We start from the raw sequence: 60,948 nt of genomic DNA on the forward strand, positions 1-60,948 counted from the left end.
CAGTGAACAAATCCAAGTAACACATATGCACCCAACACATTTTGTTATACACTGGAGGATGTACTACATATCCCCAATTACAGCACAACCTTCCACGTGTCTGCTGTGTGTATTCATGTATTAGCAACTGCATATTTGCTATATTATAGGGAAAGACACACTACATACAGAGCGTAGCAAATGTATTAAGGTTTAAGTATTGATAACCACCAAAGTAATTTTTCATGTTAATGTAATGGTTAATACAGTATATAGAAGCTCTTTTATAGAAATATTTGTATTCCTGAAATATTATTATTATTGTTTTCCAACCATTTTTAAAATGATTGTTGAACAAAAAACTAAAAAATAATGTAAATCCCATATTTCTTGATGAAGATCTCAAATTACGATTATTCACTTGCATTCCTGAAAAGACCATTTAGTTTGATGCAAGTACCGATTTTAAACATCTTATACGATTTTTGAATGTGAAAGATCTCACCAGGCAAAAAAAAAGCAAACAAAAAAAACACACTAGACCTGGGGATAATCACTCAGGATGATCTTGTAGAGAAATCCAATTATTGGGCCTTTGCTGAGATTTATTGGAAAGGCAAAACTGCTCAAATTGTTTGTACCCTGCTTAAAGGTCCCATATTTTGGCATCCCAAATTTTGGGAGTATTTGGGATGTGATATTGTCTCTATGGTGCCTCAGTAAACGTGAAATATGAATTAAAATCATCCATGCATTCTGAGAATCAGGTCATTCGAATTTCTCGAGCTTATTTACGTCACTAGCGAAGCTCTACGCCTTCCCTTTCTGCTTCCGAGCCAGTGCCGTCAACAAAACAAACACGTGTGCTCTCGCAAGTGGGCCTTCTACACGGAGGCAACCAATCAGAGGAAAGGGGGCAGTCTTAGCCAAATATGGACAAAGCCGATACAAAACTGAGCCAAACAGAAGTACAGTCGCTGTCAGAGGGGCCTTTTCCGGACACACGTATGACAAGACACACGTATGACAAGACCAAAGTGTTTTTTGAAATGAAATTGACACTTTTATACTAAGTCCATGAGAGTCACTCCATGAAGGTCTAAATTGCCAAAATACGGGACCTTTACAATGTTGAATGTTATGCTTGATTCATTGCTAACTTCTCAGAGAAGCCCAATAAGCCGTCTTAAACTTGGGTATCGAAAGATACATTCAATTAGAAATTCCTCCTTCCTCTTCAAAATGGTCAAATGTCGAGAGCTCACTGAAATTGAAAGAGTCCACATTAAAGCCTCTCATTCTCAATGGTCTCTTCTAATTTTTGCTCAAATAAATTTGCAAAGCCCTGTATGTCATGCAGCCAGAAGGGATGACGTCAGTGGCCTCAGAAAGGAATGTTATTGACACGACAGCTGCTCTAAGTAAGTACTCTATATGACTTGGTCACCAGGGTTGGGAAAAGTTCGTTTTCTATGCGAACTAGTTCAAAGTTCAGTGCACCGTTCCAAAAATGAACTGGTTCATAATTCACAATTTTGAACTAAGTTCATCATTCCAAACATGAACTAGTTCATAGTTTTTTCTTCTCAGTGTTGCAGATGGGCGATTCCCCTCATAATACTGGCATTTCGTTTGCTCTTCGTTGCCACCTATTCAGTCCACACGAGTAACCAGCTGCAGCTTTCACCCAGCAATCTCAAAAACATGAAGAAGAACCTGTTGCTTGAATGGTCTTTTTTAAAATGAGGAATTAAAACAAAAACAGAACTTTTGTCTTTAATGTGCAAACAAAAACATGCAACACTGTATGACAGGAACGATGGTGAAAGAACATTGATAACTTATTAGTAGCTCTGGGTGACTATATCACCAAAATATTTTATTTTATCTATACTTAAATTACAAAACAAAATAAACTCTGTATCATGACATTGTGATCATACATTGTTTGAACTAAAGCATTCCGATACAAATAATAATTTTCCTAGAAATCTATTTTTACAGTTATGTACTGTATTATACTGAATAGGCTGATCCAAACGTAGGCACTCAAGTTCTTATACAGTGAGAGAGGGGCAACTCATACCGGACTCCAAAGTGCGTCACATGGGGCCGTTTTAGCCATGGTCAAAAATCTGAAAAATCTCAAACGGTGAAAAACTGTTCTCAGTCTTTGCAGATCTTTTCAGCAATTATCTTCAAAATTTTACAATGCATTTTTAAACAAATCTCAGTAAATATTTATGTAAACAGTGTTGGGAAAGTTTATTTTCTACATGAACTAGTTCAAAGTTCAGGTCACCATTCCATTTCTGTTACAAAACAAAATAAATTCCTTATGATGGCCATGGCCGCACTGAATCGGTTGCCAAATACAGCGTTTATCCGCCGACATATGAAGGCTCGTGTATATAGTGTGCTTCGACAGGTTTGTCCGGGAGGTCCCGAACAAAACCTGGCACTATTGAATGAAATTGAACTTTCGTTCAATAACTGTTCTTTGGCACCTGAATGAGCACATTCTCAATTACGTTCGTCAAGCAGAAATGAACTAAGTTCAGTTCACGTTCGCACAAAATATCAAGTAATTCATGGAGATTCGTTCATTGAACTCGTTCAGGTACAACACTGCTAGTCACGAAATATTGTGTCATCATCATGTTAATTTGCTAATGAGTAGGGTCTGTGTGCGTCACCTGATGTTATGCAATCATGGACACGATGGAAACACTACGCGTATGAGAAAAACAACAGTTAGTGGATTGTGGATTCTCACACGTACAGTACTCAAAATAATGCCAAAATGTTTACGTTTTCCCCTTATTATATGTGCAAAAGTAATTTTTCTTCACCACTGTCATTGTTTGCCAATGAACATGCAGTAGCTCACACACGCTTAGTGATGCTGATATTGCCAAAAAAAGTCTTGACTGAATTTAGCATATGGTTAAGTTGAAACATTTTCAAATTTTCATGAGAATGTTGAACTGGTGGATTCAGCTCAGTCAGTCGGAAACTTTTTAATATATTTTTTTTAACTTATTTAATATAGTTTTTTTTATTTTGTCAAATTATACGTTTGTATTTGTTAGGTTAATCATGTTATTTTATCAACATATTTCTATACTCACACGCCCCCTTGCAGATTTTACTAAAATGTCCCTGACCTCCCAAGAATAAAGTAGTACAATATAAAGCAAATTGTAATCTCCTAAATGAAAAAAAAATTATATATATATATATATATATATATATATATATATATATATATATATATATATATATATATATATATATATATATATATATATATATCAGAATCAGAATCAGAATCATCTTTATTTGCCAAGAATGTCCAAAACACACAAGGAATTTGTCTCCGGTAGTTGGAGCCGCTCTAGTACAACAGACAGTCAATTTACAGAACACTTTGGAGACATAAAGACATTAACAAAAAACAACAAAAAACAACAACAAACAACAATTGTGCAAAAAGATGCAGTAGTGGGTTGAAACGCGCTCTCTATATATATATATATTGGTCTGCATTCAAAATGAAATGTGAAAATAACATGCATTTAGCATGGGACATGTTTAAACATATTGGCAACAGTGACACTCCTAACGAACAAGTTTAAATCTGTCCTCATCGCTGATGCGCCACATCATTACCATGCTCAAAAAGATAGGAGCAAAAAAGAAGAAAAGAAAAAAAAAGTATGCCCCCCTTCTCCAATTCGTATTTTTTGCATACTTTTTTCCACTTTAATGTTTCATGTTTTTGTTGACATTCCTCATACTCTTCTCCATAGTTAAACAAATGGAATGTATTGGACGATAGATACAGTAAGTACTTGTGTTTGTGTTTTCTTTCACAGGTGCTGATAGCACATAATAGTGTTTTCAATATTATTTGTGCCCAGATGGTGTTCTGAAAAAGTTATGGAAATATTTGTGACGATGAATCATCCTAAATCAGTCTCTCCGTTGCTATCTGAATAGAAACAACTGAATCATCCTTGTTGGTGACTGAACAAATCACAGTTGTGTTTTCACTATGCCGTTGGTTGCACAATTGGAGTATGGAATGGGACTGAACACAAAGTCCTGTGGCCTGCCTTTTCACGATGTGATGGGTCCATTGGGAAAGCTAAGGGGTCAGGCCAAGCTGCTGGAGTTTGGTGGCGAGTTTACAGGGGACGACAGTTTTGAAGGTACAACAATACCTTACCAATTGGGGATCTCTTTGGAGACACCTGACATGGAAATCACGTTGCACCCTGAGTAACCCACGATCTTGATCGTTTACACACTCTCCTCGTTACGTACAGTAATTCTGCAATATGGCGAGGGATGACTGTAATTTTGGTTCATCTTAAAAATTATTACAACATCTACCATAATGTATGTACACAAGTAGTGGGTTGAAACAATACAATTTTGTGCTTCAAATAAATACATTTATTTAATATGGAGCACGAGGTCAGCATGTTGGCGTGGCCCTCGACAAGCCTTCCAGTTTCTCACATGGCCCCTTTATAAAATTAATTGCACACCCTGCCGTAGACGCCGTTGCCCGGCGGGCTCGCGGGGCACAGGAGAGGAGGAAAGGAGCGAAGTATGTCAGGAATGAAGAGTAAGCTCAGGCTGGCAGGTCTGTGCAGAGACAGCAGAAGCGAAGAACTCAAGGTGAGGTAGCAGATATGGCCTCGGGACACCTCTACACTATGTCTCTGCCTCTGCACAAAGAAGTTGCTACTGATTAAATTATAGCTAATCGCCTCACTCACACACCCAATATGGTTCATCTCACATTTGGTCCTCTCAGCAAATCTCCTCTCAGAACATCTGAAATTGCTGGTTTCCTTCACTTTAGAAGTTTACGCTGAACAAAGCTGCAACATAAAATCCATAATGTTGCAATGGGGGTAAATATGATAATTTCGCGCTTCATGACTTGGCAAATTCGATGATCAGAGCTGCGCAAGTAAACTTAGACAGCGAAATAAATGTACCTCTACAAAAGGCTCTCAAACGGCCTACGGGATAGAAAACACATTCACGTTTTTTTTGTGTGCAATAAAAGCACCGGTAACTGTTCTTGTTAATTGTGTCCACTTGCGAGCACACTGACGACCACTTACTACTTAAATGACATCCCGAAAACGGCAGATACTCAGGATTTGACGCCTGATATTAATGCACTTGAAGGCTCAAAGATGCCGAATTTCAGGAGCTAAGTAAACTTATTTCATATCAAATGCTGTGTCACCTTTGCACTACAGTTCCGTGAAAATGAATACCGGCTGTAAGGAATATTTCAAGAAATTGAATATTACAAAATATCAGACTAAAGCTTCAGTTCAAAAGAGGTTTGTTTGGTGGAACTCTTTTGTTTATATTTCATGCAGTGCCACAATTTTGTAAGTTTTTTTTGGTATACATTTATGCGTGTAAATTTAAAAAGATTTGCAGATCTTAACAGTTATTTCATAAACAGTACATATATACCTCCCTTTGGATCTGTAAATTGCACATTGCAAAGGAAAAACAAATATTTATAATGCTGTTGAAATTGCAGTTTCTTTTGTTACTAAATTTCAGATTGCTCATGATTCGCAACATTTGCAACAAGTGAATAATTAATAAATGTGAATATTTTCCAAATGTACTTGCAATGATTTGCATCAAAACAATGGGGAAAAGTTGGAATAGTTGTTATTCATAGCTCATTAACTTAAACCATGAAGAACTGCTCCAGCCCACTTCAGCTCAAATTGGGGTGAATATAGTCTGCGAACGCAAATGAATTTGAAGACCCGGTGGCATGAACGTCTCCTGATAAATGAATACATAATCCTTCAATCTTGCAGTTATTTGGAAAGATTCCTGCTCTATAGTCAAGTTAAATCAAGTCAATGGATTGTCCCAAATCATAAAAAGTTCTTTCAGGGGATGCAGCATATACAGCAAGTCTAGGCCATACCCTCATTTAACAATTCCCCCATGAGCAACTCTGGCAAAAAAAAAGAAAAAGACCCTTTTTTTAATGAGTGAAAATATTTGCTGGAATGCAATGTGGTCGGTCATTTGCCTCCACCCGTCGGAACTGACAAAGAGGAGCAAGGAGAAAATTGCAATAGTATGGCGTTAATTATAATTATTACAACAATGACAGCAATTGAAGGTGTCATGTGGGTGTTTCAATTGGTGAGCCAAACTGCGCTCCTCTTAAGGCAGAAATACTTGAGAAGAGTAGCTAGTGAGAGAAAGATAACTACACATAATGGCCATGGAATTAACTTTATGATGTATGATGGAAACATAATGAACTGTCAAATATCATCTGACTATTATTGATTTATGCGTGGTTGACTGTACTAAGTGCACCCTCACCATTGCTGCTGACAAGTGTACTGTATCTGTGTATGTGTGCGTGAATGTGTGTGTTTGTGTGTCAGTGTGTGTAAACAAAGTCACATAGACACATACCAAGGAAGTTTGCATGCATGTACACCCTGAGGATAAATGTTTCCGGAATTGTGTCACAAACATAAATGCTTCGGAAATGAACAGACAAAATGGAATGGCAGTGATGTTTGATACCACAGATTTTCTTTCCAATCCCATAATGAGTACAATTCAAGCTGGTATCGATCCGATACCGATCTGATTCATTGTACTAGGCATGGGTGATTACCGATACCAGGTATTGGTATTGAGCTGATATCGGCCTTATTTTAATGTATCAGGTACTTGTGAAAGTTGATGATATCAGCCACCGATTTAAAGGTCCTGTATTTTGGCTATTTAGACCGCCATAGAGTGACTCAGTATAAAAGGTTCAATTTCATTTTAAAAAAACACCTTGGTTTTGTCATACGAGTGTCCAGAAAAGGCCCGTCTGACAGCTACTTCTGTTTGACCCAGTTTCGTGTCTGCTCGGCCCATATTTGGTTAAGACTGCCACCTTTCCTCTGATTGGTTGCCTCTGTGTAGAAGACCCACTTGAGAGAGCACACGTTTGTTATGTTGACATCACTGGCTCGGGAGCGGAAAGGTAGGTAGGTCTTCACTAGTGACGTAGATAGGCTCGAGAAATTCGAACGACCTGATTCAGGCCTCTCGGCGTGGACAATTTTAATCATATTTCACATGTTTACTGAGGCACCATGGAGACAATATTACATCCCAAGTGCTAGAAAAAGTTTGTTTGGCAAAATACGGGAGCTTTAAGGCAAAAAAAAGTCTGACAACCACTCAGTCCTGCTCACCTGTAGTCGGCGCTATAGAGGCAGTTTGACACATCAGCGAATCATCATGTGTATATGTGCAGTATTTAGACTGCTAAGTGTTCTTTGATTTGTTTTGGAGTCCTCTTGTGACCATTCTATATCAGGAAATAAATTGCATCTGCGTCAATTGTATCCTTCTCCATCGTCTCATATTTTGTCCATTAAGATGAAAGGTCTGTAAGTATATTTATGTTTATAAGATTTATACTGTATTAATGCTTAGAGTGGCGGCACGGTGACCGACTGGTTAGCACATCTACCTCACATTTCTGAGGATCGGGTCCAAATCCCGGCCCCGCCTTTGGGGAGTTTGCATGTTTTCACCGTGCCTGCGTGAGTTTTCTCCAGGCACTCTGGTTTCCTCCCACATCCCAAAAACATTCATGGCAGGTTGATCGAAGACTCTAAATTGCCCTTAGTTGTGAATGTGTGAGCGAATGGTTGTTTGTTACTATGTGCCCTGCGATTGGCTGGCGACCAGTTCAAGGGGTACCCCGCCTTTCGCCCGAAGATAGCTGGGATAGGCTCCAGCACGCCCGCGACCTTCGTGAGGATAAAGCGGTACAGAAAATGGATGGATGGATAATGCTTAGAGTGCATTATTAGTGTGTTGCTACTGAAATTCATACATTCTTTTGCTCACTCAATTTGGGTGGTATGATGACTTTCTGGATTCAAGTATTTCATGCATACAGAGAATGTTGTCATTATTTAGTGCATTAATAAGGTATTTTTTTTTCATTTTGAATGCAGTACAGTCAACATAAGTACAGTCGCTAGTTTATTTACCTGTGTGTATTATTCAGAGTCATATACTCACGTGTTGACTACTTTTTTTGTACATTTGTATCTATCTATATTTTGTAATTTTGTGTTACAATTTCACACTGGAGTTCAGTAAAAAAAAAAAAAGTCCCAAAACAAGTTTGGGCTTAAAACTGCAATCAACTCTGTCTTTTACTGACTGGGTAATCTAAAACTGCTGAGACCAGAATAGTCATAAAGAAAGAAAGGTATTTGTTCACAATAATTATTGGGCCGATTATCGGGGCAGATATTTTTCATTTTGGCGCATGTCGGCCTGTAATTTAATGCTGGGTTATTTTGACTCTGATGCAGCCGCTACGAGCCTCTCTTTGTCTGGGATTTATTTCTCCAGCATTGTGCACAATCCTCTCAATCTAACACACCGGACAGAGAAGAGAAGGTTTTACCAAATGGAGACGATACAGGGAGCAGATGTTGTATGGTTCAAAGATAAGTTAAAGCAGCAGACTCAATATAAATTGTAATAAATCCTAGTCCTCTACAACAAATAACTACCAGAGGTGGGACCAAGTCATTGCTTTGCAAGTCACAAGTAAGTCTCAAGTCTTTGCCCTTAAGTCCCAAGTCAAGTCCCAAGTCGAGATAGGCAAGTCCCGAGTCAAGTCGCGAGTCCTACACCTTGAGTTTTGAGTCCTTTCAAGTCATTTTAACAATAAAATAAAATATATTTGAATATATATAATATTTATATGCCGGCACAGTGGACGACTGGTTAGCATATATGCCTCACAGTTCTGGGGACCGGGGTTCAAATCCTCCCACATCCCAAAAACATGCGTGGTTTGTTGATTGAAGACTAAATTGCCCGTAGTTGTGAATAGGAGTGCGAATGGTTGTTTTTTTCTTTGTGCCCTGCGATTGGCTGGCACCCGACAAGTCCCAAAGGGAGGGGCATGGGTACCGGAACACCGCCCCCCATACCCAGTCACCTCCACCTCCCACCCATTGCGCCTCACCACGAGTCACCACTCCCACCAGCTGCAGACCATGGGGGCCCCAGCCACCAACAGGGGCCAACGCAGGATCCAGGTGCCACCTGAAAAAGGTCACACCCGGCTAAAAGCGAGCCCATGTTAAGTGCCTGTCGTGAGCAATGACTGGCAAGGGTGCAAGGAGAGGGGAGAGGAAGGCGGGGACCCGAGGGGGAGGGAGGGGGGGGACTCACATCTCCCCGTGGCCCGACAAAACTGAAGGGGGGTGGGGGGGTTGGGGTCGCAGGCCCCAGGAGTCAAGCCAAGAGTAAGGTGAATACCCACCACCCACTCTATTACCCTTGTTTCTCATGTATTCTTGGGAATCCTGTAATTCTCTTTGTCAGTTATGGATCATGTAATATCCCAACTCTGTAATGAGACTATTGTATTTACTGTAAAGAGAGCGTTCCAATGCCAAAATTAGTCACACCAAGAAAACATTTCCCCTTACATCCTGTTGATAAGTAGTACTTCTTGGACAGAGCGCAGCGACCAGAGAGTTTTTAGCTATATTCCATTTATAGCTTTGACATACGTAGATTAATATTTTAGAAAAGCATTTTCTCTACACCATCCTATTCATTGCAAGGCTTCAAAAAAGTAGAACTCAAATCCAGTGGAGCAAATGTCATCTTAGGTCAAGCAGAACATGTTGCAAATGGTGTTAAAAGCATGTACTTGTTGGCCTCTGTTGTCAATAATTAATAAGAGAACTCGCACAAAAAAATGATCCCCATTTCCTCTTCGATCCTTCCCTGGTGGGAGAGGCCATGAATTAGTAACACAGATCAAACTGTAGTGTTAGCGCAGATCAAGTATTTGTAAAGAAGCTGAAAGCACTCGCTGTGCTACAAGAGAGGCACTATGAGATAATGTGGACCTGCTTTGCATGTTCCCGGTCCCTGCCGCATTGAATTTTAACGGGGGAATGAAGCAACTCGACAAGGTATAACAGTGATGAATAAGTCATCGACACACGCTGCCTATCTTTAGACACAAGTCTTAAAGGCAAGTTTCTACAAGCTCCGACAATGTTTCAACTGAGATACAATATTTGCCAGCACAAAAGTGAGACGATAGCAGTACAGTGAAGCCTTGAGATACGAGTTTTTGAGATAGGAGCCGTCGTTCGGACGATTCTTTTTATTTGCTTTGATTTACGAGCAAAAATTCGAGATGTGGGCGCTGTTTGCTGGCAGTGAACTTAATTCAACTCCCTTCACAACGAGCAGCAGTTTGGCAGATAGAATTAGTGAATTCTTCAAAAAAGAGGCTTCTCGTTGTGAAGAGAACCTCAATTTGTCTATTTAACACAACCATATAGCTTTATGTCTGCTTAGCTTACCCCTAACAAACAATTCAAAACATTATAGAAAGGCTAACGTATAGCATTGGCATTGCAGTGTTATAACATTTAGGCAACGTATATTTTTAACACAGACAGTGGATCAACACATGTAGACAGATACTATAACAATACTGACAGGCATCTATCCTTTATGAGCTGCGAAGAACAACTTTTGACAGGCTCCATGTATATCCATATACAGTATCCATGTATATATAAAGTGAAACATAGACATGTTCCACTGCTGACTACGAAAGAACAGAAAAAGCTACAAACAGAAGTTTTTTTTTCTGTTGGAAGAAGGAAGCGTACTCTTTCTTTTGGTAGGTTTTGTGATTATATTGTCATGCCATGCCAAGAATATTCTGTGGGTCTTGAAATATCAGTCAAAATGCTCTAAAATGGCTGGTGACATGGGGAACTCTGGCTAGCTGTGAATGAGTTAATGAGTAACATACCATGAAATATACAGTTGTTCCAGAATTTTCTGCAACATTCACAGTGCATTTTATAAATGCTTTGTTTTAAAATCACATTCTTCCCTTTCTGCATGCCTTCTTTATTGTTCCTGGTTGGGCTTGCCCGTAAACATTTGCAGGCACGTTTATATACAGCACGCCAGCATGTAATATTAGAGGTAAACAAGTATGCTCTTTGTCATTTTTGCCATAGCTGTCAAATGACTGTCTGCCTCCCTGGCGCTTGTGTAATTTGAACGTGCCCACATTTACAAATGTACTGTTGTGGTCACGCCTCTTGAAGGCATCGATAGATATTATGTCTTTAATTATTACACTGTGGGTTACGAAATGTCCAATACTCGAAAAACAGCATGCTCAAATCATTGAGGTTACAATTAGTCAACGTACTTGCCGACAGATTGGTATGGTAGGCCCAAACCCATTTGATGGCATACGCTACCTTCTGTTATAAGAGCTGTTTTACATCTTCTTGTTTTTCAGAACACCAAAAACATCTCAATCACTGCCATAATATTGTTACAGCTCAAGTCAGTAGTCACTTTGGGAGCCACTGCTCAAATAAAGTGAACACGCAAGCCCAGGCCTGGTGTTCTATCAGTCACAGGCAAGAACTATTCTCATGAGAATTGACAGTTATTTTTCTAAAAGTATTTGTCGTAATCCATTCAGGATATTAATGTGATCATTTGACAACTGTTTCATCTTTCATAGAAGGCGAAAACAGAGACGTAATACTAGATGTTTACAATTAGCACTTATTTCGCCATGTGGAGGAATAGCAGAAGTTAAGACTAAAGTGTGCATTGTCCACTCGATGACCAAAACCATATACAAAACCCTATTCCAATGCAATGGGGACATTATGTAAATGTAAATAAAAACAGAATACAATGATTTGCCAATCCTTTTCACCCTACTTTATATTCAATTGAATATACTGTACTAAGATATTTAATGTTCAAACTGATAAACTTTGTTTTTTCGCAAACATTCATTTTTAATTTGATGCCTGCAACACGTTCCAAAAAAGTTGGGAAAGAGGCACTTTTACCGCTGTGTTACTTTACCTTTCCTTTCAACAACACTCAGTATCCATTTGAGGACACAAATTGTAGAAGCTTTGTAGGTGCAATTCTTTGCCATTCTTGCTTGATGTAAGCCTTCAGTTGCTCAACAGTCTGGGGTCTCCGTTGTCAAATTTTTTGCTTCATAATGACACGTTTTCATTTTCAATGGGACACAGGTCTAGACTGCTGGTAGGCCAGTCTAGCACTCACACTCGTTTACTACTCAGCCAAGCTGTTGTGAGACATACAGAATGTGACCTTGCATTGTCTTGTTGAAATAAGCAGGGATGTCCCTGAAAACGACGTTGCTTGGAAGGCAGCATATGTTGCTCCAAAACCTGTATGTATGGTTTAGCATAAATGGTGCCTTCAGGCCTGAAATTACCCATGCCATGGGCACACTCCAATACCATCACAGATGCTGGCTTTTGAACTTTGTGCTGATAACTATCAAGATGGTCCATCTTCTCTTTTGCCCGGAGGACACAACATCCATGATTTCCCAAACTAATTTGAAATGTGGACTCGTCAGACCACAGCACACTTTTCCACTTTGCGTCAGTCCATCTCCGATGAGCTCAGGACCAGAGAAGCCGGCAGCGTTTCTGTGTGTTGTAGATATATGGTTTTCACTTTGCATGGTAGTTTTAACTTGCACTTGTAGATGTAGCGACAAACCGTGTTAACTAACAATGGTTTTCGAAAGTGTTCCTGAGCGCATGTGGCAATATCCTTTAAACAGTGATGCCAGTTTTTATGCCGCCTGACGGATTAAAGATCAATGGCATTCAGTGTTGGTTTTCGGCCATGCTGCTTATGTGCGGGGATTTCTCCAGATTCTCTGAATCTTTTGATGATATTATGCACCGTATCCCCGGCCCCGCCTGTGTGGAGGTTGCAAGTTCTCCCTGTGCCTGCGTGGGTTTTCTCCGGGCACTCCGGTTTCCTCCCACATCCCAAAAACATGCATGCAAGGTTAATTGAAGACTCTAAATTGCTCGTAAGTGTGAATGTGAGTGCAAATGGTTGTTTGTTTCTCTGTGCCCTGTGATTGGCTGGCAACCGGTTCAGGCTGTACCCCGCCTCCAGCCTGATGATAGCTGGGATAGGCTCCAGCACTCCCGCGACCCTTGTGAGGATAAGCGGTAAAGAAAATGGATGGATGGATATATATAGTGCTGTGAAAAAGTATTGCCCCCCTTCTCAAATTCTTATATTTTTGCATAGTTTCCCCACTTTAATGTTTAAGGTCATCAAACTTAACTTGAACTTAAAAAATGCCGTATTTAAAAGGTGATTTCATTTATTAAGGAAAAAAACTATTCAGTTACCTAGCCCTGTGTGAAAAAGTAATTCCCCCCCCCCTTGTTAAACCTGAATTATTTGTGGCTAATCACAATTTTTGTTTAATTTTCACTGATCACACCCAAGCCTGATTGATAGAAAATGATTGATTTCAATTGTCGCTGCTGAGGAGGGCCCAACCAGTTATTAGTCTAGGGGGCCATTACCTTTTCACACAGGGCCAGGTAAATTTGAATAGTTTTTTTTTTCCCCTAAATAAATTAAATCACCATTTTAAAACAGCATTTTAAGTTCACATAGGTTATATTTGTCTGATATTTACATTTGTTTGATCATCTTAAACAAAGTGGGGAAACTATGTAAAATTAAAAAGATTTTGAGAAGGGGGCCCATACTTTTTAGCGGCACTGTGTGCATATACGTATGTATATACTGTATATATATATCCATCCATCCATCCATTTTTCTGAGCCGCTTCTCCTCACTCGGGTCGCGGGCGTGCTGGAGCCTATCCCAGCTATCATCGGGCAGGAGGCGGGGTACACCCTCAACTGGTTGCCAGCCAATCGCAGGGCACATACAAACAAACAACCATTCGCACGCACAGTCACACCTACGGGCAATTTAGAGTCTTCAATTAATGCTTGTGTTAATGTTTTTGGGATGTGGGAGGAAACCGGAGTGCCCGGAGAAAACCCACGCAGGCACGGGGAGAACATGCAAACTCCACACAGGCGGGGCCGGGGATTGAACCCGGGTCCTCAGCGCTGTGAGGCTGACGCTCTGACCAGTCTCCAGCGTGCCGCTGTATATATATATAAATATATAAACTCAAATTAATAATAATAATAATATACCTCAATTCTCACCTGTTTCCAATTAAACTGTTGACCTCTGGAATGCTGCGATTGGCTGACAACCAGTTGAGGGTGGACCCCGCCTCCTGCCCGATGATAGCTGGGATAGGCTCCAGCACGCCCGCGACCCTAGTGAGGAGAAGCGACTGAGAAAATGGATGGATGGAATGTTCCAGGTGTTTTTTTTGGTTCCAGGTGTTTTTTTATTTTATTTTTTTTAGCATTTTTGAGCGTTTTTTTTTTTTTAACATTCTTGGACTTTCCCAGTCTTTTGTTGCCCCTGTCCAAGCTTTTTTGGAACCTGTTGAAGGCATCAAATTATAAATGAGAGAATATTAGCAAAAAGAAACAACAAAAAAGCCCAATAACGTTTGTCAGTTTGAACATTAATATCTTGCCATTGTAGTGTATTCAATTGAATATAAGTTGAAAAGCATTTGTAAATCACTGTATTCCGTTTTTCTTTTCATTTTACCCATCTTACCTTCATTGGAATAGGGGTGTGTGCATACCGTAACCATATCTGTCGTACTACCAAGACTGCCCTGTGATCGTCAAATCGTAGTCATGCTCTTTTGTAGCAAACACAGGAAGTCAGCTAACCTGTTTTGCGTTTGACGTTCCGCGTATAGCGGATTGGCTATTGTTCCGTTCATAATCAGTACATCGGCTGTCCCAACTCAACGTTGCTTTTTGAATATCGAACAGGTCTAACTTTTACAATTGTTAGCCTCGACTGTTTTCCATGCAGATCGGGGAGGAAAATCTTAACACAACCCACACCGCAGGATAATCACTCAAGAGAATCTTTTACAGCCTTCTGAGAATCAAACCCTTGCTGTCTTTGAAAATGCTCATATTTAGCACAATTATCAGTACGTGTGTAGTATGTACCCCACTTTAGTTTGCAACGTATAATGCATCCACTTACCAATTCATTTGAAACCACATGCTCATCAAAGGGCACACAAATTCTTGTATACAAACAATCACGCACAGGGTTGTCACCACACCTTCAAACTCACATAAACTATTCAGCAAGATGAGCTGAGGACCGTGTTCACTTCTATCAAACTTTCATTACAATGAAAGATGCACGACGCATGCTACACTCGATGTACAGATGGTGCTGCAGGGAAAAGCCGAGCGCGAGACAAGAGGTGCGGAAAAAGGGAAGCTTGTCCCCTTTCCGACTATGAACAGTACATTTGGATATGAATAGAATTGCCTGACTCAAAAATAGTTCTTTTTTATCTGTTTGCTTTGAAAGTTCACCTCTTGCATTCTTACACTTGATTCGGTGACTTCATCCGTGCCCTCGAGGCGCAGGAGATATAAATGAGTCAAGGACGCTCAACAGGATTCTTCTCTGCACGCAAGCAGCAACTAGTACAGGAGGTTTGATACCTCACCACCGAGTCATGCTATTTGAGTCCCAACAAAAAAGTCAGGCAATGTCAAACATCGTGGTCGACTAATGTTTAAAGTACAGAAGTTATGAGTTATTATTCGATGAAATAGGTTACATTTGATTTGCTATGTAGTTTATGTAGGGCAGCACGACGCATTAGTGGTCTGGCCCACAGTCGATAAGGTCCTGGTTTTGAATTTTGGTACTCTGGTTTCCTCCCACTATGTGCCCTACGATTAACTGGCAACCAGTCAAGGGTCGACCCCACCTCTCACCCAAAGTCGGCTGGGATAGGCTACAGCTCACCAGTGACATAATGAGGGCCATCGCAAGAGAAAATGGACGGATGGACGGTCTATAAAAAGAGTTAAAAGGCAAAAGCAGACAGTGAATTAAGTGAAATGAAATTTGGTGAACAACTGGTTAGCACATCGGCCTCACAGTTCTGAGGACCCGGGTTGGAATCCGGCCTCGCCTGTGTGGAGTTTGCATATTCTCCCCGTGCCTGCGTGAGTTTTCGCCTGGTACTCCGGTTTCCTCCCACATCCCAAAAACATGCGTGGTAGGTTGATTGAAGACTCTAAATTGCCCGTAGGTGTGAATGTGAGTTGTTTGTTTATATGTGCTTTGTGATTGGCTGCCGACCAGTTCAGGGTGTACCCCCACCTCGCCCAGACTCAGCTGGGATAGGCTCCAGCATGCCCGTGACCTTAGTGAGGATAAGCAATACAGAAAATGGATGGAAATTGAATTTTTTTTTGTATTTCTGGTTTCCAGATTGAAGCTGATTTTTATTCATGTCTTTTGATGTTATCTCATGGCAAACTTAGGCAAGACAGTTGAAAGTTATCAAAATTAAGGCTCACTTTCAAGCGTAATCAAAAGTACATTAGCAGCGAGCATTGGAAACCATTGTAGCAGAAGTGTTAGATGACGTACATGACCGGTGACGAGTTTATGATGAGACAACTACGTATTATAATAATAATAATAATAATAACAATATTCCATCCATCCATCCATTTTCATTACCGTTTATCCTCACGAGGGTCGCGGGCGTGCTGGAGCCTATCCCAGCTATCTTCGGTCGGGAGGCGGCGTACACCAGCCAATCGCAGGGCACATACAAACAAACAACCATTCACACTCACATTCACACCTACGGGCAATTGAGAGTCTTCAATTAACCTACCACGCATGTTCTTGGTATGTAGGAGGAAACCGGAGGACCCAGACAAAAGCCCATGCAGGCACGGGGAGAACATGCAAACTCCACACAGGCGGGGCCGGGATTTGATCCCCGGTCCCCAGAACTGTGAGGCACACAGATCCAGCATAGCCGCAACCCTAGTGAGAATAAGCGGTGTAGAAGATGGATGGATGGATCATAATACTGCATTACTCTTATATAGCGATTTTCTTTCTTTTCGCTTTTCCTTAAAATTTCATGCTATTCATTCACTCTTCAGTCAGACCCATGTGGTGGTAAGCGACTTGTGTAGCCAGAGCTGCTCTTGGGCGGTCTGACGAAAGCGTGGCTGCCATTCTGCGCCTACAGCCCCTCCAACCACCACCACCAAACATCCCACAATGTAGGTTAAGTGTCTTGCCTAAATAAAACCTTTGTTTTTGATGAGTTTTACTTACTTTTGCAGTGTTAGGAAATGTCACATCAAACGATGCTGTGATAGGCAGTCTGCAAGTAGGTGTGGCTCTGTCAAAATGTCGCTTGTCGAGTTTTGCGTATGAACTACTAGTAGCAGTACCAGGTTTTAGTGATTTGATACTGTACGACTTTTGAGGACTGGTTCAGCTAACCCTAACCTAATAGCAACACTAACACTCTTCTGCTACATATCGTAGTCTTTTTAGTTTTTTGGATGCAAACTCTTCATAACATGGGCTTTAAAACATTAAATCACAGTTCGTCTCGGTGTGAATTTAGCAGTTTGTGTGTCCACCTGATTGTGAATCCCTTTGCCACTGGAATTGTTCTGTCATCCATCCATTCATCCATTCATCCATCCAGCCATCCATTTTCTATCCCGTGTAACCACGTATTCTGGAACCTATCCCGGGTGACTTCAGAAAAGACAGACTACACCCTGGACTAGTCGGCAGTCACCCCCAGGGTACATATAGAGACATAAAACCATTCATACTCACACGTAAACTGTAACTGAGTGAAAACGGAACTCCCAATGCCTATACAGAAGTCAAGCAAGGGAACCATTACACCTTCATTACTACCATTTGGCCACTTTAATACTCCCATCTTCGTGATGAAAGACGTCACTTGTGCCACTCTACTGCATCCTCGTCGGCTGAAAGATGACAAACGGGCTCCTGCTTCTATTGTCAGATACGTGCATTTAGTGTCACTGTGAAAAAAGTTGAAACCTTTGGTAGTTTTCATTAGTTTGTTTGCCACTTACCCACTTACCTTCTCCTCTTCTCTGCTCCGCAGGGACAACTCTGCTTCATTTCCCCCACAACTGCTTTGCTACCCTCTACCTGAAACAAGTATGCTCATGCACATTGAGAAGATGGAATAGTCCAATCCATAAGAAGGGAGGGGGGAGCACTCGTAACGATCATGCTCGATAAGCATTTTGATGTGTTTTTTAGAGTGTGAATTAAGACTAAAGCGATAATAATTGCTTTAAATTGAAAAAGAAAAAGTCAATTAGATTTTATGAGATGTTTGTTGGTGCCTTGGCAATCTCTTTGCAAATGACTGGTGACCAATCCAGGGTGAAGTTCATTTTACAATTTTACCCTTTTGTGAAATTTATCATCAATGTATCTATGTTAGTGGCCATGTACTCTTTTCATGCCTTTCTCCATGGTCTCAATTGGCCAGCTCTTTAGTCCCGGTTCATGCAATCGCCTAGGCAGGTTTACGTCAATATAGCGACATCACGGATTGGTCGCGGTTTCCCCTCAGCGTGTGTTGTGGTTCGGCATCGCAAGAAAATCCTCGGCAACATTTTCTAACAGCAGATTTGACATTTATTAACTCAGCTTTCAGAGAGGCACTATATACATAAATACATACAGTATGTTCCCATATCAGGAGGGTTACAACCAATGATAAAACTGTGTCAAATAAACAATTTTGGTTTCAACATTAACATATTTCTATGTACACATTGAAATTAAAAAGTAGGAAAATAAAAATATTCATATCTTAAATACTTCATGGACAAAACTTTACATAGCATACACAGAAAAGAAGTATAGACATTTTTCATTGAAACCATTTGGATTTATGTCACAGTAGGAAAAATAGTGGCATTCATAAGATGAATAATGGCTGGATCCAATTATAATATGTGGGTGTGAAATGTGAAAGACACTTCACACCACTGACTCTGTCAAAAATATGAAATGTACACGCTTGTAATAAATGTTATAGATACCACTTTTGTGATGCGAACCTTACACTTTCGGTAAAATCTATATGGCTCGATTTTGGTGCGAAAGTTACTACTAAAATAAACCCACAATGCATGTAGCTTAATTTCGGATAATTTTTTTTCTGTATGCAGCAGCTATTTTGTGACCAAAAAATAAAAGAAAAACCTACCGGTAGTTGCTATTTTATTATTTCATGTCATTCAATGCAAATTTTTACCTAGGACAATCTTTGTTATACAATTATTAAATTATGCACAAAAATAAAATAACTTAGATAACACACTTATGAAAACATACACACTTTACATTTAAGACAAAATACATACATATTACTAATATCTCCCAGAGTTCTCTTGGATACAGTTGTGCTTGTGCAAACTGACTTAAAATCAATGGAACACAAACAAGTAAGATTCCTGATTTTTTTCCCCTCTGCTTTCAACACAGGCACAAAGTGTAATAACCAGAAAGAAAGAAAAAATTCTCATCAGAAGCCAGTCAAAACGTGCACAATTTTATCAACTTGAAACCATGTCAACATTCTCATTGACAGAGTTGCATAGAATCTGACCTCAGAATATCCACAGGTGCACATAAGGTAAGCTTACAAGGTGTGAGTGTTGCGACTGTAATACAAAGGCCATAGCGTTACACACAAAACAGGAAACACTCTGTTGCCTTGGCTATTTTTAGCATGTGATTTTGTAGTGTGTTCATATGGTGATGATACTTACACAGCATAACCTTATTTACAATGCTGCTTTGGTAATGCTGGAAACGACAGCCAACCTTATGAAGCTAACGTCACTGATCATGCCGCAAAGCGTGACGAGTGCAGGACAGCACTTGCTCTATCGGCAGCTAATTCGTTTTTATTTCGGCATCCTCGAGTAAAAGAGGAGGAAATGGTTCCAGTTGCTTGGGTCTGATAGGAGCAATCCCAGGAAGCAGCAGCAGCAGCAGCAATCAGCTAATCAGATCTGGCTCTCATTTGTTTCAAAGACCCTGTAAAGTGAATTCAAGGATTTGTTTCGAAAGACGTTATACATGTTTGAAAATCATTGTTGAAAACGTGCAAGGACTGAGAACTACTGTATGTCGTAGTCAGTTGCGTAGATGTAGCACGAAAGGTTTTTTTACCATTTCAGTTTTCCTGATTTTTGGTGTATAGTGACGCACTTTGGAGTCCGGTGTGTGTGTCGCCCCGCCGCCTACAAGTACTTGAGCGCTTTCGTTCACATCAGCGGTTATCCGGCGCAATTGCGGTGTGCCGTTAGCTACAACCCGAAAATGCATCTTCCCTTCGGATACTCTGCTGTGGTGGTTGCTATAGAGCGGCTTGTTTCGGCAGTGAGTATAGTACAGAGACAGTCGTACAGAGATCAGAGTGGCTCCAATTACTGGAGACAAATTCCTTGCGTGTGTTTAACATACTTAGGCATTGAATCTGATTCGGATTCTGAAGAGCGAGGAGGGGGGGAAAAAATACGAATAAAAGTCTGACTTTGACAGCCAGCATGTGGACCAGGGATTTGGGCTGTTGTGGCCGCTTTAGAGCGCCAGCCATTGCCAGCCGTGAGTGCTCACACTTTGTGGTGAGAAAGGCGGAAATACCAGGAGTGGGAATTTAGTTTTTTAAATGAACAAATTCTACCTTGACAGCAAATGTGTGGACCGGGGTTTCGTGCGGGTGTGTCCACATTAGAGCGCCTTGTCGTCAGGGCGTTAAAAAGCCCTGTGACAACCTGGTGGGATATATTCCATCCACCGGAAGCTTTAAGCAGATATTTTTTCGTGGCTCATATACTGTATTTAGTTTTGTGTAGACATAAGAAAGATGCAAGATGAAGTAGCATCCATTTTTCCAAGTTTTAAACGGGTTTTGTTGACTGCTGAGCAGGGTGTGATTTAGCACATTGAGCTGACAATGCCTTGATATTCCCCAATTTTGAATCCTTGATTTTTACACACATGGCAATTTTTCTAATCATTCAAATTTGGTATTGTTGTTTGTAGCTGTTAACGACACTCTTCTCTGTGGTGTGTCAACTTTAAAACACGCTTATGTTCACTTTACAGGGACTTTACATTTCAGCCTGTAATCTTGACGCATCATTTATTATTCCAGTCCTGTTCTAGAAGCTGTAAATTCTGCTTTGGTCTAATTTTCTTGACAGTGAGCCTTTGTAGCTGAGATGTACATCATTCGTCCAACATCGTGCTATTTATTGGTAGAATTACCAAGTCCAAGTCAAATCCATAAACATACAAAAAGGTGACATTGATGATTGAAGTGTCCTTAAACAGGGCCCAGCATCTCTGTGCTCCGGGCGTACGCTACCAAATTCCTGTCTCTTTGTTCCCGTGCTGTATGTAAATAGCAGATATATTATGTAACATTGCGTCTATGCTGTAAATACTATCTGTCAAGCATATGTTTCATGGAACAATCTTATTATTTTACCTGTAGAGCGATGCTTTTTTGTTGTTGTTTATTTGCACTTATTGCTTTCAGATACCTGACAGAGGTGTGCTTCCTTTGTATCGGAAGAAATGCAAAGCATCCACGCGCGCACAGTTGTGGCAGCTTTGGGCATGTACTGCATGTGCACACTCTATTGCGACATGCAAATCAATCTTTCTGCCGACTGAACTCTTCACACTCTTCACACATTTCTGCCCGTCGAACAGAAGACGGAGCCGGTGGTGAAAGGGAGTGGGGGTGCATATAAGACAGTCGTAGGCCCCTTTCTTGTTACAAATCAGGGTTTTTAAAAGTGTATTTTTCAGGGTTTTCATGAGGGTGCAGTTCCCCGCTCCCCCCCGTGCTTCTTCATTTGCACACGCTGACCCACTCTGTTATCCTGCACTCTTCGCACACCACGTAGCAACACCAGTGAAACTTGCAGTTGCAGCGTTCACTGCGCGTCTGCTGCAGGATGTTGTGGCCTCTCCCGCAGCATAGACTCTCGCAGTTGTCCATGCCCGGACTGGTCTTGTTGCAGATGCGACCCTGCGTCCCCGTCGAGTCCGAGCCCGGATCCCGCTCGCAGAAATCCGGCGACTTTTCAAAGTAGACCAGGTCGTTGATGCTGGGCCTCCTGCGGTGCGCGTGGTGGTGATGATGGTGGTGGTGGTGATGGTGGTGGTTGCTGTGATGGTTGTGGTTGTTGTTGTTGTTGTGGTGGGAGTGATCCAGCTGCCCGGTGTTGCGGTTGTGGGCCTTGATGAGAGTGGCAATGTGGAAGCGCTCTTTGAGGATGGAACCGACCACACGGAATTCCGGAGTGACCTGCCAGCAGGTCTTCAGCTGGCAGCTTCCTGATGTCCCGTGACACTTGCATTTCCTCCGCATGTGATCCAGCACCACCTGGGGAAAGGAGAGAGATTAATGACCTTCATAAATACGAGAAATACAAAGAAGTCAACATCACCCTAAGTCCCAGTACACAGGCAAAGAAAATCGGTCTTGATTTTTGTCTTGATTTTGCCCCTTCCTGACCAAGGACGACAAACGCGAGACTATCTTATGTTTTCTGAGATTATCCTTCGGTCTGAGGTGTGATTATAGAGAATTTGTCCGGATTACAGTATAGGGTCCGAAACGGCTCCGGGCCGACAATCTTAAATATTGAACGTGTTCAATATTTGAGACACAAAATCTTCAAGCGTGGAGAAAGACAAATACTCCCGAGCCATGACTCCGTGAATTGTGACGTGGAATCGAATGTAGCTCGTGAAGAAGCGACCTGACTGCGGCACAAGGAAACGAGTGTTAATAAAAACAAACATTTCCTACCCGATGTCATGTCGTCTAAGTGGTTTCACCAGACGGCAACAAGTATTTTCCAAAGCAAGTCTATATGACGATATCACCATTCTAGTCACAGAGGTCATGTTCACACTCCCGCTCCCTTCGGCAACACTCGGGAAACATCGGCGCAAACATTGCCAGTAGCCTGTAAAATCAGGCCTTCAAAATAAAAGCATGCCAGTTAAATAACACGGTTAACACACACAAATACAAAGTCCGGTGGACCTCAGAAGTGGAGGACCAGCTCATGGAGCTGTGGGAAGCCCAAGAGTGCTAATTTCATATCTCCGCTGAGACTTTTCTGTAAATAAATAGACTCAAGGCCACCGTTATTTCCGCCTCTCGTTTGTCTCGTCGCATTTCTGTTTCTTCTTCTTCATTTTTGTTAGATCCCGTTTTATCAGGCGAGATTTCAGACTGGGCTGGCTAGATTCAAGATCGGCGGGGGAACAGAATCGTTACGTGTGTGGTGTTGTGTGTTGAGATTGTCTAAGCACACTACACACGGTACAACCAAAACTGTTAAATGAATTTTTTATCTTCACGTATGGGGTCTGTAACAAATCAAAAAATCTCCTCTTTTCCTCATTTGTGTACAAGGCTTAAAGTTCCTTTGAGACGTCCTCATTTCCCCCACAAAAAGTGATATTATGATTGTATTTAAGTTGTTTTTGGGGCCACAGAGGGGACCAAGCCCAGTGCTGTCCCCCCCATGGCCCTCCTAGAACTGACACTGCTCTCTCCCAGTTGGACCCGAAGGTACAAGTCAACCAAAATGTGGATATTGGGACTGGTTGCTGGAGAGGCAGCAGTTCGCTTCTTGAGCACTCCTAAAGCAGGGTACACATACAGTGTACCGCTAATTGTGCTGAATTTCAACTCAAAGTCAACTGAAGCTTGATTATTGTATGTCTCCAGAGATTGTCTGGAGTGATTGATTATATTGTGGTGTGGAGTGGTGTGTGTTGAGCATGATAATATTATTTTTTTTCCCCCTCCCAATGTGAAAATGTCTTTGTGAATGTTAAACCTGTTTCACATTTTGGATCGCAAGTTCATGTGTGTCGTCAAAACAGAGTTCGGCTGACCCACGGACTCAGTGATTGTGACGTGAAACTTAATTAGAGCTAATTTTCCAAGTACACTATTTAAATATAGTTGCAAGCAAACTTGTCTTTGTTAGGAAACGGGAATATGTTTTGTTGGCTGACTATAACAGCAAAATATTAGGTTAAAAACATTTCCATCTGTTTTCCAATCCAATGATCAAGAAGGAGACAAATGCGGGACACTTGCAATGGTCATGGAAATAATTTGAAACTACCAAAAGTAACAATTAATAATTAATTAATTAATAATTTATTTTTTTTAAAACAACTGAAAATTACTTAATCTAAATCAGACATCGCTTTATTTTTGTGGTCTAACTGAATTATTTTCAAAAACAAACATATGAAACTTAATACCCTTAATTTAATTTAATATTCTATTGCACAAATTTGTGAGGAAATCACTGCAATCAAATGATCACCTCTTTCAATGGCTTTGTTCAATCATCTAACCATATGAGTTTTTAACAAATATAATATTAATATATTACCAAATTAATATATACCAGGTCTCTTAAGATTTAAGGGTTGCTTCTTATTGTCGTATTATTTATTTTTCTTTCTATTGCAGCTCTCATATTCCTGTGTACATAAAACATTTTTTTCCCCATGAAATTGAAGTATAAATAAATAATAAGAAATAAAAGTGGAAACCTGTGCCGTTTTTGGAGGAAATTTCCTCTCAAGATATTTTTGAGATACTGTACCATATATTAAAAAAATTATGCCTCCAGCCAGGGCTTGCAGATGTTTCCTTTTCTTGATAAATGAATGCATGGTGGGTGAAAGACTGAAACAGATACTGAAATGGATTCGATTCATCTGTTTGAAATGGATGTATAAAAAAAAGACAAAGAAAAAACACTCCTTAGCCACAGAGCCAAAGTCAATAACGTTCAGTCACATCCGTGTGAAAACGAGCACCACAGTGAGAAAGAGACGGTATCGGACCACCTGTGGAGAAGGCACATTACGAACACATCACAACAAAGGTGCCAAGAGATACGATCAGAGAAATACTGTCGTTCTTGATTTCTCTATTACTACTACTACTTCTCGGCAAACTTAAAGCTTATAAAAAACGTACATAAAAAGTGAAAGTTTTTTAAAACACCTGTGTTACCATTTTTGTTTAAACACTCAAAAGCTTTAAAGGAAATCATGCATGTGCACAAATACGTCAGCATCCTTCTTCAACGTTACAACACAGGGTTTGTGCTGTATGTGTGCGAATCAAGATAAGGAGCTTGATAACGCAAAGTGTACCTTTATTTAGTGTCACTCGTGGAGTTGCGTTACCCCCATAACTCAAATTCTCACCCCTAATATATGTATTAAAATACACTTGTAGTTTGTGCTTGTGTTAAATGTTATTAACTCATTCGCTGCCACCGACGAATATGTACGTCAAGTACGTTTTTCAATGGGTAGGCGTGGAAGAGGGTTTCGCCTGGCTTGTCTGTGAAATTCAGGTTTGTAAACCACTGTCATGACGAACAGATCCCTGTTTAGGCAGTGAATCTTGGCTTGTCACGTTGATTACGAGGGAGAAAAATGCCATGAGAAATGCGTTGGAAGTCAGGCAAGTTTAGGCACCTCACACCTGAACAGAGTATGTACATGCACATCTGCTATCAGGAGCAGACCACAGGGGGCCGTGCCCACCTACCAAGATGCTTGTGCAACCCCGCTCACACACACACTTGAGGCACGGATCTCCAAAAATGATTTTTTTTTTTATTTTATTTTATCATAGTAGTTATTTTGTGTTAAGAAATATTAGTGTTCAGTTCTTTCCCGCAACAACATTAAAAACTGAAACAATGGTGCGTTTTTGATTGAGTTATGGCCAATATAATTTGCAACAGCCTCTCAGGGCATTACTGAAAATAATGTTAGGTGCATTTAAACATTTAAAATGTTACTTTTTCTTTTTTTAAGTTTCTGCATGCAACAAAAATTAATTGCAAGTCCGGGGGGAAAAAGGGAATGGATCGAAGCTTAATTTCAAATACAATTCTAAATGTTTAAATAAGTCCTCCTCGTATTTATGAAATAAAAATCTGTACAGAAATTATCGACCGCCAGAAATCCAAAATTGCAGTTTGCTCCTGTATCTGTCATCATTTTATCATTTGTACTGGAGCGTGAAGTTCGTGAACATCAGCGCACAGCGTCTACACATTAGGGCCATAGACTACAATGCATAGAAATGTACATGTAGACACCACCTTGAGCTGGGTGGACCTTTCCATCGGATATGTCAGCATGTCCGCCATACTGGATGTGGTGATCCTATCAGCCACACAATCTGCAAATTATATTCGTAAAATGGTGTCCGAATGGTTAGATACAATCAAAAGTATTGGTTCAGTCTCAATCCCATGCGTTCTGGCTTTGAGTGTAAAACGGTTGATCCGAATCTCCAAGCAGAAAATAAACGAGGTATCTTCACAGATCGCTTTTCTTTGCCACACCCAATACGGCTGCGACATCATCGTACCATTCAGCACTCAAGGGTCTATACTGAAAATGTTGTCTATGGTAATAATTGTAGCGTGTGTCGCACACGGTGCTATTCTAGCTAGCAACTACACCTCGTGCGGCAGCGCTACCCAAATAGAGTATAGGATTATCAAAAATATGGAGCAAAGTACAGGTAATAATAATTGTGCCACCCCATGTATCTCATGTGCCCCCCTTAAGACTGAGATCTGGCGACATGCCGGTGTGTATGTATTGTATAAAAAGAATAATGTGTCGCGGTAGGTAGCAGTGTGTCGCGATTGTGAGAAAAGATGACGCAGAATGGGAACGCCATGCAAAAAAGCCACTGACGTTCAACCGGAGCCATGCGGTGAGGCAGCGTCACTCACAGCGCATTTCTTTGTTGTATATCTGTTAATAGATTGGTCTTGCCATAAAAGGCCCTCGCTTCCTCTTGTTTGAGATGTCACGAAACAAAAAATTTGCATCATGGTAAAACCCAGCCATTCTTTTGCTGGTTACAAAGAAGCAAAAAAGGTAGAAGCAAACTTTTTTTTCTTGAAAGGGGGTCTGCTTTCTTTTGGTAGCGTTGGTGCTTCTGAGAGTCTTGAAAGATCAGTCAAAATGCTCTGGAAGGGCGGACAATATGGGGAGCTCTGTTTCGAAAGCGGCTGGCAGTGAATGATTTAAAAACAGGCCTTTTTTTGGTAGCTCAGTCGAAATGGTGCTGGCAAAACCTTAAACCTACATTATGTACATGCAACTTTTCAAAAACAGGAAGAAAAAAAAAACTTTCCCGGATGGTTCTTGTATAACTGTGGCCTTTGAATGTATTTTTGCTGCTATCACTCATCAAACTGGTTAGAAATGTGAAGCATCTGAGAAAATGAATTGCAAGGTACCTTTTGATGAGAGCAAATAAACAATAAGAGGAGAAAATATCCCCGTCTTTTGCATTCCCACTGTGCCCATAAATGTGTGTCAAGATAACAGAGAGTAACCAGTATGGCATTTTGAATAAACATCTCTTATTTGGAGTGTTGAAAAGACATTGTGATCGGTGCATACGTGCGTCTAAAAGACTTTTTGTAAACACCAGCATAATGGCTTTAGCAGTACTCGTAGCGAGTTCAAATTCAAGCCCAGAAATACAAACACACTGGACTTAAACACATGGCAAAGGCTGTAATCATAAAAAACTATCCAGCCTCCTTCAACTTTAAAGAGTCTGACTGACCTACTGTCAGAGTCGTAATTGCATCCACATTGCTACTGTTTGAATGTTCACTCACAGCGGGACTATGGTTGTAATACAACGGTGGTGGGGGTGAGGAATCCTAAAGCATCGTTGTCGTTGTAGGGTTAAAAGCAAATAAGACTAGATTTGAACTTTTGTTTTATCGAAACGAGAAGATGACATCTCATTAAAACATGAGTTTCGTTTAGGACATAGTCATCTATTAATCACACACCTGGTATGCGGCCAACACTCAATACACACGTTGCCCGTGAGTGAGCTCTTCTACCTTTCCACCCCACTGTTATGGAACAGCTGGGCTAATTTACATACCTACCACCGCATAGAAAAAAAAATACAAAGACTGTATTTATCGTCACTCTATGGGCAGATGCAACGAAATTGGGGCGCAATTTTTTGAGAATAGAAACTAAATAAAGTAACATAAAATAAATAAATTACACAGTGCAAATTGCAGCACGGCATTCGTGTTATACTATATAACCCTATTTCGTTTACATTGTTATTTTGATGTGAGGGGTATTTTGTTAGCGCTGTTTAACGCTACCAGTTGGCGCTGTGCAAAAGTATGTTAGTCAAATCCTACTGCTCAAGAGCCTAATGATGCGTTAACACCAGAAGTGAATAGAACTATTCCCATGATGTTATTACGTATAAAGGCAATGTAAATGCACGAATAGGTGCAAATTCGTGCCGGGCGTCGGAAATACACATTTGACAGGATATGATTCAGGCGAACACGTGAAAATTTGCTTCTTCACCGATTCAAAACACATGCTGACCACTGTTTAACAACAAGTTTATTGTCAAAGATTTTTTTTTTGTGTGTGCTGATTGAGGACAATTGTGATGTACTGAATCCAAATGTCACATTGGTTTTGCTCAATCAGGTCAACTTTTTTGAATTATAGACATGTTTCTTTTACCTTTTTGTTTAAATATACAGATATTTGTGCTTTAGAGGTTTAAATAAACAGAGGTTCATGCACGGAATTTTGAACAATGATGGCGAAACATTCAATTTACAAGTACTTTTATCAATGTCTACTATTCAATTTAAAGTAAGTCAAGTTTGTAACATTTGAATAATAAACTGTTAACAACTTGGCATAAAAACCTGACCTGAACAAAAGAAACAGAGGTCATGTTCAGATTCCGTGAAGCCAAATTGTCCTAAATCAGTTGAAAAACGTAGACAACTTACAAAAAAAATATTTTTGTAACCCAGTGTAATAGGTCTATCCCTATTCTGCACCTCACCTTTCGCGGATCGAATTACACAGACAAAACCCCCAGTTAGGTGCGTCACTCTCTTATTCTGCAATTAGGGCATCTGACTCGACAATTGGCAGTGATAGGCTCTGCTGTTGATCACACAGTCTTCGTGAGGAAGTGGCTGGGTGAGCTGAAAGGGGGTGTACTGTAAACGGGGGTGGGGGTGAGGAAATGAAAGAGGAAGACAAGATGACAGGAGGAGGAGATGATTTTAGGATCAGCTCCCATCGTTTTTTTCCTCTGCAGCCTGTAGAGAGAGAGAGTGTGTAAGCGTGTGCACGTGTGCTTGCAGTGGTGGAGAACTGCAGTGCATCATATCAAGTTCTTTGAAACTTTTGGCTACCATATTTTACTTTCGGACCCACGGGGTTACAATGCATGTCGACTAGAAAGATGCAATCACTTCTCATAGTGGAGCCCAGTGGGAGACAAACATCTGGTGAGTTTCAGTTGGTTTACAGAGTGAGACAGAGGCGTCTATAAAATAACCCCAGACGGAGATCAAACACACACTTGTGGGAGCAGATTTGGACTGCAGGATGCAATGAATGGCGGCTGGGAGTGGGTAGGGGGGAACACACTCCGTTGTAGGCGACTACTGTGAAGCAAAGAAGTTACAACCCCAATTCCAATGAAGTTGCGACGTTGTGTTAAACAAACACAAAAAAATACAAACACAATGCAATGATTTGATCAATCATGTTCAACCTATATTTAATTGAATACCCTACAAAGACAAGATATTTAATGTTCAAACTGATAAACTTTATTGTTTTTAGAAAATAATCATGAACTTAGAATTTTATGGCTGCAACACATTCCAAAAATGCTGGGACAGGTGGCAAAAAAGACTGAGAAAGTTGAGGAATGCTCATCAAACACCTGTTTGGAACATCCCACAGATGAACAGGCTAATTGGGAACAGGTGGGTGCCATGATTGGGTATAAAAGGAGCTTCTCTGAATTGCTCAGTCATTCACAAGCAAAGATGATGCAAGCTTCACCTCTTTGTGAACAAGTGCGTGAGAAAATAGTCGAACAGTTTAAGGACAATGTTCCTCAACGTACAATTGCAAGGAATTTAGGGATTTCATCATCTACAGTCCATAATATCATCAAAAGGTTCAGAGAATCTGGAGAAATCACTGCATGTAAGCGGCAAGGCCGTAAACCAACATTGAATGCCCGTGACCTTCGATCCCTCACGCGGCACTTCATCAAAAACCGACATCAATGTGTAAAGGATATCACCACATGGGCTCAGGAACACTTCAGAAAACCAATGTCAGTAAATACAGTTCGGCGCTAAATCCGTAATTGCAACTTGAAACTCTACTATGCAAAGCAAAAGCCAGTTATCAACAACACCCAGAAACGCCACCGGCTTCTCTGGGCCTGAGCTCATCTCAGATGGACTGATGCAAAGTGGAAAAGTGTTCTGTGGTCCGACAACTCCACATTTCAAATTGATTTTGGAAATTGTGGACGTCGTGTCCTCCGGGCCAAAGAGGAAAAGAACCATCCGGACTGTTATGGACAGAAAGTTCAAAAGCCAGCATCTGTGATGGTATGGGCTGTGTTAGTGCCAATGGCATGGGTAACTTACACATCTGTGAAGGCACCATTAATGCTGAAAGGTACATACAGGTTTGGGAGAAACACATGCTGCCATCTAAGCAACGTCTTTTTCATGGACGCCCCAGCTTATTTCAGCAAGACAATGCCAAACCACATTATGCACGTGTTACAACAGCATGGCTTCGTAGTAAAAGAGTGCGGGTACTAGACTGGACTGCCTGCAGTCCAGATCTGTCTCCCATTGAAAATGTGTGCCGCATTATGAAGCGTAAAATACGACAACGGAGACCCTAGACTGTTGAACAGCTGAAGCTGTACATCAAGCAAGAATGGGAAAGAATTCCACCTACAAAGCTAAAACAATTAGTGTCCTCAGTTCCCAAACGTTTATTCAATGTTGCTAAAAGAAAAAGTGATGTAACACAGTGGTAAACATGACCCTGTCCCAGCTGTTTTGGAACGTGTTGCAGCCATAAAATTCTAAGTTAATGAGTATTTGCTAAAAACAATAAGGTTTATCAGTTTGAACATTAAATATCGTGTCTTTGTAGTGTATTCAATTAAGTATAGGTTGAGCATGTTTTGCAAATCATTGTATTCTGTTTTGATTTATGTTTAACACAACGTCCCAACTTCATTGGAATTAGGGTTGTAGTTTAACACGATCAGAGGCGGAATCCGAGTTAGTTGTAGAAGTCTGATCATTTCAAAATGCTTCCTCGCTTAATGTCCGACCTGGTATTGTAAGGATTTCTTTCATTACATAACACAGATTCCCAGCCCAATTCAAATCAGAAAGCTTGACGATTGACTCCTGCACAGCTCAAGCTAGAATACGGCACTTATTCCTACTTTTACTTAGTTTTACTTTTAGTTTTTGTTGTTGTTGTTGTTGTTTTTTTTTAACACATTTGGCAAGAATGTATCAGTTTTGCACATTTGCACATGTCAATAAGATATGCCCGTTAGCGGCAATGAATAATTGCAGCGATTATTTGTCAAACAAGCAAACACATGGAGGCGGTTTTCAACATGTGAGTGCCTGTTACCGTTCTGTCGTAGTGCAAACTGTGCATGACGGCGGAATGCCCGAGGTGAGGTATTGCCACATTAACCTAATAACTCAAGTATATATATTTTTTTTGATCATGCCCAAATAACTACAATGGTGCATTAAGCATTGTTAATGTGCAGAGGTTGATTACAGATGAAAGGGTATGAAAATGTTATATTACAATTAGAGAGACCGAAATTATAATGGTTACGAGTATTGTCACGATATCGTGAGCCTAATCGAATAATTGCCTGAATAATTTTTGAACATTTCCAGAAAATAAGAAAAGACACAACAAATTTAACAAACAATAAAAGTCCAGTTGCCTGGAGTCAACATTTGCAGATTACCTTGAACTTGATGATGAGAATCCACACTGACTTAAAGAAAAAAAAAAAAAATATATATAATTTTTAGCAAGCACATTGGTGTTTTTCATCAATATTGTGACAGTAAGTTAAAAACGCTACGTAGGCAAATGATACTGAAAAATAAAAAAACCTAAATGAAATGTTCAATACAAAAAAAATATATAAAAACACGTGCATGTTTTGCAGATTGCGAATTGCTACTGAACAGTAAGAAAACTGCATCAGAATGAATTTTCATCCATGCAACCCTCCTCAAGATGTATTTATACGGAAGTGACTTTGATTACAAGGATGAGTCAAAAGATCTGTATACAGGGTGATGATCTGGAATTAATTTTCCATCTGGAGTCCTTTCAAAATGAAATGCATCCACACATCTGTCTCTCGTCATATGTAGCCATCGCCAGGGTTGCCTTCCGCCATGTTTCATAGCACCTTAACAAATGCTTCTTCTTCTTCATCTGCAATTTGTGTCATCTTCTTTTGTCACAGTGCGTACCAGATTTCAGAACCCGAAAGACAATAGCTACTCTCCGAGATGCAAAATAAATACGATAGTAACGATAAAAATAAACACTACCACCATCTGAAATGTGAACACTGTTTATTAGTTATCTGTTTCATCACTATTGTTCATATCTAATCAAACCTTCAGCAAAGAAAAAGGCCACAAATTTGCTGTTTAACTGCGAGCAGCATCATTAGATATCGCAGATGATGATAGGTGAGTACAGTTCCTGGACCCGAGTACTCACATACCACCAATAATCAAGCCTAATTTGAGCATTTCCTCTCTCTTCCGATCAAAGTCAGCAAAGGCCTGATGGCGGGTCTAAAAGACTATTCGGAATGATTATGTGGTGTGAGGTGTGTTAAGAGTGATTTTTTTTCCCCCTCCCTGATTTGGTAAGAAAACCATCGAGGCTGTGGAGAAGACTATGTCGAGTGTTTTGTATGACGTGTCACTCAAGTCATTACCACAATAAAAATGAAAATAAGAAGAGTTTGCCACCGCATCTAGTTACTAGATAAGCAAAGAGTTAGCCTAGCTTCTTCTATTTCTTCTTCTACTACCACTCTTCTTTGTTTTTTCCCATGTTGGTCATCTCAAGTATGCGGCACGCTTTGCTTCCTCATCACATGGTACGTATGTACACCGCTTTCGAAATCTCATGAATGCAATTTACCAGGATGCACGTAATGGTACTGTAACTGAGCGACAGCATTGTCTATCATAGCTACACTTACAATATATACTGCCATTGAAGTCTCATATGCAGTAGTGCGTTCGTGATGTAATCACCAGTCAATCCCTGTGTCATCATGACTAAGTAGTTGAGGGGAAAATCCGTGTCTGCTGTCTGCACGTTCCCCCCCCCCCCCCCCAAAAAATAAACGCTGAACATTGTCGGCGAGTGTTTGTTGCTTCAAAGCAGTGTAGCTTTGAAGCAAACCAGAGAGCCGCGGTGATAGCAAAGCACACAAACAATCCCGCAGCGGCACATTAAGCTCAAGAGTCGCATGAAACAAATCAAACGGCTTGCTTCAAAAAGAATGTACATCGACAGCACACGCTCTCTTGCAAGCTCAATGGCATATGGCGCAAATACAGTCATGCATATTACACCGCATGTCTAGGAGTGCAGTGGGTTCGTCCACGCTAAGTGTGTGTTTGTGTGTGTGTGTATATAGTATTTGCCCACTCAGTGTCCACCACTCTCATTTAGGGACTGTAATAAAATGTTATTACCAGCATAAGCACTTCCACCTGTTGAGAGTTTACCATGAAGCGCTCATGTCAACGCATGAGTGCGAGCAAGAAGGTGGAGTTCTCAAGGCGGAGTGTGCCGCATGCTTGTGTGGGGTGAGTCACAGCAAATGCTCCACTGATAAGAAAGAAGAAGAAAAAAAGAGACTTAAACCCAGAGTAATTTCTTTTTAATAGGTTTTGGGTAGCAGCGGACTCAGTTCATGATTCAATTAATGAATGCCACTGATAACCACTCAGCTACTACTGTGCTATTGCTGCAATGGATCCAAGATTTGCTCCCAATTTATCATGCTGATAATCACTTTTACAGTATTGACACTTACTGGGTCGTTGAAGGCAAAATATATTTTGTTGTTCATTGTGCATGTTTTGTTGTCGACGATGATGCGATGACAATCGATTCGATTAATTAATACATTGTCATCATAGCTATTTTTTTTCCAGCACAGTCCAGTGTGGCGATGTCTCTGTTTGTTGTATCACACAATTTCTATGGTAAATAAAGTTCTGGGTAGGACACAGTTGTTGGCTGTGCATTTTTTAGACATTATTTGGTGCTGCCGTTGTTTGTCGCCACCAATACCGAGGTACTGCTGGTATTGTATTAATATTTTGATTGTAGCGGTGATCGGAATAGCTGAAGCTAAGAAGGGCAACCCCTGTTCTCATCTACCATCAGTTCATTTTCGTGATCCCTGACCTGTGCGGATGTATGAAAACTGTGTCGCCTTGTTGGATATTTCGCTGCTCCACAGAGCAATAAAGTCAGACAACGGCGGCAGATGGGCAAGTCAAAATTATGTAAATTGGCTGTTTGGAAGACAAGATGCCAAAAACGTGATTAGCATTTAGTCAGAATGGAAACGCCCTTGTGAGAGGAACATCGATGCCACTCTTTGTTGTAGTTAACGCTAAACTGACACCAGCTGCCATTCTAGCAAGATAAAGTCAGGCCAGACCGACTAAAAGGTCATGCAACCTTTGATATTTTTATTGCCAGCCGAATTTGAATGATTTAAAAAAAAAAATTAATAAAAAAAAATTCTCAACTATATAAAATGAGGCTTCCAAATCGTGAAAAGTCATTCCGTGATCTCTGCTCTCAAACGCTATGATCTGGACTTGTCCGCTGAATGTGCTAACAACACGCCCTGCTCAACTGTCAACTGTCAGTCAAATACTTACTTATACTACCATATGGAAATATAGAACTTCGAGGAAGAGCTTTCTCATGCCCACACATAACTACATGTTTAAACAGCAAAAATATATCTGCTTAAAGCCTTCGGTGGCTGTAATATTTTCCACTGGGTCAGCAGGGGGCTATCCACGCTGCAACGAGAAGCGCTGGCCACCAGCTAGCTTGCGAACTAACAGTTTCCCGGGGCTCCTCTCGGCCAGCGGAAGGGCGGTGGCCTCTTCTGCTGTTTCACCTCCTCGGTTCGGAATTTAAATAATGAAACCGAGCTGTTCTGTAAATTGTGGCATCGAGGCAAGATGCATTTTTGGGGTGTAGGCATAACTAGCTAGCTAACTGCAAGTTGTAGTTAGCTACGAAAAAAAATCTGAAAAACTGAAGTGGTGAAAAACCAAAACAGTTTAATGTTATATCTCCTCAACTGAGTACTGCGAAGTTCTGTCTTTGCAGATGTTTTCAGTAATCGTCTTCTCCATCTTGTTTAGAAACAAATCTCTTTCCAGGGTCTTTAGATAAAAATTATATTGGTCCTAAATCAGAAATTGGGCATTCAGACCTTCAGTGAAAATTCAGCCTTGTGAAGATGAAGCATTAAGATTCAACGGCAACAAAGGGTGCATGTTCAAACACTGATGACCTAATTGATGAAGATCAAAACAACTTTTCCATGTGCGTAGCAAATAACAGACGCGTTGCACAAGAAGAGCGTGGTTCCTTCCTGTGAAGGGCCATAACATCCCTGGCTCTTTGCCTCGAGTCAAGCACTGATGATAAATGATAATTACTGCAAGATGTTTGCCAGTAACAAGCCACGCTGTTACACTGTCACCACCTGCCTAATGAACAGACAGGACTCAACAAAACACTGCTCAAAAAGCTATCCTGCATTACATACACACAGGGAGGTGTGTTCGCTGAACGATTAAGGTGAATAAAACAAATATTTCACTTGGCTTTGAAGTTTGGAGCCATGGTAAGTGGCACCTTGCTATAAGCAGTTGTACATAGTCCAGTTTTAAAGCCATTGTTGCTGATGATAGAAGGGAAGTGTTTTTCGCTTAACGGCAAATTGACAGCAACATGCGTTGTGCTAAAATGGTGTTTTTACACTGAAGTGGTGCCTTCAGTGGCCCGATTTACGCGGGGTTTTTTTTAGATACGAGCCGTCCCTTCTTTTTTTTTTGCGTTGACTTGCGAGCAAAAACTCGAGATACGAGCTCTGTATGCTGGCAAGGTGACTCAACTCACCTCACAACAAGAAGTTTGGCAGATATAATTATTTTTAAAAAGAAAAAAAAGAGGCCTCACTCTGTTTAATCCCACTCCCAGTTAACGTTTACTGACACTTGAAAGATAAAACAAAGAGAATTACACAATGTATTTAAAACAACCATATAACTTTGCCTTAAACCTCGCTAGCTTAATGCTAACACACAATACAAAATCGCCTAGATGGCGGTGTTATAATGCTTTAAGCAATGGGTAGTTGAACGTAAACGGCTCTAACACATGCAGACGACAATTTAACAATACTCATGGGCCTGTATTCTTTATCCTCCGCGAAAAATGCCTAAAATTACTGCATCTTACTGCAATAAGCTGCAGTACTAAGTAGTCAAAAACTGTAGTGGTGAAACACTTCTTAATTTGTCTCTGCATGACTGTATTACACTGTCCCCCGGTGGCCAAGTCACACAGGCACACACGCACCAGAATGAGCCTTAATTAATTACTGTTCAATTCTTTACATTCTATTTGATTACAATATTACTATTTCATTGATTGAGTACTATTTTCCTTATGAAAACACATTATAAAAGTTTTTGTTGTTTTTTTTTTTGGGGGGGGGGGGGGGGGCGGAGGCAGGAACAGATTAATCGCATTACCATTCACTTCAATGGGGAAAGATGATTCGAGATACCAATGTTTTGAGTGTGATAACGGAACAAACCCGTAGCTCAAGGCACCACTGTATATAGATCATTAGTTACACCTGTACTATAGATCCTTGTGAGATACAATATACATAAGCTGTATTCTAAACTTAACAATGTATATAAAAATATTAATCAATCCATTTTCTATGTAGTGCACACTGCTTGGGCACAGCTAAGCTGGAGTCGATCCCAGCTGACTTTGGGCGAGAGGCAGAGTGCACGCTTGACTGGTTACCAGTCAGTCGCAAGGTACATATAGACAGACAAGCATTCACACTCTCGTTCACAACCTAGGGACAATTTTGAACACAACATGCATGTTTATGAATGTGGGAGGAAGTACTTGGCTGCACGGCAGATTTGAACACAGAACCTCAGAACTGTGAGGCACAATTGCTAACCACTTACCCCAAAATAGGACACTGTTAGACCCTTTTAACATCCTGTTGACTGTAATGTGCATGGCAATAAAGGCACAACCTGTACACTTAACCCCTCACAGTAATGTAACAGACCTCTCATGAAGCTAAATAAGGTAACTAAAATACTGCACTATAAGCACCACTCAGCGTCGAGTGCAGTTTTAGACTGCAAAGTACTTCTCCAATTATAAGCACATTTTTATTTCAATAACTCAATATAAACAGCATTATGATCAATCAAAGGAACAATTGTCCATACAGCTGGATCTTATTAAATTGTGCAGGTGTACCTAATGTTGCAGTCTGTTGATGTAGCATTTAATATACCCATTTTATACTGTACGTTCCATTAATTTTTGCCATCCTGTTTGAAAAAAAACCAAACAATCGACACCTCCCACCTGATTATTTCTCATTGTATGTGAAGTAACAGAAGAGAGGAGTTTGAGTTCCAGCGGAGGGGAAGGAAGGCCAAAACGTTTTCTACTTTCCACCCTGGTGTTAAAAGTCCAAAATCTTTTAAAGCAGGATTTGAAACATCTGTCACTGCAGCCACTAATTAGGACAAAAAACAAGATGGGGCGTCGTGAGAACCCTGGGGTGGGCATGAGAGGACATGCACACCCCCGCCAAAAGAACCACCTCATTCCTCTGCTTAAACAGTACTTCTCTTTACGGGGGAGCGGGGCAAGTGGGTGGAGGCAGCAAGGTGGTGGTAGTCATAGGTCTAGGGGGAAAGACATACCAAGGGCATTGTTTTTATTTACTCTCCTGGTAATATTTTTCTCTAAACCAACAAGCTGAGTCGAGAGTCTCACAGGTATTTTTTTCAATGTTCTTTACCAAGTGAACAGTCATGTGGAGCATCTTAACTTTGAACACCCCTAAATGTCAATGTTCGAGCAGTCTGCTGCTGAAGCTGCGCAAAACTTCAGAGGTTGAGCATGACGTCTCACTCAAATAGAAATAGAACTTGTAATACAACAGTTAGTTCTGACCAAGTAATTTGATTGGACAAGTGTCATTCCGTGAGTGATGACACACCGTACTACAGCACTGGGACTTTGAACTGTTCGTATCACTCTGCCCAACAGGTGTTTAAACCGTTAATCTGGTCTACATGAGCGCTCACATTACTCACATTACATTACTGCGGGTTGTTGAAAGCGTAGTGTTGCAAAGATGGACATACTGTATATTCAGAAGTAACATTTGATTTCAAGTATAAGTGCTTATCAGATGAGGACGAAGGCTGGAGGTGTGACCGCAAACCTCCAGGTGTGCTCATGTGATTAAATGACACATACACGAGACATTAATGGCGCATTAATTGTACAAACAGGAGCGGACACTCACCCAACATCCTCATGCGGCTCTTGAGTACACTGTCGTCACATCAAATGATTTCATTTAGCCTTTCCAGACTACTTTGTGTAAGTTTTCATTGTCGTCGAGTAGGTTTGTGGAGGAAAAATTTGAGTTCCTCCAATTAAAAATACAAGTTCAAATTGAATGGGCTCGGAAAACCCTTTAAAATGACATCAATAATATGAGTACTAAGAAAACTACAAGATTTTTTGAAGAACATTGAGGGCGCACTAAAAGACGTAATAGCGTGACGCGACTTGTCGTGACATGGACTAAACATCCAACTCACTCTGTTAAAGTGAAACAGTACAACAAGCTCCATTTGTTACATATTTTTTGGGGGTCAATGGTGATGCTGGCGCTTTGGATAGTTAGCATGTCGCACGAACAGCTAGTGCCACAATTTGCTGCTACAAACAAAACGTAATTTGTTGCTGTTTATTCCTATCAATTAATAAATGGCCCTTGTAGAATTGTTGCATAATATACAGTACAACACGACTCCCTTTCGTGTGATTTAGCTTAGTCACGACAATGACGTCATTAATTCATCGACTTCGACTCAACTTTCATGCTACAAAAAAAAATCTTTTGCCTACAAGTAAAATCAAATCTCTGAAACCAGAGAAGAAAACTCTAAGGACTGAAACGTTCAGAAGCAATTAGCCTTCGGAGGCCTAGCAGACCGGGTTAAATATGAGCTCCCTGACCTGTGAGTTTCATAACATTACACATCGTAGGCCCCGGAAGACAAATTATTCTCTTTCTTGGCTCGTGAGCACATTACTACATGTTATATGAGCCCCCGCAGAAGACTGACACCCAGTCCACAGGGCTGCTTGGAACTGAAGTCACCTTTTAAGAAACTGTGATATTTCTTTCTCTATTACAGCGAGCCTCTGTTGTCCTCTGCGATTTTGTGTTTTGTCTGCACAATCAAGGGAACCAGAAGTCCACTGATTGAAAGATTCAGGCCCAAATGACTTGAGAGGAAGTAAGGAACAATGTGCCATAAACAGCCGCTTCTTGTGTCCGTGGCAGCGCTGGAGATCGAAAATAAAATAGTGATCATCCAGTGAAAATGTCATTGTATTAAAGACAATTTGTCAAGGTGCTTTGAATTCTCAAGGCACACAATTTCATCTAAATCTTTTCTAATTTTTAGCTTTATTTCCCCCCAGATAGACAGACGGTCGATGATCAACACAAGCAAAGATAATCGAAGCAAAAAGGGAAGTCTGCGACCTAAAGTCCCTGTAAAGTGAAAATTATATCTTCTAAATTTGTCATACCACAGAGAATTAGAATTACTCCTTTTGAGCACAAACATTGTCCATTCCTTTATTATTTCCTTGTTTCTTTTTTTTATTTCCATTGTTTTGTTTTTCCATTTGTCACAAGTTTATCTTGTGTTGATTATTTCGTTTTCTGTTTGTGTGCAATAAACACGAGTTTAAAAAAATGTGTTGTACAGCCTAATTTGAATGATTCAAAAAAATTGCAAAGTATATAAAATGAGGCTTTAAAACTGTGAAAAATCAAGCCGTTCTCTCTGCTCTTGCACACTGTATACACTGAAACGACACTTCGCTCAACTGTCAATCACCACTGCTGCGACCTGAAAAAAAATGGATGCAACTTCATCTAGCATATTTCTTATGCCTACACATGACTACATGTTTTAGTCGTGACAACGAGGTGCTCTAAAGCTGTCACACCAGCAGGCTATCTGAAGGAAAAATGCATTTTCAGGGTGTAGGCATCACTAGCTACCGAACTGCATGTCACAATTACACTGGATTGCCCCTTATGCAAGCGGAGGCACTCAAGTTCTTATACAGTGAGGGAGGGGCAACTCATACCGGACTCCAAAGTGCATCACATGGGGCCGTTTTAGCGATGGTCAAAAATCTGAAAAACTCTGAAAACAGTTCTCAGTCTTTGCAGATCTTTTCAGGAATTATCGATAAATATTTATATAAACAGTGTTGGGGAAAGTCTATTTTCTACGCAAACAAGAACACACAGCACACTATGACAGGAACGGTGCTGAAAGGATATTAACTTTGCATTCCTAGCAGCTCTGGCTGAATATATGAACAAAATATTGATTTTATCAATTCTTATGTTACAAAACAAAATAAATTCCATATGATGATAGTGCGATCGTACAGTTTTCACTAAAGCATTCTGATACAAATAATAATTTTCCTTGTAATCAATTTTTACAATTATGTACGGTATATTACAAAAGAATCACAGAATAACGCATTCTCTCCCATTTATGTAGGGTCCCTGAACGCAACTCGTGTTCTCACGCAGCTGCGACGTGCCTGCCATGATTGGCGGCCGTGGCCGCACTGAATCGGATGCCAAATACGTTATACGACGTTTATTCGCCGACATATGAAGGCTCGTAAATAGTCTATTCAGATAGACTGGAAGTCCCGAACAAAACCTGGCACTCTTGAATGAAAATGAACTTTCGTTCGACAACTGTTCTTTGACGGCAGAATGAGCGCGATCTCAATTACGTTCATCAGACAGAAGTGAACTAAGTTCAGTTCACGTTCTCATAAAATATGAACTACTTCATGAACTTTCGTTCATTGAACGTGTTCAGGTACAACACTGCATATAAATATATATCCTGTAAAACTATAAATATCAACGCTGCGTTTTCGCAGTGCTGTATGCTGTCCCTTTTGTTTCACACCCTAAAAGATCTGACAGAAATTGACTGTCAGCACACGCTCACAAACCAGACAGAAACAAACTAAGTGAGAACTTCCCAAGTCGATCCAATAGGGACTGGTTGATCATTTTATTTTATGAGCTCCTTGCAGAGTTAAGGAAATGACAGAAGTTCCCCGTAACTGTGGAGTAGAGAAGCAGCGTGATAACCAGGCCAGGAGGTGAAAATCCACCCTAGGCAATCATATTGAAGAAAGGAGAAATCTTCTGTATGTTAGCAGAACTCGAAGTCACAATGATCAAATATAACCACAAGAAGGGAAACGAGCCTGATATCAAAGCCCTCGTAAAGCATCAGAAGAGAAGCTGCTGAATGATTTTATGCTTCCTGTTGGTCCCCCACCCTACCCTCAGGTTACCTTCTGGAGCGTAACGTGGCTTAAATATTATTTAGGCCCAACTACAGTATGTTAGCAGCATGCCAAGCTGCCGTGAAGAACCACCGCATGGTAGAGCACAGTCCTGTTTTCAGACGAGAATTCTCTCATCGCAATTTTGAACTCGACACCCCGCAAGAACAGGTGGTCCTTCCACTAATGTTTGTGATGCCTTGTTTGCTAAAATGAGATGGCTTGAATTGTATTGTGCTCCATTCTATGTGCGTGTGATAGTTTATGGTCTTCGTTTATCTTGGAATGATGCGCTTCAGGCGTTATGCTGCGTAACATTTTCTTTCAACCTGTCAATCAGTGCTGTCTGTCACTGTACAGCAACCATAGACATGTTTGTGCAAAAGATAGAAAGCATTTGGGTGCGTATGTACAGTATGTATATCTGTCGTCTACAGTTAAAAAAAAAAAAAGTATCCACAGCTCTTTTCAAACACTATTTTTCCACATTTTTGGGAGCTTTTGTTATTGTCCGATGAAACCAAGCTTGAATCTTTTGGCCATTAATTTCAAATGGCATGTTTGGAGCAAACACAACCCAATACCTATAGTGAAGCATGGTGGCGGCAACGTCATGCTTTGGGGCTGTTTTTCTTTAACTGGAACTGGAGCCTTTGTTAGGGTGTTAGGCAATTATGAAAAGTTCAAAATAGCAGCCAGTGATAGCTCAGCAACTTCAGGCTTCTGTTCGAAAGCAAAAATAAATAAATAAATAAATACATTTAAAACAGCCTACTAGAACACATGAGTTAATCAAGAGAACTTTAAATGGTGGCAGTTGTGTGGTTACTCCCATGAGTTTGAATATGATTGATTTATTCTGAACACACATCCAAGTTACTGTATATGAACACTTGTGCAACCAATTTTTTTTTCAGTTGTTTATTTTTTACTTTTCCTCATGAAATAAAAAAAAAATGAATTGAGTTGAACAGGTTATAGGTCAGATTAATGGTGGAAAAGGTTTTGAAATGATTTATCTTGGTCTCATTTTTCTATTCTCTTTTCATTGCTTGGTTTTCACAGCCGAATCAAATTTCCAGCGAATGTTACTGTTTGTCTTGTTTTTTAAAATCCATGTAAAGAGAAGTTACCTCCCGACATGACAGGTGAACCCTGGGGCAGCGCATATCAGCCGGAATAAATGACACAGGAATCGTGGAGAATTCCTTCTTCCTTTTGTGGCCTCTTTTACAGAACACTCTGTGCAGGTAACTTTTAAGTAAACACATACAATAAATGAATTATGTGACAGTACCAACCTAAGCTTTATGTATACGTGTACCAGCTAAATAAACCTCTTCTTCTTCTTTTTAGTGTGACACAATACAGTAATATTGAGGAGTGTTTCACCGTTCCAAAAATGAACCAGTTCAGTTCATAGTTCATAATTAAAATTTGGAACTAAGTTTACTGTTCCAAAAATTAACTAGGTGACGAGCTATTACCCTCAAAATAATGTCATTTAATTTCCACATTATTGCCAACCATACTGTCCACACTAGTAGCCAGCTGCAGCTTTCGCGCTACAACCTCAAAAATAAGAGGAAAAACTTGTTGCTTGAATGTTCTTTTTTAAAATGAGGAATTTAAACAAAAACAGGACTTTTGTCTTAAATGTGCAAACAAACAACAAGCAACACTGTATGAAAGGACAACGACTAGTAGTGTACACTCTTTGTTCTTCCTTGTGCAACAATTCAGAACATTACTAGATGACATGGGTGTATGAGTAGAATAAACGTTTCCACCACTAGTGCCACTTTTGGCCTACTAGCAGGAACGAAAACCTTAGTAATAGGGCTGCGACTAACGATTATTTTATTAATTGATTAGTCTGTCGATTTTGTCTTTCTTTACTCTTGGAAATTGTGATGAATATTTCAAATTCCAATTCAAAATGACCCCAAACATCAGATTTAAAATTTGAATGCACTGGCTTCACGCTGCTACTGCTTGCTCTGATTGCCACTTTTTTTATATTGTTTGGTCGAGTGCGGGCTCCACCCATACAACGCGATTAAGATGCAAAGCACCCACCACCGAACAGGTGATCAATTGAGAGCTGAATCGATATTGAATCGGTGAGGAAAATTTTGCAATACATCGATTAATCGATGTTTTTATCCACCCCTAATAGTATGCCAAATTTGACTTACTGGTGGGCAGAAATGTCAGTAGTGGAAGGCATTAGTGGAAAAAAAAACATGTTGCTAGCAGGGCTGCAACGATGATTTTGTTATATATTTTAATCGATTAATCTGTCAGTCATTTTTTCGATTAATAGATGAATTGGATAAAAACATTTTTCAATTTCCATGCATTTATGAAAAAATATTTAAAATTGACAGTGCAGAAAATGCACAAACATAAATGTATTATGATTCCGTTAATAGTTTTGCCACTAACATGTCAAAAAATTGCAAAACATTTTGAACCGTGTTTTCCAAAGTAAAAGCACGTTTGTAAATGTCTTATTTGATTAAACACAGAAAGTAATCATTCTGCTTTCAAGGAAGACAACAGAAATCTGAGAACATTGACTGTTGAGAGGCTGAAATTCTGAGGATTAGGACAATTTTAATTTAAACAATGTCTCTAAATGATTAATCGATTATCAAAATAGTTATCGAGTAATTCGGAAATCAATTAGTTGTCGACTAATCAATTAATTGTTGCACCTCTCGTTGCTAATAGATAGTTGTTCTCCTAGTGCGGCCTAGTTGTTCTACTGGTGGGGTGAATTGTTTTAGTGAGGACAAAGAGTGCACTAGTGGATGGACCCTAAGATGAATATCAAGGATATCTAATAAAGGCTCAAATGGCTTTCCATAGATTGTGTAGCCGATGACGTCAAGCTTGCATTGACGGAGTGTATCTGATTATTTACTTAGTCTTCTACTCAATGACCATCCAAACACACTTTCAGAGTTATTATTGCAAGGAATGAAAAATACCCCACATTTGCCATTCCTATTCCGCCGTTGACTCACCTGTCTCCCAACTCGGTTGTTATGAAGCCTCATCCTGGCGTGGATGTCCCTGTAGGTCTCACGGGCATCCAGGAAGTCCCGTGAGAATTTTTCTCCGAATTCCACGTCGGGACTGCAGCCGCCCCACTCCCAGGAGTCTTGAGGTCCCGGCAGCTCGGCGGGGAAGTGCTCCATGACGCCGTGTACCATCCCCTTTCCCCGGTGGATGGCCTCCAGTTGCAAGCGGTGCAGTTTGATGCGAAAGGCCTCCTCGTCGCCACGGCGCTTCTCGTCGCAGCTGCAGGCCTTCAGTTTGCCCATGGAGCAGGCGTTGGCCACCGCGTGCACCACGCCCGCTGCCGCGATGGCATAGGCGAAGGCGCTCTCGCGGAAACCTGTGAGATGCGAGCGCAGAAACAAATGTTGTTTAAACCGCTTCAGTTTTATTGCGCCAAATCACAACAGAAGTTGTCTCGAGGCCCTTTGCACATGGAGCAGGTCAAAAACCACACTCCTTACTTAATTAAAAGACCAAGTGAACCCTACGTGAGCAAGCAAGGAAAAACTCCCTCTTGGGAGAAACTTCAAGGAGACCCGAGAGTCAGTGTGGGCGCCCGTCTGCTTCGACCGGTTGGGTTAGAGCAGGGGTGTCCAAACTTTTTGCAAAGAGGGCCAGATTTGGTCAGATGAAAATGTATGGGGGCCGACCATTCGGCCTGACATTCCTCGAACCATTACCATTGTAAATTAACATGTAAATATGTAACTATATCACTTTGGTGTCTGCAGCTAGGTCGATATTGCAAATGAGAATCTGTTTTCAATTGCATTACCAGGATAGTTAAAGGTTAAAATAATAATAAATTAAATACAAATGAACTATTTTATGAAAGTTGACTGAAATTTTTTAGAAACATGTATTTATTGATTTTGTTTTAACAAATCACATCCCAGTGCATTTTGACAAAGAATAGTATAGTGACTATGAAGCTAGTATAGTGATTATACTATTATTATAATGTATAATATAGTCATCTGATTTGACTATAGTATAGTCAAATCAGATGACAGAAATTTGACAAACCTGTGGTTTGGTCATCACAAAAAATCAATTCACTGAGACTCGTAGCTCGCCATTGTAGAATTTTCATTTGAATCACGGGCTCTTGTGAAAAAGTGCTGCTGTGCTATCAAAACAGCTTCCAGTGGCTTCAGTTTTTCAGCGCGTTTGTTCGCCGGTAGCTTGTCGTAGTTAGCATGTTTCGTCTGGTAATGCCTCTTAATATTAAATTCTTTGAAAACAGCCACAGTCTCTTGGCAAATTAGGCAGACACAGTTGTTTCGTATGTCAGTGAAGAAATCCACTTGTCCTGGACACTGCGGCCCTCGTTGTCCACTTTCCTCTTTTTAGTTTCAGTTGCCATTTTAGAAATGGGCTAAAAACATACCACAGGGGTAAAAGTTCACAAAGGGGTCACATGACGAGAGTGCGGCCACAGGTCTACTGCCACCCTCTGGTGAAATATAAAATGGCTTTTTTCTGTATTGTTTACTGTGCTAAACTGTGCTGGCGGGGCACATATTATTGATTTTATGACATGATGCTTCGGGCCGGAGGAAATTTGGACATGGGCCGGATTTGGCCCGCGGGCCGGACTTTGGGCATGCCTGGGTTAGAGAGTAGAAACGGAGAGAGAGAGAAAGAGAGAGAAAGAGAGAGAGAGAGAGAGAGAGAGAGAGTAATAGGGAGATCACAACTGAGAGACAAGAACATGCAGTACTACAACTGTCTAGCAGTCCAACTAGGAACCGCGCTAAGATGGAGAACGACCAACAAGTCAGTGAGGGAAAATGTAGATCCATAGGAAACTGGTACAGTAGGTGATTGCACATGAAACACGGAAACAATGGGTCACAGAATTGTGAGAAAAATGACCAAAAATGACATAGCTCTCCATCAAAATCCAACACTCTGATACGGTGCTGTTTGCAGCCTAATATTAATGTAAGAGCCCGGAAAATGCAACGTCATTCACCCAATGTCAGATGGGATACACTATATGGAGGACCAAGAGTGCCAAAATGTAATAAATACATCACTAAATAAATAGATACATTGATTTCAGTAGGTATTTAATTATTTCAATTTGTATTTATTATTTATTTAGGTATTTATTTAATTTTTGTCACTCCTGTTCCCCTGTGCATCATGAAATAATTTGTCATAAATGTTGAAATATTAAATATTGACATCATAAATAAATATTGAAATAATTAAATACATTGTGAAATAATTCCATATTTTGTCACAAATTCCATCCATCCATCCATTTTCTTTACCACTTATCCTCACTAGGCTCACGGGCTGCCACAAATGTATGTATTTATTTAGTTATTTATTTAATGATGTATGTATTTATTTAATTTTGGTACTCTTGGTTCTCCATACACGCCATCTGACATTGGGCAAATGTCAGTGCACACCCTGGACTGGTCGTCAGCTATTTTCCGGGCTCATATACAGCATTAATGTTATGCTGCAAACAGCAATGTATCCAAGTGTCGGACATTGATGGACAGTTACGTCATTTTTTTGGTCATTTTTCTCACACTTCTGTGACCTATTGTTCCATGTTATTATTGCTCCAGCAGAAAAGTTAGCTCCAGTGTGCGACAGGCTTAAGAAACACAATCAGGAGGCGTTTCTGGCCATTGATTCCTTTCCTTTACTGCGTATCGTGTGGAGGCTTACGGGTAAACTGGAGCCTAATCCCAGCTAATTTAGGATCCAGCCCAGGACTGACAATTTAGGCAGACAACTGTTCTCACTCACATTTACAAGCCAAGGGAATTTCAAGTCATTATACTAACATGTATTGGACTGAGAGAGGAAGTCGGGGTATCTAGAGAAAACCCACACAAGCGCAGGGAACAAACTTGCTCCAGAAAGGCTTGAGTCTCCACTGATTCAAACGCAGAAACTTCTTGCTAAAAAGGGCTGAACACTCAACAAACTTTGCTCAGGAACAGTTGAGACACTGGCGATGGTTTCCTTCCCAAAAAATCCAGAATGTTTAAGAAGAAGATTTCAATTCTCTAAATGGTACAAAGCGATAGGACGACATCCAACGTACGCAGCTATCAATTTGCACGTTTACCTCACAGTTCAAGGTTCGAATCTCGACCCTTTGTTCTCCCCATGCTTGCGTGGGTTTTCTCCAGGTAGGACGGCTTCCTCTCACGTTCCAAAAATGTGTTATGACCAGTGAAGATTTCGTTTCCCTATACAGTGATGCCTTTAGATACGAGTTTTATTTGTTCCGTGACCACTGTTGTAGCTCACTCATATTTCAAAATCATCATATCACATTGAAAGGAATGAAAATGCCATTAATCCATTCAAGTCTCCCAAAAAAATAATAGAATATTTTGTAGTCTATTTTTTATGAGAACACAGCACTCTATAATATTGTGCTTTACAAAAACAAAAAAAAGATACAGTAATGACATAAATAGAATTTTAAAAAATGAAACAGTTTTTGTCACACTTTGCATCAAATGAATGGCCATCGTGCTGCTGCCCACCTTGGCCACCTAGGGGCAGTATAAGACAGACATATACTTTACACGGGCGTCTGTATAGTATAGGCATCTCAGCGCGTCCTACCTCCTCGCAGAGGATCAAGAATATATGACTTTAAGTACTGTTACCTTTAAAGACTAAAAGGTTGCTGCACCATTTCTGTTCAAAAATCAGTTCCTTTGAGGGTTATATATGGGGTTCCCATTATGTGTTAGCATTAGCATTAATCTGGTGGAGTAAAGGCTAAAGTACCATATATGTGGTTGTTTGAAATAACCAAGGTGTAAATGTATTGTTTAGCTTGGCAGTAAACTTCAACTCGGAGTGGGATTAAACAGTTTGAAGCCTCTTTTTTTTTTTTTGAAGAATTCTTCACTCTTTGCCAAAGTGCTGCTTATTGTGCAGCACTTTGACCATTCCAGGCAGTACCCTGCCTCTTGCCCGTACTCAGGATGATAACATGTTGCCGCTCGATACGCATTACACACAGAAAACTTATAGAGATTATAAGCAAATGACACTCTTCCAAAACAAATCAACCTTCTCCTGTGTGACTAAGGATGCACAGATGATTTGATTTGCCCATTCAGTCTGAAATCAACGCACACACACGCAAAAACAGGAAAACATCTGGGACACCAGCAATTAAGTGTTGCTTTGTCTCTGAAGAGAAACTGAGCTTGAGCAGAACTCCACCACTCCCATCAGAGGACGCGCAGAAGAAACGCACATTGTTCCCAGACAAGACGGTGACTCTGTTTGAGTATCCTTTTCATTATATGCAGGACATTCAGTCACCTGCCAGCTGTGTACATGTGCTCTTATGCGCTCCATTTTTACGTCCTGATGGGTCTTTGACACACAATGGATGCGTTAATAGTTCTTTTTTTTTTTTTTTTACACTTCCCATCATCAATCAATTCCTTGACAAGATATATTCTTTATCTTTACAAAGATCCACTGGACCTTTATCCAACCTGTAACTCTACAGTGGCTTTTTATTTTTGTTTTCCGGAATGATGTGACTAAGAGTTTATTTGATGTTTTTCTCATTATCAGTTACAAATGTCAGATTACACAAAAATTAAAGAATGTTTTCCACATAATTTAGTAGACGGGCAGCGCATGGACTAAAGAGGAACGCATTGAATTCCGGTCAAGATTTGAGAATGTTCATTTTCACGTTGCCGTTACGTTTCACTTTCAGTGGCGCTAGTGGTGCAGATCTATCAAATGGAACTATGTTGACAAAAAAGAAAAACAACTTTGTGTGTAGCAGTTGGGCCATAATGTTGTTGTTGTTTTTAATCAAAAATCTTGCTTTTCTAGTTTAGTTTTTTTTTTTAAAGTTGTATTTAATTCAAGGTTGTGTAGCAAGGTTGGCTCTGTTTCCACTAAGTGAATGTGTGAAAATGAGTCTGGATGGTTGTTTGCCCTGTGATTAACTGGTGACCAATCCATGACATTGTTTGCTTTTTGCCCAAAACTCAGCTGGAACCTATCTCTGATCTGGAATGGATACCTTCAAATGGATGTGATTGTCTAATTTAAAAAAAAAGAAAACAATAGCTTTAAAAATAACAGTTTCCATCCATCCATCCATTTTATATACAGCATGTCGTTTTCAGGGTCCTGGGTAGCTGGAGCCTATATTAGGTTTATTCCTAAATTATTAGAGTTTTTTAATTTAAGAAAAAAAAACCACACAATTTGTTTACTTACAAAAAAGAAAATGTGTTTGGCAGCCCATTATTGGCCGGTACAAGTATCTGTTGGTGATCTGGGGTCGCCATGGTAGTGATGTTGTTCTTCTTATTACATGCCAGGGTATCATCAGAAGGATTATAGTTTTTGAAGTTATTTTTTTCAAAAGAAATAGCAACATGTAGCTCTTAGTTTTCTACACGAGCCACATTTTCTATCTAACAGTAATTGCCTTATCTTAGGGAATTGTTATGCAGTGGTGTTTATGACACTGGGCGGCGTTATGCTAATTGGTCATTATTTTTATCATTAGCTAAATGCACAAATTTGATGCGATTAGCAACATACATAAATTGTGTTAGAACAAGGTAGCATGTATATTAAAAAGGTTTTACAACAACTTGTCATGTTAAGGTAAAAAAAAAAAAAAGAAAGAAGTGTTAATTGAATAAACTTTTAAGCTTTTGCAATACAGTATTTGACAAATTGTTTTATTCACTGATTCTCACTGTATACACACACACACACACACACACACACTGCACCTCATGAGATTTGGATAGCACTTAGGCTCTGCCAGATACATAGAAACCCTGTTTTAGGTCTTTCCCTGCATCGAGCCGGGCTCTCTGTAATGCAGGTCCCCAGAAGACGGGGAACAAATCAATCTAACAAATAATTCACCGGCTGCGGCATGCCCGGCTGAACTGATGGCAGAGGAAGTGGCAAAATGAATTAAAGATTCAAGGGAAACTGTCACTTTGTGTTACAGAAACCAACGGAACTGGTTTACGCTTTTGCCGCCGAGAGTTGGGAAAGTGCTGAGAGCAAATTCACGAGCACTTGCACTGGCGAGGGAAGTAAAAGCATTAGAAGCAGCGCAGCCTGCGGGAAGACGGTAACAGGAAAAGTAAGAGAATGAGAGGTATTCCCCTATTTCTGTCTCTTCATGTCTTGCCTCTTGAGGCTGCTTTTCATGCAAGATAAAGACCACTGAATATGGGCTTGTAAATTTTCTGAAACCCTTCAAGAGAGCGATACGTGAAAGAGGATGTGAGGCCTTCTGGTCTTGTAAAACGACACGAAGCACGCGTACACAGATCTGGGCGATACTGTCAGCTGGGCTTTTGGCGAGTTAAGGTGAATCGTAAATGTTTCCAATACATAAAATTCATCTAAAATTCTTTGTTAAGAGCAGCTTCACAAATAATTTAATCAGTGGCGATGATCTCGCGCCAGGACTGTAAATCTGTCTATTTTACAGTAGCAAACAGTAGTTGTGGCTGCATGCGATACTGGTTGTGGCCTGTTAACTTGAGCCACTTTGTAGCTTTTGTGAAGCAGAGTAAGTCAACATGTATCATATGAATCATCAGTATCAAAGGGGTTGTTTATGTCAGCGGTTTGGAGTTTTCGGCACCTGAGGCAAGGCAATGATTTCTACCAACAAGCAACCGTCTCTTCTAATCATGACAAACAAGTTTTAAATTAGATCCTGGTGAGGGAAAGTGGGATTAAAGGTGAGCCTTCTATGGTGTTTCATGGAGGCTCATAGCATTACTATTTTGTTCCTTGAAAAGAAGAGCACATTCAGCTTGAAATAGTGGTATCATATCAACTCCATAGTTTGTTGGTGATCCAAAGTGTGTCCAGCAATATTTGATCAGAAGATAAGCGGTACAGAAAATGGAGGGAGCGTCGAAGGAACTCATACAAAAACAGTATATCAAGTTTTAATGGCACTATTTTCCAGTTCCATTATCTGTTTAGCAACATCAAACCCAAATAAAAAAAATTCTTGGTGCAACGCAATTTTGCACTTCATTTATTTATTCATATCGTTAGCCGAATAGCATAATTGCTCAAGTAATTTCTAATTGTCACAATATCAACGCAAAAACACAATGTGTTTGCAAAAGAATTGTTTTTTTTTTCTTTCTCAATTCCAGTGTATATTCTTGGTGATCCAGGTTTGGGGTAGTTCACAAAGGTTGAATCGAGGCAATTGGACTCTTCTTGTTTGTTAGATTTGTTATCAATTTGTTTTTTGAAAACATTCAAACATGACCAAGGCAACTATGCTACTAGGGTAACGGTATATTTAAAGGGGACATATTTTGCCAACCCAACTTTATGTAGTATTTGGGATGTTATATTGTCTCTATGGTGCCTCAGTAAACGTGAAATATGAATTAAAATCTACTACAATCTACAAAACTACTTAAAGAGGCTGCTGTGAAAGCCTGGAAACCCATCATAAAAGAAGAATGCAAAATCTTGGTGATATCAAAAGGTGACAGGTGTGATGTAGTTGTTGCAAGCAAGTCTTAATCGCTTTATTCAATTTTTAATCTGTTTCAATCATTTTGCTTACAAATTTGTGAATTCAAACAAAAAAGTGATATTGTTGTTGTTGAAGTTGTGTATCACATCACAGGATGTAAATACCTGGAAATATAAGCCGAACTGTCGATTGTTCATATTACTCTTTTTATGTCAAATGTTTTCAGTCTATAGCAAAAAAAATAAAAAAAATAAAGGAATTGGCCTTATTGTCCCAATACTTTTAGAGAGGCGAGTATATGCCATCATTTCAACACAGTAAGGGCCTGATTTACGAAAGGTTTGCGCATGTGCAAACCATTGTGGAAGCTGATCTACTACCCTGGATTGCTTTTGCCAAAGTGGTTAAAATATATCACAATTTATCATGCGCGTTTCTACCTAAAGGCGCAAAATTCAGAGAGGGGTAGATGTAAATAGATTGCTTTAGCACGGTTTAAATACTCCGTCTGAAAGGCAGGTGTAAAACCGCACCGCTGTGCGTAACCATGACTGTGGTTATCGTGGCAATGAGAAGGTGTGGGTGAAATGAGAGACAACGGGGAGATTGGCTCTTTTCCGCTTGTGTAAATATTTTTGAAATGCCAGAAACAAAAATTAACGAGACATCGTCTATTCATCAGTGCAATTTTGGAGCTTCTGAATTATCTAATGGCAGACTTGGAGCAAGCCACAAGAAAGAGTCATGCCATGTCACCCATGACAAAACTCTGCATTTCCTGCCATCTGTGTCATTTCAGCAAACTGTCAAAATTGGTGCTGGCCTCTCCCAGAGAATTTTTTTTTTTCGGGTGTGCTCTCCCAAGTTTTAAACACAGTGTTATACAGGATGGGCAGAGCTAGCCAATGAGTTAAATCAAACAAAACATGGATTTTAGGCGGTGGCAGGCTTCCCCATCATTATCGTAGCGATAGATTGCACTCACTTGTTTCCCCTTCAGATAGGGAGTCTGTGTACCGCAGTCATAACAAACCTTGTGGTTGATGCTTCCAATTTTATCACTTCAAACTTCATTTTGCGCTTGCGGTGCTCTCCAAAATTTTCAGTGGTCCCCACCACTTTTTCACTTGTTGCCAATGGCGCCGCAATCTTCTTTGATCACGTGTAACACTCCCAGCAACAGCACACCCAATCTCTTAGTGTGAACACGCAATTTATTGCCCGCTTTTTTTGATATTAGTAAAGCAGTCCCTCAGTATCTATTTTCATAACATGCTCAGGAAATAGATGCTTTTCTACAAATTTACAACAATTTGCATACCTTATGAATGCCTAGTGAGAGCATGTTTATGTTATGTTTTTCTGACAAATTTTAATCAACAACTAGTTTTTGCCACCTCCATAGCACTGAAAACAGCACTCATCAATATCACCAGCAACCTCCTCGTGGCAGCTGACTGTGGCTTCCTCACCATTCTCATCCTCCTTGATCGGAGTGCAGCATTTGATACCATTTCCCACACCATCCTCCTGAACAGACTCCACCGCATTGGCATTACACACACACACACCCCTCCAGTGGTTCAGTTCTTATCTATCCAGCTACACACAGTTTGTTTCAAATCCCATCCATACCCCATACCCTGGTGTCCCTCAGGGGTCTGTCTTTGGCCCCCTCCTCTTTATCACCTACATCTGTCCTCTTGGCAATTTTTCCGTAAATTCAACTTAGACTTTCACTGTTACATGGATGACAACCAGCTCTACCTCTCCACCAAACCCATCACCACTCTTCCTCCCTCCTCCCTGACTGACTGCTTCTCTGAACTCAAACACTGGTTCACATCCAACTTTCTATGACTCAACAGTAATAAAATTGAAATCCTACTCATAAGTATCAAGTCCATGCTAGCCAAAATTGACAGTTTTTCCATCACACTTGATAATTCCTCTGTTTTCCCCTCCCCACACTGCTGCTGTCCTTGTTCATAGCCTCATCACTTTCCGCCTGTATTATTGTACCTCTCTCCTGTTTGGTCTCCCCCACAAGTTGCTAAAAAAAACTACAGCTTCGCCAGAACTCTGCTGCCCATATTCTCACAAGGACCCCCTCAACTCATCACATCACTCCACTAGCTCCCTGGCCAATACTCCATCCATTATAAAATACTGATCTGCACCTTCTAGGTCATCAATAACCTTAACCCACCATATCTTGCTGACCTCCTTCACATTATCATACCCTCCCATTCTCTCAGATCTTGTCCTCCATCCACCTCAATCTCCCTTCTGCCCATCTGTCCAGCATCGAGGACAGAGTCTTCAGCCGCTCCGTCTTTGGAACTCACTACTTTTTGGTGAATCTGTCCTGTTCAGCTGCATGGCCATGCAGAATGGTGGATCTGTATGCCTTTTGTGTTGGAACAGTTTTGCTGTGTAACAGGAGAGTTTGAAATACTTCTGCTTATTTTTTTATTATCCTGATGTTTGTTGAAAATGCAGCCGGACAGAAAAGGGTTTTAGGGGGCAGACAGAGGGACAGAGTGGACAAGGGGAATAGAGGTGCGAAGCACAGCAGAAGGATAGTTAGACCACAATTAACGTTACAATAGTCAAATCGTGTTCTTATTTGTGGATGTGAATTGGGGGGGGGGGGGGGGGGGGACATGCAATAACTAACCAATAGAACAAGATGAGAGAGGGCAGAAAAGGGTAGGACAGGATGTGGGAAATGAGCAAGGCAGTGCCACTGATGAGTGGTGAGGTGGGATGCTTTTATAGTGTCTAAACACCTGTAAGAACCTGTGAGTTGATATCTTAATAAAACCTGTGTTATTGTTAGTTGTCCCAGCATAAGCAATGCAAGCCTATAGCGTGTCTATGGAACCTATTAGTGAATGAATACCACATCACATGCATGTTAGTCAACTGTTGTACTGTTGTCTTTCTTGTTTGATGAAGTTCACTCCAACTCAAAGAGCACACAAAATGCCCTGCCCATCAATCCTGGTGCCCCAAAGAACCAGATGCCCTTTCCAGTCAGTAACTTGGGTTGAGTCTATGTGAAGATCCTCTTTCATCCTTTGTAGCTAACATGTGAAGCTTGGAACACTTCAAACGATGCCTGAGGAAACTGATCTGCACCAAGTTTGGTAATCTGCAGGTGACCAACTTTTGAACTCTACTCATCTTTTGTCTGAACAACTGACAGGACAGTAGTGTCGGCTGGGTGGTTCCAAAGTAGGAAGAAGTCAGCGGAGGTAACCATGTGTATAATTTAGTCTTGTGTGCTCCCAGTCAAAAACAAGAGAAAACATGATCTCCTTTGACTGTGGCAAAATTGACTACACTAACATACAGTACGTTCATTCACGCGTGTCATTGTGGCAGCTTATGTCCTCGAGCTTCCCGTTTTGAGGTATTCTATCAATGTGAAGTTGAGTGTGAAACCACAACCTGTTTGAACATCAAACCTTAGATTGGTGCCCCCATACTTTTCCCCCTGCATGTGTCTTTTAAAATTTGATGTAACCTTTACATGCAACATGTTGCTTCACATTATGTATTTTTAATGGAAGTGATGCAAGCATGGCAAGAGAAATACATTAAAAGACCACACGTCTCAGTTTTTAGGAATATTTAATTTTAACTAATTCTCTTTCCTAGAATCCAACCGTGTACTGTCACCGACAAATATTTTTGTCATGTATATCTTTCAACAGGTATGCATGAAAGTGCCTCAGAAGAAAGTTAGAAGTCAGACTGGTGAAAGAAATCAGTGTACTCTTTCTTACGGTAGGTTTACTGCTTATATTGTCACAGAACACAATATTCTGTGGGTCCTAAAAGATCAGTCAAAGTGCTTTAAAAACGATTGGCATTAAGTTAATAAGTCTGACCTCTTTTGAAGACGATGCTGTCGTAAGGAATTTTGTTCCTCGTCTCCAGGCTGGAGCAGTTCCAACGGTGCCCTCGGAACTGGTGCTGGCACTCGTGGATGGCGATCTGGATTCCCTGGATGGCTGAGGCCGTCACGTCGGGGTTGCGCATGCACACCTCCAGCTGGCGCCGGGTCAACCCCGGTAGAGTCAGGCACACCGTGTTGGCGTTCAGGATCGGGTCGATGTTGGGGAGCTTCAGGCCCAGAATTTCATTGGAGTCTACCCTGCATAGGGAACAAAGGTTCATGTGACAAGTTCGCACTCTCACACAGTCCTCCCGTGAAGGGCATCCAGTGAAGATGCGTCCCTTCAACTTTTGTCGGGCATGGAACCCTAGTTTACACTTTTATTGGGAAGGGATCCATATTTGGTCATTTACAAGGTCTGCGCATGCCTCCCTGTAGAAGCGTATAAATTGCAGGCACTCAATGAGAAAAGTGAATAATAGCGAAATAAGCACACTGGAATTTGCTGCTAAATTGTCCATATGTGTTAATGCGCATGTGAATGGTTATTTTTCGAAACAATAGGTGCCCCGTGATTGGCGGGTGCCCAGCTAATCAGTGAATAAAGACAAAGATAATGAATGATTATTTTTACAATAGATTCATCCATCCATTTTCTTTTGCTTTTGTCCTCATTCAGGTTGTGGGTAAGTACACCCTGGACTGTTCGTCAGCTGATCGCAGGGCACGTATAGAAAAACAACCATTCACATTCACACCCTGTTTTGACTAACATTGTACATGATTATCATGTGATAAACTCAGCATCCATTGCAGCCTGGTCATCCTGGAAGTTGGATCCTTCCGTCTGTGATGCCTTCTCATGGTTTCTTCCTTTTGTTTATTTATTTATTTTTGTTTTTTATTTATTTGGTTTTTTTTTCAGAGATTTTCCTTGCCCCAGATGGGGGTTCTAAACCAGAGGATGTCGTAGATTTTCGTGAAATGTGAGCCCGTGAAGCCGTTTGAGACTCTTTTGTAATTAAGGGCTGTATAAATAAACTTGACTTACTGTTAGTGTCAAACAGACCTGGAAAGATGCTCTTTTTACAAGAGCTAACTCTAGTTTGCATGCGCTGAGGAAAAAAGCTCACACAAGGAAATCTGCTGCTATTATGTGACTTGAGAACAACTCAAAGTCGAGAGCCTCAGTTTTCGTAGACGCCGTATTTTCAGCGGGCTGCAATTTCTGGTGTATCTTGATTTTCCCGCAAGCGCAAGGCCCACTGCATACCCATCGGTGACAAGTTGTGTGTTTCGGCATCACGGTGCGTCCTTTGACATTCCCTCAGCGAAGTGACAATTTGGTGCCAGAAAGTCAGTCTAAACTTACACCTGCTGAGACCACGTCTAAATCTTGGCGCCGCTGTTCTAATGTGATTATGCTGAATTGGGGCAGATTCTGAGCTCTGTGGACCCGTGGTGGATGTCAGACGTATTCCATTCATAGATATGTGAACATCAAAACCTCTGAATAATTGTAGAAATCAATCAATCATTATTCTTATTATATTTTTTAAAATCATCCCACTGGCTGGCATACAGCTACGGGAGCCACACGAACAATCGACGGTGGGGCTAAATGCATGTAGTCCACCGACATATTTAATTCACCAGCGGTTATCATCTTTTGACACACCGGCCAAGAGCAGTGACAAAGCTCCAGTCACGTAAGGATCGCTCCTCCACGCAGAGATGTCTCCATACCACTGTCATTGCACCACATTTATAGGAAATAAGAAGAGCCGCTTTAATTGGCGGCGAATGTCCTTTTTTTTTTTTTTTCCAATGATGAAAACCCGCTAAACCCGTCTCCGCCTGCCACCGCACTGAATTTATGCCGGTCACGAAAACAGAGCCCAAGGTGCGCGTAGGTGTTTAAACATCATCTGCAACTGTTGCAGATCAATCATGTGAAACACCGTCATTGGACTGACAGCAGCTAAGAGAGAGCACTTTTCCACATCACAAACAGTAAAAAAGAGCAACAAGGAAAACACAGGCTGCCCTCATGATGAGAGAGCTCGTATAGCTGAAAGGTGGCCAGGCCGGCTTTTAAAGAGCAGGTTGTGTGTGTCACACAACACGTGGCCCAGACACACAACCTGGAGCGTGCCTCCAGGCGCACATGCACGCACATCTGTACATGCTTGACTGTGACTTGACATGCAGCTGGAAGTTTTGCACGCGTTCTCGCCACATTTCATCATTTTGTATTTGTGTGGCTCCACTCTTTAGTCTGCGAGCCAATTAGAGAACAAACGTCTTTTGGGCTTTTTCAGGGAAATTAAAGAGCAAAAAAAAAAAAAAAGAAACCTTGAACATAAATCAAAGCACGTTAGATGTTGATCATCCCTGATGGTGGCATTGTGCGCCCTTAGCTGTAATTCCATTTAGGCTTCTGTTATTACCTGTTGCGTTTCCTGCTTTGAGGTTAGGCCTGTTTCAACAGTTCTTTCCAAAAGGCAACATCTAATTAAGAGAAACATTGTTCTAGAAGGAGGGAGCAAGGCCAACCACGTAATTGGCCAAAGATAATAAACGTCACGAAAGAGAGGTAATGATTATTACTTAATTTCTTGCTTTGAAATTTTCAGCTTGAGTGCACACATCAATCAAATACTTTTGGTTTGCTTCCAATGACCCAAACTGATAATGTCTCATTAATATGTTTCAAATAACCATGATTACCTTTAATGGTGTCGCTGACACATTTAGGGCGTATATGACACCCATCAAACATTAATGACGTTAGTGCAGTGATTCTCAAAGCGTGATAGTGCAAGTTATACACAAAAAGAATCTAAACTTTACAACATTTAAAACGTGAAAAACACGACTATATGATGCATGTAGCTTGGCATACAGCCTATTTTTATCCAGTACAGTACTGCACATGTTTGACTTTTCATGTACAGTCCAACTGCACAAGTACAGTTCAGTTATATTTAACTTTCAAATAAAGTCCAATATAGTTGCTTTGAATCATATGACCATATAACCTTAATACCTTTGTTTGAGGCGTTGACACATTTTAGTGTGCAAATGGCACCCATCAGCATAAATGACTTTAGCGCAGTGATTCTCATAGTGTGGTACGAGTACCACTAGTGGAAAGAGTCACTGCATCAAATACAAATAAAAATGCACAACATTTCAAACACGAAAAGCAATTAAACATGTAAGAATGAAGCTTGTAGTTAAGCATACAGCCTATTTGAGTCCAGTACAGTTCAAGTTTTACTTTTGGTGTACAGTACTGTACAGTACAATTCAGTTGTATTTAACCTTCAAGTACAGTACAATACATTTATTTGCATTACATTTGATGAATTTTATGAAAGTATTTTATTAAACTTAGGTGGAGCACATTTCAATTGAATCATTTTAAGTAGTAAATATATATAGTGTGTGCGATGTTTAAACTGCATAATGTCACATTGGTTTACATCGGTATACTTTTTATGAGTTTTGGAGGGAGTACTTGTAAAAAGTTTGCTCAAGTAGGTTGGAAATAACTTCAGAATTGAACTCACCTTTCGTCAAATAGACAGAAAACCACCAAGATGCACGTTAGACTGATGAATGAGTGTTCCATTTTTGGCTATCGAGAGTTAAAAATTCAAAATAAAGTTTCAAATAAAACCAAAGAGATACGCGTGTTGTGAAGAGGTAGTCCAATATTCCAAGCACAAAGTTGAGTGAAGTCAAAGACAAGAGTGGTCCTGGGCTCCACATCAAGAGATGTTCTCTGACGTGTGACGTGTGAGAGGAAGGAAAAAGGGGGGTGGGGGGTGGGGTGGTAAAAACTAGCAGTTTTGTCACACACCTGCGAGTCCAAAAATCGGCGTAACATTCCACAGGGAGAAAACAGAGCAGAGACTGGACACGCACCGAGAAAAGACGCTCGACAAGAAGTGTGCGCGACTTGGGACGTTTCCCTCCAAACTGCTGCACTTCGCACTCCGCCGGCCCACTTGGTTTTTCTTCTTCTTCTTTTTTTTTTTTTTTTACGTCACTCTTGAAGCACGGGATCGTCGAAGACGGTCAAGTGTCTCGTAAAAGAACGCTCGAGATCCCTTTGAGAGAAGGGGAGCGCAACAATGCCTAACTTCGCCTGCGCTCTCAATTTTGTGCTGGCGGAGGGTGGAGGATGATGTGCTGGCGTGTGTTCCAAAAGTCTCACTACAGCAGCACATGGCGCACTTTATATGCTTTACTGACTCATTTATGACAGCGCTTGAACATCCGAAACTCGAGAAGCATATTTTTCCTATTTTCTCCCAGGGGATTTGACTACAGAGGTTCTACTGCAGCTTTCAATTTTGCATTTTGATGTAAGGAATTTAGTGTCAAGCAAACAACTTCTTCAGGCTTGTAGAGGTATTTGGACAGTGACAGAATTTGCTACCGCCTCAATAGATTTGACATGAAAAATGATTGTCGTATTGCAGATATGGAAGTGGCCTTTACCTGCCCGTAAAACAAACAAACAAAAAAACCTAGCGCAAGTAATAAATAAATAAATTCATCATCATCATCATCATCATATGCAGATTAGCACGGACTTCCATAGTTCCACCAGTAAAAAAAACTAAGTAAAAATAAAAATGAAAAAGTCAAGCCATAATTGTGAGATATCAAATCTTAATTATGAATTAGGAGATGGTAAGTCGCTATTATTAAGCCATAGAAATGAGATACTAAG

The 60,948-nt window shown here is 40.5% G+C and overlaps 1 protein-coding gene and 2 long non-coding RNA genes across 4 annotated transcripts; 1 reads left to right on the plus strand and 2 right to left on the minus strand.

Moving 5' to 3' along the window:
* Positions 1 to 10,212: 10,212 nt before the first annotated feature.
* On the minus strand, positions 10,213 to 18,057 carry LOC133486755 (uncharacterized). Its single transcript, XR_009791119.1, has 4 exons — positions 17,982 to 18,057; positions 17,713 to 17,898; positions 14,148 to 14,264; positions 10,213 to 12,578 (listed from the first exon to the last, which is right to left on the minus strand). It is a non-coding gene; the product is annotated as an uncharacterized LOC133486755 (long non-coding RNA).
* Positions 18,058 to 18,545: 488 nt separating this feature from the next.
* wnt10a (wingless-type MMTV integration site family, member 10a) lies at positions 18,546 to 60,403 on the minus strand. Its single transcript, XM_061792820.1, has 4 exons — positions 59,777 to 60,403; positions 56,194 to 56,459; positions 44,745 to 45,118; positions 18,546 to 22,336 (listed from the first exon to the last, which is right to left on the minus strand). Exons 1-4 carry the CDS (start codon positions 59,836 to 59,838, stop codon positions 21,800 to 21,802), a joined length of 1,239 nt encoding a protein of 412 aa, XP_061648804.1. The 5' UTR covers positions 59,839 to 60,403; the 3' UTR covers positions 18,546 to 21,799.
* LOC133486946 (uncharacterized) lies at positions 26,085 to 56,372 on the plus strand. 2 transcript variants are annotated; one of them, XR_009791164.1, is made up of 3 exons: positions 26,085 to 26,746; positions 56,017 to 56,089; positions 56,243 to 56,372. It is a non-coding gene; the product is annotated as an uncharacterized LOC133486946 (long non-coding RNA). The 2 variants fall into 2 exon arrangements; XR_009791165.1 differs by lacking the exon at positions 26,085 to 26,746 and adding an exon at positions 55,384 to 55,457.
* Positions 60,404 to 60,948: the final 545 nt, after the last annotated feature.

This window comes from Phyllopteryx taeniolatus, chromosome 12 (genome assembly GCF_024500385.1).
Source record: "Phyllopteryx taeniolatus isolate TA_2022b chromosome 12, UOR_Ptae_1.2, whole genome shotgun sequence".
Classification (NCBI taxonomy): domain Eukaryota; kingdom Metazoa; phylum Chordata; class Actinopteri; order Syngnathiformes; family Syngnathidae; genus Phyllopteryx; species Phyllopteryx taeniolatus.

Bases quoted from the DNA above. Each gene is read 5' to 3' on its own strand.
- wnt10a (XM_061792820.1), bottom strand. From the start codon at position 59,838: ATGGAACACTCATTCATCAGTCTAACGTGCATCTTGGTGGTTTTCTGT. The intron at 56,460-59,776 runs GTGAGTTCAATT...TTCCCTATGCAG, and splicing joins TTCTGTCTATTTGACGAAAG to GGTAGACTCCAATGAAATTC. The intron at 45,119-56,193 runs GTCAGACTTATT...CGCATCTCACAG, and splicing joins CAGCATCGTCTTCAAAAGAG to GTTTCCGCGAGAGCGCCTTC.